This window comes from Heptranchias perlo, chromosome 21 (genome assembly GCF_035084215.1).
Source record: "Heptranchias perlo isolate sHepPer1 chromosome 21, sHepPer1.hap1, whole genome shotgun sequence".
In the NCBI taxonomy this organism is placed as follows: Eukaryota; Metazoa; Chordata; class Chondrichthyes; order Hexanchiformes; family Hexanchidae; genus Heptranchias; species Heptranchias perlo.
The window spans coordinates 8,957,142-9,018,089 of NC_090345.1; the positions used below are offsets into that span (position 1 = coordinate 8,957,142).

The window sequence follows — 60,948 nt, forward strand, 5'->3', positions numbered from 1 at the left end:
AAGCAATTGTACAGTGTACCTAGAGAGAGGCTTGGGGCTTTCTTTTAACCAGATATTTGAGGGAGAACAGAGTAGGTTACCTTAAAAGTACTCCTCCCCCAAATGAGGGACAACCTTTGGAGGAGTTGTATGTTTTTTTTAATGTACTTTTACTATAGCCTCATCCCTCTTTATTTATTTATTTTAGGCGAATAGCATAGATGCATTTAAGGGGAAGCTAGATCAGTACATGAGGGAGAAAGGAATAGAAGGATATGCTGATAGGGTGAGATGAAGTAGAGTGGGAGGACAAGAAAGAAAGACTTGCATTTATTTGGCACCTTTCACGACCTCAGGATGTCCCAAAGCGCTTTACAGCCAATGAAGTACCTTTTGAAGTGTGGTCACTGTAGTAATGTAGGAGGCTCGTGTGGAGCATAAACACCAGCATAGACTAGTTGGGCCAAATGGCCTGTTTCTGTGCTGTAAATTCCCTGTAATTCTTTAAGTGTTTAGGTCTTTTTTTGAAGTACCATAGTTTCATTTGCCAGTCCCAACAACCCCCCCACCCCCCGTCCTATCTTTCATTCTGGATACAATAGTGGAACAGCGGGTGGATCCAGACTACTTGTCCTCTACACCATACACTGCCTGAGACAAGGACTCAAACTTCAGCTGGGTGACTATATACATCTCCCACCGAACAAGCCCCACTGAAAATACCAGGTCTTTCTTTAGTTACAATTATCCATGTCGCTTCATTTTTCTGTTTTTACCTAATATTTCCCCAATATTAGTTAAAAATAGAAAAATTAGGCTACATGGGGTAATTTGAAAATGAAAAAAATTTAATCTACAGTCAATTTAGTGAAAACATGCAAAAAATTTAGCTTGTTAAACATATAAAGTAAGTTTACAGTTGTGTGTGGCTTTAACTGGGATTGGGGACTGATTATGACTTTTCACCATCAATTGAGATATATATTGAAACTTGAGTATATTATTGAAGCAATCTAGTCAATTTATTCAGTCTTCAATGGTTCCTTTAACCTGCAGTGAGTTACAATGACCTTGATTTCTATCCCATTTCACAGTATTTTTAATCTCGTGTAAAGAATTGATGCAAAAAACCTTTTCACTTCAGTCTGGTAATTTTTTTTTTGGTAAATCTTGACAGGTACTGGACGGAGAGGCCTTGCAAAAGGCAAAATGTTCCGTCCGGAGGGGAATGGAAAAAATTGTCATTGTCCATCTTAAACCTGTTTAAATCGCCCGTGCTGTCAGACTGGGCTGTTACAGAGTGAGACTGACAGTTCATAAAGCTTTGGCTGGCTCAGACCATCTGGACCTCCCAGTGAGAGGAGGCCGCATTGTGGTGAGCGGCCTGCAAGAGGAGGAGAAATTAATCTAATATACGTATATATACAAAAAAAAACTTTGATTAACGGCAAAGAAATAATTTACTTGGGTTACAGATGAGACGTTAAACTGAGGCCCCGTCTGCCTTCTCTGGTGGACGTAAAAGATCCCATGGCACCATTTCGAAGAAGAGCAGGGGAGTTCTCCCCAGTGTCCTGGCCAATATTTATCCCTCAACCAACATCACTGAAAACAGATTATCTGGTCATTATCACATGGCTGTTTGTGGGATCTTGCTGTGCACAAATTGGCTGCTGCGTTTCCTACATTACAACAGTGACTACGCTTCAAAAAGTACTTCATTGGCTGTGAAGAGCTTTGGGACGTCTCGGGGTCATGAAAGGTGCTGTATAAATGCAAGTCTTTCTTTTCTTTTTAATAATTCCCTCTGCCAGCTTGCAAGCTTTCAGATACATTGACAACATTTTAGATCAGACATATTTGTAAAGAAGGTAAATATCGTTTTTCCACAATTGTGACTGGTGATGAGCAACTCTTTGGACAATCACAGTTTTTCCATTCCCCTCCCCTCCCCCCCCCCACCCCACAATGGACCATTTTGTCTTCGTTAGACCTCTCCATCCAATATCCATCAAGATTTACCTTGTCTTGACCAATAATGGCAAGCTTTCTTAAAAAAAATAGATGTTTTTGACGCAATATTTGCCCTACATGGCAGGTGTGGTACGCAAAGGTTCGCTAAAGTCCTTTAAAAAGGGGCACAACAAGTTCTTGAGTGAGAAGGACATTGTGCCATATCAGGGTGCAGGTATCATTTGAAATCAGCATGTCCCTCACAATGAGGATCCCTACGTGGTCAGTTTTCAGTAAAATATCAAAATGTCTACGTGGCAAAGAAGCATAATGCAAAATGGTTAGAAAGGGTTAATTAGTTAGTAACTGAGATTGGTACAAGTGGCCTGGCCCTCCTGCTGGGCCATATGTTTGCTTCGTCAGCAGGCCTGCATTGTCTTATCAATGATAGGTCTTTGATGTGAGTCAAGGACTGGTCTGAATGTCTCCATGTTTATGGCAGATCAATATAGGTAACGAGCTTAGCCAAAGTTGAAAGACATTCCAGGTTGGGAGATAAGGAACAGAAGGAACAGGGAAGAACATTCCAAGTTGGAAAGTGAGGAAGTTATTCCCTTTGATGTCTAACAGCAGCATGATCAGCACATGGACGATTTATGATTGGTTGGGAATAATGTAACCTCGCATGGCAACCTATGGCCGGCTTATGATTGGTGTTGACCCTTGTTAAGTATGTTCCAACCCTATTGATCTGTATAAAAACGTGTGGATTTCTGTATGTTGTTGTTCTTGCTCTGCCAGCATAGAGGGACTCGATCAGGAGTCCAAATCAATGCTGCAGACTAAGAACCCTGCTATTAAAGATGTGTTGAACTTTAAAATGTATTCGACTTCAGTTATTACTGAACCAGACTGAGGGGAAAGAATCCGGATCGTCATTTGGTGGCAGCGGTGGGATCTTAACGGTCGTTCACCGAGAGTTCGCGGAGTAAGAGGCGGATTGTCTCAGACACGGAGGAAGGAAATGGCGCCCCGATGTAAGTAGTCTTAATTTACTACGTCGGTTTTCCTCCAATCCGTCAGTCTGACGACGAATCGTCCAATCGCTAACACTCGCGTGGCGTCCTTACAAGATTCAGGTCAGTCTGGCGAATACACAGAAATAGCAGGAAGAGGTCAGTGGTCGAATATCACTGAGGGTCAGCTCCGGCTGAGGGTCAGCGTACGTACTGAGGGAATAACTTGTAAGCGGTAGGTCAGTGGTTAATATCACTGAGGGTAGTCAGGGTTTAAGTTCCTGATGATTGGATATAAACAGGAACTATTGATAAAACTTAGATGCCGAAAAAAGGCTCAGGAATTAATTTGGAAAAATAACAGAGGTACCTCAGCCAACGAACTAATTGCTTTATGGAGACAGTACTGTAAAAAAAAATGGATAGAATTAAGTGACTCGACGAACGTTTAAAAGACAGAGGCCCGAAAAAGAAAGGTTTTGTTGTTTAAGTGTACTGTCCCTTTAAAAAGCCTGTCTTTGATCAGTGTTTTTTTTTGTCGGTGTTGTGGGCTAAGCCCCCTTCTTACTGTGTCTTGTGTGTTTTCTTCCTTTGTGTAATGTATCTGTCTTGTCGTGTGTTTAATTCTGATACTGCCGAATTAATTGGAGTTATTGAGGTTAAGTGACCTATTAAATTCTGGTTCTTATAAAGTGTGGGCATGTTAAATTCCAGACATGGGATCTTCAAAAAATTGGCAGTTTGAATGTTTATTTTGTGATTGGCTGTGGTTTAAAAAGAGGTTAAAAATTAACGGGATACATTAAAAAACTATCAGGATCATTGTGATAGGAAAAGTCGGAAAGCTGGAACAGCTCGGAGCGTTGATTATAATCACATCCACTAAAAGTATGTGAAAAAATAGTGTGCAAAAATATAGTATAAAGCAATCCACAAATGTGAGAAGTAAAAAAATCAGTCAAACCTGTGTGAAGTGAAATTTTGAAGGTGGGAACTTAATCTCAAAAGGGAGAAGGATCAAGTTACTCCTACCACAAGAGCAAGTTAATATTAACCCCTTCCATCCCAAGAAGCCAGACTGTCATGCCAAGACTAGTTCAAACAGATAGAAATGACCCAGTCGGTTGAGAACTGTCTGAGGCTTGCCCAGAACACAGGTGAACATGAGGTAATAATTGGTATAGGTTATATTAGTAAAATTGTCCCAATCACTCGGAAATGCCAAAGGCTACAATTGACTGAGATATAAGTTTTCACGCTACAGTGAAAAATTGATAAGAAAGGAATGTAAAACAAATCATATGAAAAGGAAGCATAGGTTAGACAATTGGAAGTCCATTACTTGAGCTATGTACTGACACAGGGTACTAAACGCCTATCAGTTTTACCCTGCCATAGTATGATAAGGAAGTTTTGACAAGTTCTGGGGCTATTCAATTTTATTTGAAATTAATAGTAGAATACAAGATCTGACCAAAGAGGGGAGACCTTCCCTGACAAATTATATAACTCGCATTGAGACTGCTAAGAAAACTCAACAATTAGATCAACACCTCCTAACTCAAGTGTTAAAACAAAGAGCGACATGGAATGGAGGTGGACATCGTAAAAAGAGATAGGCAAATATGGGGACGTAAAGATCTGTGATAAGTGATATAGCAACTGCCTTTGCCTCAGTTGTTAACACCATTGATTTGACAACATTAGATCAAAAGGTCAGAGATTTAGGGTCTCGCATTAAAGATATATTAAAAGATAACTGAAAATACAGATAAGGAATTGTCTGAGGATCAAATGCTGACCATATATTTGCAAAGGATAGCTACAGTGCTAGAAACACATGCCCAAACCATTAATTAATTTAATAAAAGAGGAATATAACGTATCTTAGCAGGCGGCTGCTAATGATATCTGCTTAATGTGGTTACATCTTGAAAACACAGAGATTCGGACTTGGAGTTAGAAATTCCAGTCTGCAGCCCTGCGTACATCTGCATGTGGGAGAGACAGTGTTTATTTCAGACAGGCTGCGTGCTTCAGAGAGAGGGAGAGAGTGGAACTAGGCAAATTCTCTCTCCTGTTTTGTTTTCTAAATTTGTTTCGGGTATAGGGATTATTCCTTTGGATAAATAAATAATAAATGAAGATTTGACAAATTAATCACTTGGGCTCTCAAGAAGAGCCGCAATGGATTTTCTGTGTTTCTTTTAAAACAGGTGACCCTGGTTTTTTTTTGGGACCACGTGAGTGTTGATGGTGCAGGATTACCAAGAGTAATTACAAAGTTACGGTGCAACCTTTGCTGGAGAAATTTGGTGCAGGAAACGATCCAGTGGTGTTAAAGATTTAAGACTTTAGCTGCAGACATCAGCGGATACCAAATGTCACAGCGTGGTGATATAAATGATTCTCTTCTTTTGAAAACATTTTGATTTGTTTTGTTTTAACCTATTTGTTGTCTTCCGAGACAGAATGCTCGAGGTGGGGAGATATGGGAATTTCTCTAAAGTCATTGAATTGGGCATGATAAAAAATCAATCTGGCATAAATATACAATCTAGTGGAAGTCAGGAAAGTGTAGTTGAGAATAGTAAATTGATAGCTTTCTCGTGGAGATATTTGTGTCCTTGCCTATAATGAATAATGAGAAAACTACACTCAATAGCCTGGCCACTACCCTGACATCGGGACCATGCAGGGGGAGATAAGCACTCTAGACACCCCTGATCTTTTTGATAAGATAACCTGAAAACCTAAGAATGGCTACAGTGGACATAAAAGATACAAATGTATGTTGCCATCATCTGAAACGGAGATCAGGATGAAGAACATGATTACAAAGGCCTGTGGCCTGGTGAGCTATTGCAACCACTCTTTAAACAAACCAGTTGCTTTTACAGGACTGAATCCTACAGGTCATATGATGTGTGCCATGGAAAATGTTCGGAAATACCATGAGGAAGAAGAGACTGGCCAGCAGAAAGTTAATATCCAAGAACACTAAGCTCATTCCTATGAGATGCTGCTAGTATGCGGAGATACATGAAGAAGATACAGTGAAGAATGAGTCTCAGACAGGCTCAGTTACTTGACAACAGCACAACAGGAAAATGATTAATGTGGTCCAGGCGAGTGAGAAATCCTTTTAAACAAGGCACTGACACATGGTCCAGAGAGAAACCAACTAATTAATGAAACAGTCAGGAAACACTGGTATCAATCAAAAGGACTGAAATTAAAGTAAAGAGGGACACAGTAATTTGGATTTCCAAAATTCAGGGTTAGGTTCCCATCAGTTAACAATAAAATTGGGAGAAACAATATTTAGAAGATATCCGCACGATGGATACAAAATTACAAGATTATGAGGGGCCCAGATAAAGTAGACAGGAAGTACCTGTTTCCCCTCGCAGAGGGTTCAAGAACTAGAGGACGTAGATTTAAGCTGATTGGCTGGAACAAAATTAAAGGGATGTGTGACTAGACATGCTGTCACTGTGTGTCCACATAGTGTTGGACACAGCCTAGAAGCACAGTGTGGGTTTAATAATACCGGTACCAATCGGGATATTAACTGTACCATGGAGGCCCTAGAGGCGGATCTAAAACCCACTTAAGTGGCATATGCCGGAGAGGGCGAATACTGTGTTACAACTAATTTGAAAACGTTTAAATATGCCAATCTAACTTGTGATATTTTAAGTCCAGAATTCTACTCCATTTCTGAAGTCCTGGTTCGGATTGGACCCGAGGAACTGGTAGAGATACACCGGCATAACCTCACCACCTTACAAGTTTCTGAGAATGTCAGAAAGGACTTCAAAGCATATCAGGACACATTTGGGTATCTGACACCCCTGTTGCCTAAATACTTGGAAGCATTGCGAATGGAGATACGCCTCTCCTAGAAGGTTTATTATAACCTACAACAGGACAATAACAACATTAAGCATGACATTGACCAAATTAAAGTCACCACCTGGTGAAATGACCTCTGGAATTTGGGACTGAATATACAGATCCATCTTTGGATTAGATTAATTTCATATGTATTAGTCGTAGTGCAGTTTGTTGTAATGTGCTTCTTGATTTTCATTGCATGTAATAAATGTAAGCAGAGGATGAAGGGTTTGGCAAAGATAGTAAAACAGAGCCTGGGTGAGAATGTCCCCATTGTCTCTGTGGTTTCAACTAAGAATACATCTTAATGGTACTGGGAGTAGCACCCGCTGGGGTAAGGTGCATGTAAAAGGGAAGACAATTATAGTTTGATAGGATTATCAGATGCTCTGCCTCTCTTCCACCCGGACTGGTGGCCAACACGAAGGGAACCTGGTTAAGATGAGGTACAGCATCTAACGGGATATTGTAGGGAGAATTTGGATTAAGGGATATAATGGGGAGGGCACCAATTCACAGGTGTAAAATGGTCTGAAAGGTACCATTCAGTCTAGTTAGGCTGGAAACAAAATATAAATCACCATAGGATATTTGACCATGTTAGCCTTTTCAAACTAACATGAATAGGTTTAGCTGATCAAGGACATTCGCAACTTACTTGAGAGATGTTTAGAAGGAGTCTGTTCCTGAGAACAGATAAGAGTACAAAGGCGTATTGATGAAACATGTCTGTGTTCTATTGGGACTTCTCTAGTTCAAGAGCTAGTCATATTCATTGTTATAATTCTTATAGTTTATTGCTTACTTAAATGTTGCTGCGCTGCAGAACCTGCAGAACCAGTGAGCACCGTAATAATTGGTTATCATAAAATGATAAAAGGGGGGAATGAGGATCCCTACGTGGTCAGTTTTCAGTAAAATATCAAAATGTCTACGTGGCAAAGAAGCATAATGCAAAATGGTTAGAAAGGGTTAATTAGTTAGTAACTGAGATTGGTACAAGTGGCCTGGCCCTCCTGCTGGGCCATATGTTTGCTTCGTCAGCAGGCCTGCATTGTCTTATCAATGATAGGTCTTTGATGTGAGTCAAGGACTGGTCTGAATGTCTCCATGTTTATGGCAGATCAATATAGGTAACGAGCTTAGCCAAAGTTGAAAGACATTCCAGGTTGGGAGATAAGGAACAGAAGGAACAGGGAAGAACATTCCAAGTTGGAAAGTGAGGAAGTTATTCCCTTTGATGTCTAACAGCAGCATGATCAGCACATGGACGATTTATGATTGGTTGGGAATAATGTAACCTCGCATGGCAACCTATGGCCGGCTTATGATTGGTGTTGACCCTTGTTAAGTATGTTCCAACCCTATTGATCTGTATAAAAACGTGTGGATTTCTGTATGTTGTTGTTCTTGCTCTGCCAGCATAGAGGGACTCGATCAGGAGTCCAAATCAATGCTGCAGACTAAGAACCCTGCTATTAAAGATGTGTTGAACTTTAAAATGTATTCGACTTCAGTTATTACTGAACCAGACTGAGGGGAAAGAATCCGGATCGTCAACTATGGGTAACCAGTTTCCTGGACCTTGCTCAATTCCTTTATGAAATCATGGAGGAACTTTGCAGAAATTGACCACGGTTTTTTCTTCCTTTTTTTTTACTTCCCCTGAAGGCAGCACTACTAGCGGAAGGGAGGGTGCATGGGGCTAAACCTTCTAGTGGATAGAGTAAGCCCTAATGGGCTTGATGGTCTTTCATCACACACACTCTTCTTCTTCACTGCATCCTCACTGTGTTGAAATGTTGAAAAGACTGATGGCATAATGTCCCGCTCTAATTAAACTTTCTTCCAGGGCTTCAGAAATGTGGAATTTCTGGCCTTCTACAGTCTTGCCTTCCAACCACCCTCAGCGGGCTATTAAAGCCCATGCTTAGAATCATAGAATCTTACAGCACAGAGGAGGCCATTTGTCCCATCGTGCCTGTGTCAGCTCTATGAAAGAGCTATCGAATTAGTCCCACTCCCCTGCTCTTTCTCCATAGCCCTGCAAATTTTTCCTTTTCAAGTATTTATATCCAATTACCTTTTTGAAAGTTACTATTGAATCTGCTTCCACCACCCTTTCAGGCAGTGCATTCCAGATCATAACAACTCGCTGCGTAAAAAAAATTCTCCTAATTTCCCCCCTGGATTTTTTGCCAATTATCTTAAATCTGTGTCCTCTGGTTACTGACCCTCCTGCGAGTGGAAACAGTTTCTCCCCATCTACTCTATCAAAACCCCTCTTTCAAATTCCCCCTTAATCTTCTCCACTCTAAGGAGAAAAATACCAGCTTCTCTAGTCTCTCCACATAACTGAAGTCCCTCATCCCTGGTACCATTCTGGTAAATCTGCTCTGCACCTTCGCCAAGGCCTTGCCATCTTTTCTAAAGTGTGGTGCCCAGATTTGGTCATAATATTCCAGTTGAGGCCTAACCAGCTTGTCCTCATCTGATCACTACTTCCTGATTTCCCTCATGTTCTTCCACCTTGGTGTCCTGCATTATGGGTCCTGATTTTACACTTGGGATTTGCAACAGAAAAGATTTGGCAGGGCACATCTGATTTCTAATAGTCTTGTTCAGGAGCATATTTAATGTCAGCACCAGGCCCCTGAAAGTGTGCATCTAGACATCACATTGTCATTATGTATTGTGTCATTCTGAATGGTGTAAGTTAGAACAGTGCTGGACCGAAATCAGAACAGACTAGTCCTTACTGGGATATTCCCTCGAAAGCTTATCTAGGATTGCAACGGGATCTTGATAAATTGGGCCAGTGGGCCGATGAATGGCAGATGGAGTTTAATTTAGATAAATGTGAGGTGATGCATTTTGGTAGATCGAATCGGGCCAGGACCTACTCCGTTAATGGTAGGGCATTGGGGAGAGTTATAGAACAAAGAGATCTAGGAGTACAGGTTCATAGCTCCTTGAAAGTGGAGTCACAGGTGGATAGGGTGGTGAAGAAGGCATTCGGCATGCTTGGTTTCATTGGTCAGAACATTGAATACAGGAGTTGGGATGTCTTGTTGAAGTTGTACAAGACATTAGTAAGGCCACACTTGGAATACTGTGTACAGTTCTGGTCACCCTATTATAGAAAGGATATTATTAAACTAGAAAGAGTGCAGAAAAGATTTACTAGGATGCTACCGGGACTTGATGGTTTGACTTATCGGGAGAGGTTGGATAGACTGAGACTTTTTTCCCTGGAGAGTAGGAGGTTTAGGGGTGATCTTATAGAAGTCTATAAAATAATGAGGGGCATAGATAAGGTAGATAGTCAAAATCTTTTCCCAAAGGTAGGGGAGTCTATAACGAGGGGGCATAGATTTAAGGTGAGAGGGGAGAGATACAAAAGGGTCCAGAGGGGCAATTTTTTCACTCAAAGGGTGGTGAGTGTCTGGAACGAGCTGCCAGAGGCAGTAGTAGAGGCGGGTACAATTTTGTCTTTTAAAAAGCATTTGGACAGTTACATGGGTAAGATGGGTATAGAGGGATATGGGCCAAGTGCAGGCAATTGGGACTAGCTTAGTGGTATAAACTGAGCGACATGGACATGTTGGGCCGAAGGGCCTGTTTCCATGTTGTAAACTTCTATGATTCTATGATTCTATGATTCTAGCTAATCCTCCCTCCCAAAAGGCTATTGTTATCCTCAGGCAGTAAGTCTTACATGAAAAATCATCTGTGAAACCTTTCTTTCCTTCTCTCTTTCTTTCTCCATTTCTCTTCCCGCTTTCCTTCTCTCTCTCTGTTTCCCCTATAATAAATTTAATTCAGCCAGTCGCAAAAAGCTGTCCCCAAACTGAATATTTTTCCACTTTTGTCACTACCCAAATTGAGACTGTCCAAATTCCTTTCACATAGTCGCCTCACAGCCAGCCAGGAGTGTGATGGAATACTCTCCACTTGCTTGGATGAGTGCAGCTCCAAAAACTCTCAAGAAGCTCAACACCATCCAAGATAAAGCAGCCCGCTTGATTGGCACACCATCCACCACCCTAAACATTCACTCCCTTCACCACCAGCGCACAGTGGCTGCAGTGTGTACCATCCACAGGATGCATTGCAGCAACTTGCCAAGGCTTCTTCAACAGCACCTCCCAAACCCGCGACCTCTACCACCTAGAAGGACAAGAGCAGCAGGCACATGAGAACAACACTACCTGCACGTTCCCCTCCAAGTCACACACCATCCCGACTTGGAAATATATCGCCGTTCCTTCATCGCCGCTGGGTCAAAATCCTGGAACTCTCTTCCTAACAGCACTGTGGGAGAACCGTCACCACACGGACTGCAGCGGTTCAAGAAGGCAGCTCACCACCACCTTCTCAAGGGCAATTAGGGATGGGCAATAAATGCCGGCCTCGCCAGCGACGCCCACATCCCATGAACAAATAAATTTAAAAAAATATTGAGGCGACCTCCATTCAAAAAAACCTAGACTTGATGCAAACTCAAGTTCCAGAGGTGAAAGGGCAATGCCCAACACACTGGTCCATCCAGTTAGCCTCACTTCTTATAAAGTATCTCACATGTCTTGAACTGTAACAGAATATTGACTAACTACAATATCCCCATACTGAATACATCAGAATATCCAGCAGGCTTACTTAGTTTCCATAGTTACACAACTTTACACAATGATGTTCAACTGCTTCGTCAAGATTTATATGTTTCATGGTTCCCTTTTCCTACAAGTGTATATATTCAAAAGATTGTTGATTTTTCTATACCCTCTGTTGAGTCTATGCTTTAAAGGGCAGTTACATCCTACAGCACAGAAGGAGCATCTTTGCTGGAGTAATACAAAGCTAATCCCACTGCCCTACTCTCCTCCATGTGAGTCTACACATCTATTAAATTGAGACTAGTTGAATTAAATTTGTAGTAGGCGAAACAGAGAGAGAGAGAGAGAGAGGGGAGAAAGAGAAAGAAGGAAAGAGGGAAGAAAAATAGAGAAAAGGAAAGAACGAAAGAATATGGGAAGGAAAGAAAGAGAAAGAGAAAGGATGAAAGATATAGAGAAAGAGAATGAAAATGGAGAGAGAGAAAAAAGAGGAGGAAACAGAGAAAGAGAAGGAAAGAAAGAGAAGGGAAAAGAGAGGGCAAGTGAGAGAGATGGGAAAAAAAGAGAAAGGAAAGTAAAGAGAGGAAGGAAAGAAAGAGAGGTTAGGTAAAAGAACAGAGAGAGGAGAGAAAAAGAACTTGCATTTATACAGCGCCTTTAACAACCTCAGGACATCACAAAGCGTTGTACAGCTTGAAGTGTAGTCACTATTGTAATGTAGGAAAACACAGCAGCCAATTTGCACACAGCAAGCAATGAAATAAATGACCAGATCATCTGTTTTAGGGGTTGGGTAATGGATAAATCTTGGTCAGGACACAGGGAAAACTCCCAGCTCTTCTTCGAATTGTGGCCACAGGATCTTTCACATCCACCCAAGAGGGCAGACAGGGCCTTGGTTGAATATCTAATCTGAAAGGCGGCACCTCCGACAGTGCAGCACTCCCTCAGTACCGCACTGAAGTGTTAGCCGAGATTTTGTGCTCAAGTCTTTGGGGTGGGGCTTGAACTCAGGTCCTGCTGACTCAGAGTGGAGAGTGCTAGCCACTGAGACACAGCTGACACGAAAGAAAAGTGAAGGGAAGAAAAAAGAAAGAGAGGAAGAAAAGAGTGGAGAGGGAAAGAGAAAGAAAAAGAAAGAGAGAAAGAAAAGCAACGAGAAAGAGAGTCGGCCATCCCATCTTTCTTGGATTCAAGCCAAGGTTCTGGAGTGAAAAGGCAAAATCAGTGAGTATAAAGCAGGGAAGACCCTTTATACTTGCATCTAATATTAGTGAACAGAGGAACATAAATACATACTGCAATGTTCTGAGCCATTGTGACATCCCCCCTTACCCTCTTAATAATGAGTAATTTGGCATGTGTAGATAGTTCCACAAACAAGGCAGTTTGATCGTTGCTGTGTGTGGGCACAGGCCAGGGGTCTGTGTGGCACATTTCTCATGTAATCTCAGGGGCCGGCAGATGTTAGAATAAATCTAATATAACGCTGTGTCTGCTGCCACAGGTGTGCAAACAATTTCACTTGTCTGCAGGCACCTCTGCTTTGAAGTACATGCCAGCGGCAGAGCGTTAAGCTACATTTATAGCTTAATACTTGCGCGAGAGTTAACCTGTGGGCAAACTCGGCATGTCTACATTTTTAGCAAAGCCACGAGTCAAACAATTGAGCATCAAAAAAAGAATCGGGGCGGGAGGAGGGGGGCTGGGGGGGGTTCTTGATCCAGCCCCTGTAGCACATTCTGCGCTGCTCGACAAGACTTCATTTCTGCTTCCCTGCCTGGGAGCCTCTTCCATTGGCCCTCATACTTTTACAACAACACCTTGCATTTATATAGTGCCTTTAACATAGTGAAACGTCCCAAGGTGCTTCACAGGAACGTTATCAGACAAAAATTTGACACCGAGCCCCATAAGGAGATTTTAAGACCAAACGCTTGATCAAAGGGGTAGGTTTTAAGAAGCGTCTTAAAGGAGGAGAGAGAGGTAGAGAGGCGGAGAGGTTTAGAGAGGTAATTCCAGAACTTAGAGCCCAGGCAGCTAAAGGCATGGCCGCCAATGTTGGAGTGATAAAAATCTGGTATGAGCAAGAGGCTAGAATTGGATTTTTTATTATTTGTTCATGGGATGTGGGCGTCGCTGGCGAGGCCAGCATTTATTGCCCATCACTAAATGCCCTCGAGAAGGTGGTGATGAGCCGCCTTCTTGAACCGCTGCAGTCCGTGTGGTGACGGTTCTCCCACAGTGTTGTTAGGAAGGAAGTTCCAGGATTTTGACCCAGCGACGATGAAGGAACGGCGATATATTTCCAAGTCGGGATGGCGTGTGACTTGGAGGGGAACGTGCAGGTGGTGTTGTTCTCATGTGCCAGCTGCTCTTGTCCTTCTAGGTGGTAGAGGCCGCGGGTTTGGGAGGTGCTGTTGAAGAAGCCTTGGCGAGTTGCTGCAGTGCATCCTGTGGATGGTACACATTGCAGCCACAGTGCACCGGTGGTGAAGGGAGTGAATGTTTAGGGTGGTGGATAGGGTGCCAATCAAGTGGGCTGCTTTGTCCTGGATGGTGTCGAGCTTCTTGAGTGTTGTTGGAACTGCACTCATCCAGGCAAGTGGAGAGTATTCCAACATACCCCTGACTTTTGCCTTGTAGATGGTGGAAAGGATTTGGGGAGTCAGGAGGTGAGTCACTCGGCACAGAATACCCAGCCTCTGACCTGCTCTTGTAGCCACAGTATTTATATGGCTGGTCCAGTTAAGTTTCTGGTCAATGGTGACCCCCAGGATGTTGATGGTGGGGGATTGGTGATGGTAATGTTGTTGAATGTCAAGGGGAGGTGGTTAGACTCTCTTTTGTTGGAGATGGTCATTGCCTGGCACTTGTCTGGCGTGAATGTTACTTGCCACTTATCAGCCCAAGCCCAAGATTGGATACAAGAAAGAGCTTGCCTCTGACAATTGATAATTTTCTGACCTGAGATCTCCAACTTTGGTTGTCTCTGTCTGTTTTATCACTACTACTTGTGCCAGCCGTGTCTTGGTGGTAATGCTCTCACTTCTGAGTCAGAAGGTTGTGGATTCAAGATCCACTCCAGAGACCTGAGCACAAAATCTCGGCTGACACTTTAGTGCAGTACTGAGGGAGTGCTGCACTGTCGGAGGTGACGTCCCTCAGATGAGACGCTAAACCAAGGTCTTATCTGCTTTCTCAAGTGGATATAAAAGATCCCATGGCACTATTTGAAGAAGAGCAAGGGAGTTCTTGTGGGAGAGGGCTGGAGTGAATTTGAACAGTGTGGGTCCCTGAGCAGCAGCGAAGCATTGCGGGTCAATTGAAACTTTCAAGACTGCGATCGATAGATTTTTGAACAGAAGTAGGCTCAATGCTGTGGAAGTGCAGAGGGATTTGGGGGTACAGGTTCACGGGACATTAAAGGGAGATTGATCGGGCTGCAAAAAAAGCTACGGGAATCCTAGGTTTTACGACTTAAGGCATATAATATAAATCATGGTAATGATAAGCCTATATAACACTTTAATCAGTTAGAGTACTGTGTGTAATATTGAGCACCACACCCATAGGAAGGATATTGAGGCTATAGAGAGGATCCAAAGCAGATTCACTAGGATGCCGCCTGCTATGTGCAAATACTAATGCAAAGAAAGACTTGAAAAATAGTGGCCCTTTTTGTAAGAACAATGTAGATTGTGGGAGGTTGGGATAGAAGTGTTTAGAAATATGAAGGGTTGGGACATGGTAGATAGAATCATGTGGTTTCCAGTAGTTGTGGGGTCCAAAACGAGGAGCCATAGATACAAAATCATATGTAAGAGATTTAGAACAGACGGCAGGAGAAACTTCTTCACACAGAGAGTAATGAGGAGGTGGAATTCACTCCCAGGATAATTGGTTGAGGCAGAAACTATATCAACATTCAAAGTTAGATGGAATAGGTGGATGAAGGAAAAGGGGATAAAGGGATATGGGAACAGGACAGGTAAATGTAATTTGGATTTTTTGTCCTAATTACATTTTACATGGGGGGGGTAAACATCGACACGGACTGGTTGGGCCTGGTTCTGTGTTGTAACTTGTATGTAAATGCTTAATGAACAATGTTAACCTGATCAGGCTACAGTTCTGGGCCCTGCAAGAGAAAGAAGCCACCCAGATCCTATAGGGACAGCAGTGGAGAGCAACGAGATTGATCCCCAGTGTCAGAGTGAAGATCTATGAGGAATAACTTGATGGGCTAGGGCTGAAAAAGAGACATCGCAGAAAGGGCCTTTTGCTTAAATCAAGATAGTAAACCTGAAAGAACATTTTTGTATACACCTGGTGTTGTAGAAAAACAGGATTGTGGAGAGTAGGAAGGGCTGTTCAGACCAGAATGAACCCATTTAAGAATTAGCCCAATGCTATAATGGGAAGACAGTAGGATGGGATCAAATGGGCTGAAGGGCCTATTTTCATCCAAACCTGTGTTGTAAGCTTGTGCGACCTCCATATATTTGTGCGAAGTTTCACATCTGATCAACATTATGTGAAGGAATCCATAGCAGTTCAGAAACATCATAAAAATAGTCATTAGTAAATGTATAGAAAGAAAAGTGACATTCAAGGAGCAGTAAAACTCATGTTGCATAAAAATAATCCATAAGCAGAATGTCAGTATGTGGTTAACAGCAAGCTGCACGGAGAAAGCAGGATAGATACTGTTGAAAATCCATAGTGTAAGTACGCAGTCTGGAGCCTCTTGCACTGACCCCAATGAAATTCGCAGGGTCAGAGGGCAGTCACTTATTGATAATATTACTGGCAGGAAGCCTCCTGCCCCCAGAGGCTGCAAATTGCGACAAGTGGTGTCGGTTCCAGGGGGCGGGGAGGGGGGGGTGTTGAGACCCCCCCCCCCCACCAGGAAAGAAAGCATGCATGTCCCTTGAAACCCAACCCCTCCATCCCAGGTGGACCCCCCTTCCAACATTTGGTAGCCCAGTCTCGCCGCATTTACTGGTTGCCAAGGATATGCTGGGTTCGTGCGAGGCTGGGGATGCGGGAACCCTCCCCAAGAGTTGGGAATCCTTGACTTCCTGCCTCAATGGCCTCATTTGGGGGGGAAGGCAGAAGCTCTTCCCCCCCCCCCCAGTAACCAACCATTGGAATCTCCGCCGTTAGATCAGGGCTCAGCGTATCCAAATCCTGGCCTAATTTGCGTCCCTTCTGCTGGAGTTGTAGTGGGAACTTGCTCGAAGGTGGAGTTTGTGTTCAGAGATCGGGAAGCACAAAAAAATGGTCATCTGAATCGCAAATGGTATTTAGTGCTTGAGAAATAACTGATAACGCACAGTGGTACTAAAATGAGCAAATTTGATCACACAATGGAGATGAGAACAATTCCCAAGCATTTATAAATAACGTTTGGTCCATGTTAGTCTCCTGGACTGGTTTTGATCGTCTGAGGGGACGGTGGGAAATGTACCACTGTATTTTTTCCCTTATTGGCCCTGAGTATTGTCTCTTTTTTTTTTGCCTCTCCCAGGAGATTACATGGCTGGGTGGCAAGTGGGGGGAGGGGAAGGAACTGTCTAGTCACGATGCTTCGGCCATCATGAGGCGTGGAGCAGGCTTGATGGACCAGATGGTCTTTTGCTGCTCGTCAATTTTGTCTGTTTGTATGTTTCATGTACCGTTTAAAGCATGAAGTATCAGTCCAGGTTTAGACTGTAGTTTCAATGCTCAGTAGCACTCCAATCTGCCACCTTCCATGTTTGTTTATTTTCCTAAGTCTTTGAGCAAGCTTTTATTCACCCTCCTGATAGCCCCCTTCTTTGGCTCGACATCAATTTTTGTCTGATTACACTTCTGTGAAGCGCCTTGGGATGTTTTCCTATGTTAAAGGCGCAATATTGATGCAAGTTGTTGTTGTTTCCCACACTAGTTTGGACAGTGCTCCTTTGAACTTCCTGCTCTCGTTTTTCTTAAGCTGTAAATACATTGCTCTGTGTGATTTTCTCTCTCCCTACTTCTTCACTGTACTGAAATCAATACACGTCGCACCATACCCTATGCTGGCTCATTCTTACCCGAGTGCTCAAAACCGTAGAGCTCCTTTCCCTCCCTTGGCCTGTCCTTCCTCCTACAATCTTTAAAAACCCAAGTTTGGCATTGTTTACTCTCTACCTGATTTACTTCATCTCTTCTCCCATTTTCAACCTTGGAGGTGTCTCTTACCTTGGGCCTTCACTTAGGTTTCTCAACAGAAAAATAAACATTTGGCTGTAAATTCTATGTGATAAGTGCAGCCGTCTCCAGCATTTCGCGTTCCTGCATCGGGTAACTGCATTCCTTTACAGGTTCAACCGAGGACTGAGCCACTGACAGCAACCTGCGATGTCTCAGGATACGGGGTAGGACGTTTAGGACTGAGATGAGGAGAAATTTCTTCACTCAGAGGGTGGTGAACCTGTGGAATTCTCTACCACAGAAGGCTGTGGAGGCCAAGTCACTGAGTATATTTAAGAAGGAGATAGATAGATTTCTAGACACAAAAAGCATCAAGGGGTATGGGGAGAGAGCGGGAATATGGTATTGAGATAGAGGATCAGCCATGATCATATTGAATGGCAGAGCAGGCTCGAAGGGCCAAATGGCCTACTCCTGCTCCTACTTTCTATGTTTCCCACGGGCTGGACTTTCCACTGACGAGGCTAAGGCTGCAACTCGGACATGCTCCCAATGCCCTTGATTCAGGTTCGTAGAAACAAGCCAGCTTCCATATTAACATGGACTATTTTGTGTTACTTCAATGGGATAGTGCACTGGGCCTAGAAGAGAGCAGATTCCCACAGAAACATACCCCAACATGAGTCAGTGCTTTCAGGAAGAAGAAAAGTTGAAAAGGAAGGGGAGTGGGGGTGAGGGTTTGGGGGGTGGGGGGGGAGATGGGAATTACAGACACAGAGGTCCCAGTTTAGGTGCCCAGTCTGTGCAGGGCTGCTCGCAGCTGGTCGGCATTAAGAGCCCTGCAGAGTGAATCCATTGGGTGAGAACAGGATTGGGCCTGGCTGTGTTGTCCTCAATGGTTAAATAGTCTTGGAATCCTTAATTGAAGAATGACCACTTGGGGGAGTACCTGAAACCTGGGAACCTGTGGAACTGTATCACAGCATCAATCAGGGTCCTCAGAAGAGGGAGGATGCGGGGAGAGGCACGTAAAGATGCAGATTTACCAGGCTACCAGTAACAGTTACTTGCTGTCCCTGACATGCACAATTAACGTGGCACAGGTGTCAACAGCATGATGGAATTGGGAATAATCAACCTTCATAGTCCGTATTTTATTGACCTCATTACTCATCGAAATATGGAGAGAATTTCCAGGGATCTGAGCCCTTACCTGTGGCCCAGTTTATGATATTCAACATTGGAGATTTATAAGCAACCTGTTTAGCAGATGTTATGTCACATTCTGCGTTGGGGTGTTCTGCAGTGGGGAATCTACATTCGGAACATAAGTAGCGGGGAATTAAAGTGTCAGCAGCGTAATCTGTTTTTCATTTGATTGTGCAATAAAAAAAAGCCTTACTGGGACCATCCCACGGTGAGAAAAAAACGTTTTCTCATTCGAATCGGGCCGCCCAAACAGTGCTGGGAGGTGAGCAGCTCACCCACCTCAGACTGGATGGGGAAAGGGAGTTCGACAGCAACTGCAACTCAAGCCAAATAAGGTAGGGAAGGGTTGTGGTGGGACATGCCATGTGCGCATGCGTGTGCGTGTGCACGTGTTCACGCTCCATTGGATAATTAATTGAGCAGTGCCGGCACATTTATTTGAAGGTCTTCTCTTTCCTTCCCAAAACCCGGCACTGAAGGCAGTTGGCACGTCAGTACGGTCCTCCGAGGAACTGTTCTGGAAAACCGCCTACGTGCCACAGCCCATGCCAATATGGGATGTTTTAGCAAATAATTGCCTTATTCTCTTCCAGTAGAGCCATACTCTTCTGTTTTTGAGATGTTATAAGATTGCCGTTCTGTTCGTGTTGGTGTGTAGGTCGTGTTCAATAGCCTTTGTATTTTAAAAGCATGTCATTGCTTTTCAAACTATACAAATTCCCTGATCTTATTCATAAAACAGTGATCTAACCTGCTTTCCCCAAGTGCCATAGATTAAAACCAATTAGTGGTTGTTATTTTTTTTCTAACTGTCATAAATCATATTGCTGAACAAGATTCAAGGAAACGTTCTGTCATCTGATAGATGATCTTTGGCCACCTCTAACCTACAACCTCCCTCTCGGTCTCCCTCTGCCACAACCTTTTTTTAAATCTCTCTCTCTCTCAAATATAATACGATATTTCCTGTTCCTCTCTTTCCAATGGAGTGTGCTCTACAGATAGACGATCTCAATGAACCAGCGGAGTCCTCACTGCACAGTCCAGCTCATGGGAGGGCAATAAGTGTGGGACACATTCATGCCCAATCGTTAAAAGCTGCTCTCGGTGAGTGGGGGGAGAATGGCAATGGTCCGACAGATTAATGCCAGGGCCAAGCAACTCTACTTGGAGCTACCTTTCTGAGGTGGCGAATAGAATTCGGTTTGAGGCTCCTACCCTCTCCAGGTTCTAAAGTACAGTGAGGGTCTTATCCATCCAAACCTTCTTTACCCAGGGATAGCGAACTCCAGGATCTATTTAGCACAGTTGAATGATATTCCAATGTCCACCATTAAACCAAAACTAGGGGCCATAAATGTAAGAGAGTCACTAATAAATCCAATAGGGAATTCAGGAGAAACTTCTTTACCCAGAGTGTGGTTAGAATGTGGAACTCACTACCGCAAGGAGTAGTTGAGGCAAATAGCATAGATGCATTTAAGGGGAAGCTAGATAAACACATGAGGGAGAAAGGAATAGAAGTTATGCTGATAGGGTGAGATGAAGAGGGGTGGGGGGAGTCTCGTGTGGAGCATAAACACCGGCATAGACCAGTTGAGCCGAATGGCCTGTTTCTGTGCTGTAAATTCTATGTAATCCACAGTCTTATAAAACCCAAGCTCATCATTACCAAACTTCTACTTCCTGACTTATCTTCTCATCTTTCCTACTCCTTTCAGCCACAGTGGCATCCTGCAGTATGGGCTTTAGGTCTTTGTTTATGCTTCTCAATATCTGAGCAAAAAGCAGTGTGACAATATTCCAAAAATATACAGTTATTATCATCTGAAGTAACTGCAACTTCTATGTGGTAATATTGTTCTTCATGCTTCTTTGATCTTTTTAAATCGTGTTAACAGCATCAGATTTTACAATGCTTCTCTTTTTGAACAGTAGCTTTGCGTAAGGATCACGTGTTAGAATTAACAAATCATTCTAATTCCACAAGGCTTTCTAGGATCTCTAAGGCCTGAATCGGTGCCCCATTAAATGAACAGCCCCACCTGTTAACCGGCATTTACTGCACATGTGCAATGTAGAATCATAAGAGGCTGAAATTTGGATGGACTTGTTCTGCCAGTGCTGCCGAGACATAATGGAACCCATGGTCCCTCCCCCAAATAAAGGATACCCCAAATTGTGGAGGCAGGGTTCACTCGCGTGTTCAGGGCAGATGGCTGCCGCCTGTGAGAACGCATCAGAAGCATCTACCCCAGTGGGCCTGGGCTGAAGAGAAACCAGCACTGAAATATCTTCAGCTCCAATTGGAGCCATGACTCTGGGAACAGAAAATAATCGATCCCCTCTGGGGTCCATTCCCTTATTTCTGGCAAGGTCTGGGCTCTTTCTTGGGGCCGCAGTGGGACTCACACCAGCTCTCAGTTGGCATGAGTTCCGGCGAGGCTTTTCAAGGGTATACAGGGTGGACACCTTGAAGTAGCCCAGAAACTCCCCCTTAACTTAGGGGTGGCAAGCATCAGATCCACCCCTGGCCCTCCCCCACTCCCACCCAATCCTGCCCCATTTTCCAGTTCCCGGTCAGTCTACTTGTCTCAGATCGACCCAAGGTCCAATTCAAATTTCAGCCCCATAGAATTTACAACACAGAAGGACACCATTCAGCCCATCACGCCTTGCTGGTGCTAGCTCTTCATCTGGAACCGTCTACTACTATCCTAGTTCCCTGCTCTTTTTCTGTATTCTTTTGCAGTCTTCCTTTTCAAATATTTGCCCATTCCTTTTCCCAACAGAGAAACATGAAAGACAAAGGCCCAGCAATTCAATTTATTCCGAACATTTGACATTTCAATAAAATGTTCTTACCTTTTAAAACTCTGGGGACTCCAGAACATCGCAAGCTAGTGTTTCAGGAGAGAGAAACGAAGAAACAGAGAGAGGAACTGAATCATGAACATTGTGTCGCAGGTTGGGTGCAGTCTTGTTCAAATTGTAAAATCTCTTGCTTTACGTCTTTGTGGTATGATAGATAAACCAAACTATAGTGACTTCAGTTAGCTTTATTCTTAAGGGTTCCTCTGTCTGTGTGGGGAAGAAAGACAATAACTAAATAATGTCTGGAGATAACTATTAATTTCAAGGGTAGGTGGTGCACCTTTGTCATTGGGACTGACTGATCAGAAACTAATGTTTGCTTGGCTAGTACCTCGGGTTTTTGAAATGATAACGTAGGCAAGTTTGCACCTATGGAAGAGGACAGATCTCATTCTGTTTGATTGATAGATTGGGTCTGGTTTCTGCCCCATGGTTCTGGTCCAACTATTTGCACCTTAACAAAAGGAAAATACTGCGGATGCTGGAAATCTGAAATAAAAACAGAAAATGCTGGAAACACTCAGCAGGTCAGGCAGCATCTGTGGAGAGAGAAAAACAGAATTAAAGTTTCATCAGAACTGGAAGAAGTTTGAAATTTAACAGTTTATAAGGAAGTATAGAGCCAGGGGGGAAAAGGGGGAGGGGGGAGGAGGAGAGAACAAAAGAGAAAGGTCTGTGATAGGGTGGAGGGCTGGAGTGATTAATTGACAAAGGACATGGTGGTAGAAGGCAAAAAAGGAGATGGTAATGGGACAAGTAAAGAAACAAAAGATGGGTCTAGAGGAGCTGTAAATGACAACAGCAGAACCATTACCAGCACCCGCTGTCTGAAAAAATGGGAGCAGTGGTTATGATCTGAAGTTATTGAAATCAATGTTGAGTCCGAAAGGTTGTAAAGTGCCTAATTGAAAGATGAGGTGGTGTTCCTCGAGCTTCACACCTTATCGTCTTCAATGGTAGAAATGATAAACATTCTGTTTATTGGACTGTTGAGAAAAAGATCTGGTGGTTCCACTTCAAAGACCTGTTGTGAACACTCTTATCTACCTAAATGCTAAAATTGATTACTAACTCGATTGCATGTCCAATGAGAAAGGTCTAGCTTGATCTTGTATGCCAAAGCCTGCTTAGAATGCTAGCTTTCCCTGTTCACCTGCCTTGTTTCATGTTGTGACAGTGGGAGGGGCTTCATGGAGATGAAATGCACATGTTCTGTTCATCAAATACTCAATGAAAAGTTTTGAAAAGATCTTAGACTTTTGGGACAGTTTAAAGTGTTGTGCGAATTGAGCATTGTATTGCGGATTATTTGCTGCACTCTTTTGCTTCTGTGTAATTATAATTCATCCAAATAAATTCCACTTTTAGTTTTAGCCATAATGCTTTGGTCTAAAGTTGCCTTTCTTTCCGACTCTCGGTGTGGACCGGGGTCAGTGATAGACAACTGGGTCTCCACTGCTTAAATCTGTGGTATGAGGGAAATTGTTAGTCCTGTGGCACACCAACCTGTTTACAGCACCCACCAGGTTGGAAGTTTCGGATCGAGAGACTCTGGTCTGCTTATGGAAGCTGCCTTTTGCCTAGGAGAGGAATTTTGCGAGGGTGACAATGCGTCAATGGTCAACTCCCAGCGTCTAGAACTCATTTAAAGACTCACAAAATATTCAGCTCCTTTGTACAGTGAATTACAAAAAAAAATCTCTGCCCTAGTATATAAGCTCTGATTTTGTGAACCTGGAATAATTGGGGTTGCACGTACTTGGTCAAGGTGGACCACGCTGAATTTTTGCCATCTGAGACCCGTCATCAATTTTGAATAGGACACAAGCGCAGGAAAAGCTAACCCATGGAACTTGGTCTGTAATACACTTGGCTGCGGAGCTGGCAAGGAAGGAGTTCTTAAAGGGCTGCTGCTCGCCGTAAAAGGGGAAGCTGTGACGTTGGCAGAATAGTATCGCTGTTCTCCATTTTGGCAGTGAAGAGTTGGAGGTCCTGCTGCAGACGGCACTCCAAATGGAGGCTGGCAGCCACCCTCCAGTAAAAGCACAGGTGCAAGGTGAATGGAGGGGATTGACCAATCGAATCAGTGCAGTCGCCCAGCTCCCTCGTACCTGGCCGCAAGTGAGGAGGAAGTGTGCTGATATGAGGAGCAAGGGAAATGTGAGTGTGCCTCTCGCTTTTGCCTTTGTGGGGGCACAGCAAGCATGACACATAAACCTAAGTTAAGGACTCCCACCTCCTCTGGGAGGTCCCATTTCCTGTACTGTGGACAACCATTGCTCTTTTGCACACACTCATTCACTGTGTCTAAGCTGCATGGCACACTTTTCCTGAAGGTGGAGAGAGCAGCTGAGGAGCAGCAAACAGGTGCCGAGGGGTCCAGTCCAAGGTAAAGAAAGAAAGACTTGCATTTATACAGCGCCTTTCACAACCTCAGGACATCCTAAAGCACTTTATAGCCAATGCAGCACTTTTGAAGTGTAGTCGCTGTTGTAATATAGGAAATGTGGCATCCAATTTGCGCACAGAAAGCTCCCACAAACTGCAATGCGATAAATGACCAGATAATCTGTTTTAGTGATGTTGGTTAAGGGATAATTATTGACACATGGGAGAACTCCCCTGCTCTTCTTCAAAATAGCACCATGGGATCCTTTACATCCACCCGAGAGGGCAGATGGGACCTTGGATTTCATCTGAAAGACGGCGCCTTCAACAGTGCAGCACTCCCTCAGTACTGCACTAGAGAATCAGCCTAGTTTTTTTGTGTTTAAATCTCTGGAGTGAGACTCGAACCCTCAGCCTTCTGACTCAGAGGCGAGTTAGCGACCAACTGAGCCACAGCTGACACCCCTCTGCTGTAAGGGGGTTTTCCTAGTCGATGCTGGGCCAGTTCTTCTACCAGCCATTCACCCAGTGCTTCTTCTCCTTCAAATAACGTGGACATCATGGAATGCTGCACAATGAAAGCATTGTAGCTGCTTCCGAGATACAGGCCATTGACATACATGATGGTGTTTCCCTTTAAGAAGCCAACTTCAGCAAGGGAGGTCCCAGAACTTCTATTGGATCCAATTTTATTGGACGAGGCTCCCGTTGTAGCTGGAGTCTTGCAAGAAGATGCAAAATTTGGCATTGGTCCAGTTACCATTGGATTTTTATATTTAAATGAGGTTATGCATGCCGATAGTGCTTCTGCATTATTTCTGCCCAAAATTGCCCATCGGAAAGTTTGGAGAGCTGCATTGTTGGAGGTGTCTTCCTTTGGATCAGACGTTAAACCTTCTGCCTGTTCAGGTGGTTACTAAAGTTCACATGTCTTTATGCGAAGAAGAGCTGGGAGCAGCATCCTGGCCAAAATTGCCTCCCTCAACCAACACTAGAAAGAAGAAAGGTCCAAGTGGGGGTTAAAGGAGGGAGGTGATAAAATGGGGATTAAAGGAGGGAGATGGTAAAGTGGGGATTAAAGGAGGGAGGTGATAAAGTGGGGATTAAAGGAGGGAGGTGATAAAGTGGGGATTAAAGGAGGGAGGTGATAAAGTGGAGATTAAAGGAGGGAGATGGTAAAGTGGAGATTAAAGGAGGGAGATGGTAAAGTGGGGATTAAAGGAGGGAGGTGATAAAGTGGGGATTAAAGGAGGGAGGTGATAAAGTGGAGATTAAAGGAGGGAGGTGATAAAGTGGAGATTAAAGGAGAGAGGTGGTAAAGTGGGGATTAAAGGAGGGAGGTGATAAAGTGGGGATTAAAGGAGGGAGGTGATAAAGTGGAGATTAAAGGAGGGAGGTGGTAAAGTGGGGATTAAAGGAGGGAGGTGATAAAGTGGAGATTAAAGGAGGGAGATGGTAAAGTGGAGATTAAAGGAGGGAGGTGATAAAGTGGAGATTAAAGGAGGGAGGTGATAAAGTGGGGATTAAAGGAGGGAGGTGGTAAAGTGGGGATTAAAGGAGGGAGATGGTAAAGTGGGGATTAAAGGAGGGAGGTGATAAAGTGGGGATTAAAGGAGGGAGATGGTAAAGTGGGGATTAAAGGAGGGAGGTGATAAAGTGGGGATTAAAGGAGGGAGATGGTAAAGTGGGGATTAAAGGAGGGAGGTGATAAAGTGGGGATTAAAGGAGGGAGGTGATAAAGTGGGGATTAAAGGAGGGAGGTGATAAAGTGGGGATTAAAGGAGGGAGATGGTAAAGTGGGGATTAAAGGAGGGAGATGGTAAAGTGGGGATTAAAGGAGGGAGGTGGTAAAGTGGGGATTAAAGGAGGGAGGTGATAAAGTGGGGATTAAAGGAGAGAGGTGATAAAGTGGGGATTAAAGGAGGGAGGTGGTAAAGTGGGGATTAAAGGAGGGAGGTGATAAAGTGGAGATTAAAGGAGGGAGGTGATAAAGTGGGGATTAAAGGAGGGAGGTGATAAAGTGGGGATTAAAGGAGGGAGATGGTAAAGTGGGGATTAAAGGAGGGAGGTGGTAAAGTGGGGATTAAAGGAGGGAGATGGTAAAGTGGGGATTAAAGGAGGGAGGTGATAAAGTGGGGATTAAAGGAGGGAGATGATAAAGTGGGGATTAAAGGAGGGAGGTGGTAAAGTGGGGATTAAAGGAGGGAGATGGTAAAGTGGGGATTAAAGGAGGGAGGTGGTAAAGTGGGGATTAAAGGAGGGAGATGGTAAAGTGGGGATTAAAGGAGGGAGGTGGTAAAGTGGGGATTAAAGGAGGGAGATGATAAAGTGGGGATTAAAGGAGGGAGATGGTAAAGTGGGGATTAAAGGAGGGAGGTGGTAAAGTGGGGATTAAAGGAGGGAGATGGTAAAGTGGGGATTAAAGGAGGGAGGTGATAAAGTGGGGATTAAAGGAGGGAGATGATAAAGTGGGGATTAAAGGAGGGAGGTGGTAAAGTGGGGATTAAAGGAGGGAGATGATAAAGTGGGGATTAAAGGAGGGAGATGGTAAAGTGGGGATTAAAGGAGGGAGGTGGTAAAGTGGGGATTAAAGGAGGGAGATGGTAAAGTGGGGATTAAAGGAGGGAGGTGGTAAAGTGGGGATTAAAGGAGGGAGGTGGTAAAGTGGGGATTAAAGGAGGGAGATGATAAAGTGGGGATTAAAGGAGAGAGGTGATAAAGTGGGGATTAAAGGAGGGAGGTGATAAAGTGGGGATTAAAGGAGAGAGGTGGTAAAGTGGGGATTAAAGGAGGGAGGTGATAAAGTGGGGATTAAAGGAGGGAGGTGGTAAAGTGGGGATTAAAGGAGGGAGATGGTAAAGTGGGGATTAAAGGAGGGAGGTGGTAAAGTGGGGATTAAAGGAGGGAGGTGATAAAGTGGGGATTAAAGGAGGGAGGTGATAAAGTGGGGATTAAAGGAGAGAGGTGATAAAATGGGGATTAAAGGAGGGAGGTGATAAAGTGGGGATTAAAGGAGGGAGGTGATAAAATGGGGATTAAAGGAGGGAGGTGATAAAGTGGGGATTAAAGGAGGGAGATGGTAAAGTGGGGACTAAAGGAGGGAGGTGATAAAGTGGGGATTAAAGGAGGGAGGTGATAAAGTGGGGATTAAAGGAGGGAGGTGATAAAATGGGGATTAAAGGAGGGAGGTGATAAAGTGGGGATTAAAGGAGGGAGATGGTAAAGTGGGGATTAAAGGAGGGAGGTGATAAAATGGGGATTAAAGGAGGGAGGTGATAAAGTGGGGATTAAAGGAGGGAGGTGATAAAATGGGGATTAAAGGAGAGAGGTGGTAAAGTGGGGATTAAAGGAGGGAGGTGATAAAATGGGGATTAAAGGAGGGAGGTGATAAAGTGGGGATTAAAGGAGAGAGGTGATAAAATGGGGATTAAAGGAGGGAGGTGATAAAGTGGGGATTAAAGGAGGGAGGTGATAAAGTGGGGATTAAAGGAGGGAGGTGATAAAGTGGGGATTAAAGGAGGGAGATGGTAAAGTGGGGATTAAAGGAGGGAGGTGATAAAGTGGGGATTAAAGGAGGGAGGTGATAAAGTGGGGATTAAAGGAGGGAGGTGATAAAATGGGGATTAAAGGAGGGAGGTGATAAAGTGGGGATTAAAGGAGGGAGGTGATAAAATGGGGATTAAAGGAGGGAGGAGATAAAGTGGGGATTAAAGGAGGGAGATGGTAAAGTGGAGATTAAAGGAGGGAGATGGTAAAGTGGGGATTAAAGGAGGGAGGTGATAAAGTGGGGATTAAAGGAGGGAGGTGATAAAATGGGGATTAAAGGAGAGAGGTGATAAAGTGGGGATTAAAGGAGGGAGGTGATAAAATGGGGATTAAAGGAAGGAGGTGATAAAATGGGGATTAAAGGAAGGAGGTGATAAAATGGGGATTAAAGGAGGGAGGTGATAAAGTGGGGATTAAAGGAGGGAGATGGTAAAGTGGAGATTAAAGGAGGGAGATGGTAAAGTGGGGATTAAAGGAGGGAGGTGATAAAGTGGGGATTAAAGGAGGGAGGTGATAAAGTGGAGATTAAAGGAGGGAGGTGATAAAGTGGAGATTAAAGGAGAGAGGTGGTAAAGTGGGGATTAAAGGAGGGAGGTGATAAAGTGGGGATTAAAGGAGGGAGGTGATAAAGTGGAGATTAAAGGAGGGAGGTGGTAAAGTGGGGATTAAAGGAGGGAGGTGATAAAGTGGAGATTAAAGGAGGGAGATGGTAAAGTGGAGATTAAAGGAGGGAGGTGATAAAGTGGAGATTAAAGGAGGGAGGTGATAAAGTGGGGATTAAAGGAGGGAGGTGGTAAAGTGGGGATTAAAGGAGGGAGATGGTAAAGTGGGGATTAAAGGAGGGAGGTGATAAAGTGGGGATTAAAGGAGGGAGATGGTAAAGTGGGGATTAAAGGAGGGAGGTGATAAAGTGGGGATTAAAGGAGGGAGATGGTAAAGTGGGGATTAAAGGAGGGAGGTGATAAAGTGGGGATTAAAGGAGGGAGGTGATAAAGTGGGGATTAAAGGAGGGAGGTGATAAAGTGGGGATTAAAGGAGGGAGATGGTAAAGTGGGGATTAAAGGAGGGAGATGGTAAAGTGGGGATTAAAGGAGGGAGGTGGTAAAGTGGGGATTAAAGGAGGGAGGTGATAAAGTGGGGATTAAAGGAGAGAGGTGATAAAGTGGGGATTAAAGGAGGGAGGTGGTAAAGTGGGGATTAAAGGAGGGAGGTGATAAAGTGGAGATTAAAGGAGGGAGGTGATAAAGTGGGGATTAAAGGAGGGAGGTGATAAAGTGGGGATTAAAGGAGGGAGATGGTAAAGTGGGGATTAAAGGAGGGAGGTGGTAAAGTGGGGATTAAAGGAGGGAGATGGTAAAGTGGGGATTAAAGGAGGGAGGTGGTAAAGTGGGGATTAAAGGAGGGAGATGGTAAAGTGGGGATTAAAGGAGGGAGGTGGTAAAGTGGGGATTAAAGGAGGGAGATGATAAAGTGGGGATTAAAGGAGGGAGGTGGTAAAGTGGGGATTAAAGGAGGGAGATGATAAAGTGGGGATTAAAGGAGGGAGATGGTAAAGTGGGGATTAAAGGAGGGAGGTGGTAAAGTGGGGATTAAAGGAGGGAGATGGTAAAGTGGGGATTAAAGGAGGGAGGTGGTAAAGTGGGGATTAAAGGAGGGAGGTGGTAAAGTGGGGATTAAAGGAGGGAGATGATAAAGTGGGGATTAAAGGAGAGAGGTGATAAAGTGGGGATTAAAGGAGGGAGGTGATAAAGTGGGGATTAAAGGAGAGAGGTGGTAAAGTGGGGATTAAAGGAGGGAGGTGATAAAGTGGGGATTAAAGGAGGGAGGTGGTAAAGTGGGGATTAAAGGAGGGAGATGGTAAAGTGGGGATTAAAGGAGGGAGGTGGTAAAGTGGGGATTAAAGGAGGGAGGTGATAAAGTGGGGATTAAAGGAGGGAGGTGATAAAGTGGGGATCAAAGGAGAGAGGTGGTAAAGTGGGGATTAAAGGAGGGAGGTGGTAAAGTGGGGATTAAAGGAGGGAGGTGGTAAAGTGGGGATTAAAGGAGGGAGGTGGTAAAGTGGGGATTAAAGGAGGGAGGTGATAAAGTGGGGATTAAAGGAGGGAGGTGATAAAGTGGGGATTAAAGGAGAGAGGTGATAAAATGGGGATTAAAGGAGGGAGGTGATAAAGTGGGGATTAAAGGAGGGAGGTGATAACATGGGGATTAAAGGAGGGAGGTGATAAAGTGGGGATTAAAGGAGGGAGATGGTAAAGTGGGGATTAAAGGAGGGAGGTGATAAAGTGGGGATTAAAGGAGGGAGGTGATAAAGTGGGGATTAAAGGAGGGAGGTGATAAAATGGGGATTAAAGGAGGGAGGTGATAAAGTGGGGATTAAAGGAGGGAGGTGATAAAATGGGGATTAAAGGAGGGAGGTGATAAAGTGGGGATTAAAGGAGGGAGGTGATAAATGGGGATTAAAGGAGAGAGGTGGTAAAGTGGGGATTAAAGGAGGGAGGTGATAAATGGGGATTAAAGGAGGGAGGTGATAAAGTGGGGATTAAAGGAGAGAGGTGATAAATGGGGATTAAAGGAGGGAGGTGATAAAGTGGGGATTAAGGAGGGAGGTGATAAAGTGGGGATTAAAGGAGGGAGGTGATAATGTGGGGATTAAAGGAGGGAGATGGTAAGTGGGATTAAAGGAGGGAGGTGATAAAGTGGGGATTAAAGGAGGGAGGTGATAAAGTGGGGATTAAAGGAGGGAGGTGATAAAATGGGGATTAAAGGAGGGAGGTGATAAAGTGGGGATTAAAGGAGGGAGGTGATAAAATGGGGATTAAAGGAGGGAGGAGATAAAGTGGGGATTAAGGAGGAGATGGTAAAGTGGAGATTAAAGGAGGGAGATGGTAAGTGGGGATTAAAGGAGGGAGGTGATAAAGTGGGGATTAAAGGAGGGAGGTGATAAATGGGGATTAAAGGAGAGAGGTGATAAAGTGGGGATTAAAGGAGGGAGGTGATAAAATGGGATTAAAGGAAGGAGGTGATAAAATGGGGAATAAAGGAAGGAGGTGATAAAATGGGGATTAAAGGAGGGAGGTGATAAAGTGGGGATTAAAGGAGGAGATGGTAAAGTGGAGATTAAAGGAGGGAGATGGTAAAGTGGGGATTAAAGGAGGGAGGTGATAAAGTGGGGATTAAAGGAGGGAGGTGATAAAATGGGGATTAAAGGAGGGAGGTGATAAGTGGGGATTAAAGGAGGGAGATGGTAAAGTGGGGATTAAAGGAGGGAGGTGGTAAAGTGGGGATTAAAGGAGGGAGGTGATAAAGTGGGGATTAAAGGAGGGAGGTGGTAAAGTGGGGATTAAAGGAGGGAGGTGATAAAATGGGGATTAAAGGAGGGAGGTGATAAAGTGGGGATTAAAGGAGGGAGGTGATAAAGTGGAGATTAAAGGAGGGAGGTGATAAAATGGGGATTAAAGGAGGGAGGTGATAAAGTGGGGATTAAAGGAGGGAGGTGATAAAGTGGGGATTAAAGGAGGGAGGTGATAAAATGGGGATTAAAGGAGGGAGGTGATAAAGTGGAGATTAAAGGAGGGAGGTGGTAAATGGGGATTAAAGGAGGGAGATGGTAAAGTGGGGATTAAAGGAGGGAGATGGTAAAGTGGGGATTAAAGGAGGGAGGTGATAAAGTGGGGATTAAAGGAGGGAGGTGATAAAATGGGGATTAAAGGAGGGAGGTGATAAAGTGGGGATTAAAGGAGGGAGGTGATAAAGTGGGGATTAAAGGAGGGAGGTGATAAAGTGGGGATTAAAGGAGGGAGGTGATAAAGTGGAGATTAAAGGAGGGAGGTGGTAAAATGGGGATTAAAGGAGGGAGATGGTAAAGTGGGATTAAAGGAGGGAGGTGATAAAGTGGGGATTAAAGGAGGGAGGTGATAAAATGGGGATTAAAGGAGGGAGGTGATAAAGTGGGGATTAAAGGAGGGAGGTGATAAGTGGGGATTAAAGGAGGGAGGTGATAAAGTGGAGATTAAAGGAGGAGGTGTTAAATGGGGATTAAAGGAGGGAGATGGTAAGTGGGGATTAAAGGAGGGAGATGGTAAAGTGGGGATTAAAGGAGAGAGGTGGTAAAGTGGGGATTAAAGGAGGGAGATGGTAAAGTGGGGATTAAAGGAGGGAGATAGTAAAGTGGGGATTAAAGGAGAGAGGTGATAAAGTGGGGATTAAAGGAGAGAGGCGATAAAGTGGGGATTAAAGGAGGGAGGTGATAAAATGGGGATTAAAGGAGGGAGATGGTAAAGTGGGGATTAAAGGAGAGAGGTGATAAAGTGGGATTAAAGGAGAGAGGTGATAAAATGGGGATTAAAGGAGAGAGATGGTAAAGTGGGGATTAAAGGAGAGAGGTGATAAAGTGGGGATTAAAGGAGGGAGGTGATAAAGTGGGGATTAAAGGAGAGAGGTGATAAAATGGGGATTAAAGGAGGGAGATGGTAAAGTGGGGATTAAAGGAGAGAGGTGGTAAAGTGGGGATTAAAGGAGGGAGATGGTAAAGTGGGGATTAAAGGAGGGAGGTGATAAAATGGGGATTAAAGGAGGGAGGTGATAAAGTGGGGATTAAAGGAGAGAGGTGATAAAATGGGGATTAAAGGAGGGAGGTGATAAAGTGGGGATTAAAGGAGGGAGGTGATAAAATGGGGATTAAAGGAGGGAGGTGGTAAAGTGGGGATTAAAGGAGGGAGGTGGTAAAGTGGGGATTAAAGGAGGGAGGTGTAAAAATGGGGATTAAAGGAGGGAGGTGATAAAATGGGGATTAAAGGAGGGAGATGGTAAAGTGGGGATTAAAGGAGGGAGATGGTAAAGTGGGGATTAAAGGAGGGAGGTGGTAAAGTGGGGATTAAAGGAGGGAGGTGATAAAGTGGGGATTAAAGGAGGGAGATGGTAAAGTGGGGATTAAAGGAGAGAGGTGATAAAGTGGGGATTAAAGGAGAGAGGTGATAAAGTGGAGATTAAAGGAGGGAGGTGATAAAGTGGGGATTAAAGGAGGGAGATGGTAAAGTGGGGATTAAAGGAGGGAGGTGATAAAGTGGGGATTAAAGGAGGGAGGTGATAAAGTGGAGATTAAAGGAGGGAGGTGATAAAGTGGGGATTAAAGGAGGGAGATGGTAAAGTGGGGATTAAAGGAGGGAGGTGATAAAGTGGGGATTAAAGGAGGGAGATGGTAAAGTGGGGATTAAAGGAGGGAGGTGATAAAGTGGGGATTAAAGGAGGGAGGTGATAAAGTGGGGATTAAAGGAGGGAGGTGATAAAATGGGGATTAAAGGAGGGAAGTGGTAAAGTGGGGATTAAAGGAGGGAGGTGGTAAAATGGGGATTAAAGGAGGGAGATGGTAAAGTGGGGATTAAAGGAGGGAGGTGATAAAGTGGGGATTAAAGGAGGGAGGTGATAAAGTGGGGATTAAAGGAGGGAGGTGATAAAGTGGGGATTAAAGGAGGGAGGTGATAAAGTGGGGATTAAAGGAGGGAGGTGATAAAGTGGGGATTAAAGGAGGGAGGTGATAAAGTGGGGATTAAAGGAGGGAGGTGATAAAATGGGGATTAAAGGAGGGAGATGGTAAAGTGGGGATTAAAGGAGGGAGATGGTAAAGTGGGGATTAAAGGAGGGAGGTGATAAAATGGGGATTAAAGGAGGGAGATGGTAAAGTGGGGATTAAAGGAGGGAGATGGTAAAATGGGGATTAAAGGAGGGAGGTGGTAAAGTGGGGATTAAAGGAGGGAGATGGTAAAGTGGGGATTAAAGGAGGGAGATGGTAAAGTGGGGATTAAAGGAGGGAGATGGTAAAGTGGGGATTAAAGGAGGGAGATGGTAAAGTGGGGATTAAAGGAGGGAGGTGATAAAGTGGGGATTAAAGGAGGGAGGTGGTAAAGTGGGGATTAAAGGAGGGAGATGGTAAAGTGGGGATTAAAGGAGGGAGGTGGTAAAATGGGGATTAAAGGAGGGAGGTGGTAAAATGGGGATTAAAGGAGGGAGGTGGTAAAATGGGGATTAAAGGAGGGAGGTGGTAAAGTGGGGATTAAAGGAGGGAGATGGTAAAGTGGGGATTAAAGGAGGGAGATGGTAAAGTGGGGATTAAAGGAGGGAGGTGATAAAGTGGGGATTAAAGGAGGGAGGTGGTAAAGTGGGGATTAAAGGAGGGAGATGGTAAAGTGGGGATTAAAGGAGGGAGGTGATAAAGTGGGGATTAAAGGAGGGAGGTGATAAAGTGGGGATTAAAGGAGGGAGGTGGTAAAGTGGGGATTAAAGGAGGGAGATGGTAAAGTGGGGATTAAAGGAGGGAGGTGATAAAGTGGGGATTAAAGGAGGGAGGTGGTAAAGTGGGGATTCAAGGAGGGAGATGATAAAGTGGGGATTAAAGGAGGGAGGTGGTAAAATGGGGATTAAAGGAGGGAGGTGATAAAGTGGGGATTAAAGGAGGGAGGTGGTAAAGTGGGGATTAAAGGAGGGAGATGGTAAAGTGGGGATTAAAGGAGGGAGGTGATAAAGTGGGGATTAAAGGAGGGAGATGGTAAAGTGGGGATTAAAGGAGGGAGGTGGTAAAGTGGGGATTAAAGGAGGGAGATGGTAAAGTGGGGATTAAAGGAGGGAGATGGTAAAGTGGGGATTAAAGGAGGGAGGTGATAAAGTGGGGATTAAAGGAGGGAGATGGTAAAGTGGGGATTAAAGGAGGGAGATGGTAAAGTGGGGATTAAAGGAGGGAGATGGTAAAGTGGGGATTAAAGGAGGGAGGTGGTAAAGTGGGGATTAAAGGAGGGAGGTGATAAAGTGGGGATTAAAGGAGGGAGATGGTAAAGTGGGGATTAAAGGAGGGAGATGGTAAAGTGGGGATTAAAGGAGGGAGGTGGTAAAATGGGGATTAAAGGAGGGAGGTGGTAAAGTGGGGATTAAAGGAGGGAGATGGTAAAGTGGGGATTAAAGGAGGGAAGTGGTAAAGTGGGGATTAAAGGAGGGAGATGGTAAAGTGGGGATTAAAGGAGGGAGGAGATAAAGTGGGGATTAAAGGAGGGAGGTGGTAAAGTGGGGATTAAAGGAGGGAGATGATAAAATGGGGATTAAAGGAGGGAGATGGTAAAGTGGGGATTAAAGGAGGGAGATGGTAAAGTGGGGATTAAAGGAGGGAGGTGGTAAAGTGGGGATTAAAGGAGGGAGATGGTAAAGTGGGGATTAAAGGAGGGAGGAGATAAAGTGGGGATTAAAGGAGGGAGGTGGTAAAGTGGGGATTAAAGGAGGGAGGTGGTAAAGTGGGGATTAAAGGAGGGAAGTGGTAAAGTGGGGATTAAAGGAGGGAGATGGTAAAGTGGGGATTAAAGGAGGGAGGTGGTAAAGTGGGGATTAAAGGAGGGAAGTGGTAAAGTGGGGATTAAAGGAGGGAGATGGTAAAGTGGGGATTAAAGGAGGGAGATGATAAAATGGGGATTAAAGGAGGGAGATGGTAAAGTGGGGATTAAAGGAGGGAAGTGGTAAAGTGGGGATTAAAGGAGGGAGATGGTAAAGTGGGGATTAAAGGAGAGAGGTGATAAAGTGGGGATTAAAGGAGGGAAGTGGTAAAGTGGGGATTAAAGGAGAGAGGTGATAAAGTGGGGATTAAAGGAGAGAGGTGATAAAGTGGAGATTAAAGGAGGGAGGTGGTAAAGTGGGGATTAAAGGAGAGAGGTGATAAAGTGGGGATTAAAGGAGAGAGGTGATAAAGTGGAGATTAAAGGAGGGAGGTGGTAAAGTGGGGATTAAAGGAGGGAGGTGGTAAAGTGGGGATTAAAGGAGGGAGATGGTAAAGTGGGGATTAAAGGAGGGAGGTGATAAAGTGGGGATTAAAGGAGGGAGGTGGTAAAGTGGGGATTAAAGGAGGGAGATGGTAAAGTGGAGATTAAAGGAGGGAGATGGTAAAGTGGGGATTAAAGGAGGGAGGTGGTAAAGTGGGGATTAAAGGAGGGAGATGGTAAAGTGGGGATTAAAGGAGGGAGGAGATAAAGTGGGGATTAAAGGAGGGAGGTGGTAAAGTGGGGATTAAAGGAGGGAGGTGGTAAAGTGGGGATTAAAGGAGGGAAGTGGTAAAGTGGGGATTAAAGGAGGGAGATGGTAAAGTGGGGATTAAAGGAGGGAGGTGGTAAAGTGGGGATTAAAGGAGGGAAGTGGTAAAGTGGGGATTAAAGGAGGGAGATGGTAAAGTGGGGATTAAAGGAGGGAGATGATAAAATGGGGATTAAAGGAGGGAGATGGTAAAGTGGGGATTAAAGGAGGGAAGTGGTAAAGTGGGGATTAAAGGAGGGAGATGGTAAAGTGGGGATTAAAGGAGAGAGGTGATAAAGTGGGGATTAAAGGAGGGAAGTGGTAAAGTGGGGATTAAAGGAGAGAGGTGATAAAGTGGGGATTAAAGGAGAGAGGTGATAAAGTGGAGATTAAAGGAGGGAGGTGGTAAAGTGGGGATTAAAGGAGAGAGGTGATAAAGTGGGGATTAAAGGAGAGAGGTGATAAAGTGGAGATTAAAGGAGGGAGGTGGTAAAGTGGGGATTAAAGGAGGGAGGTGGTAAAGTGGGGATTAAAGGAGGGAGATGGTAAAGTGGGGATTAAAGGAGGGAGGTGATAAAGTGGGGATTAAAGGAGGGAGGTGGTAAAGTGGGGATTAAAGGAGGGAGATGGTAAAGTGGAGATTAAAGGAGGGAGATGGTAAAGTGGGGATTAAAGGAGGGAGGTGATAAAATGGGGATTAAAGGAGGGAGATGGTAAAGTGGGGATTAAAGGAGGGAGATGGTAAAGTGGGGATTAAAGGAGGGAGGTGATAAAATGGGGATTAAAGGAGGGAGGTGATAAAATGGGGATTAAAGGAGGGAGATGGTAAAGTGGGGATTAAAGGAGGGAAGTGGTAAAGTGGGGATTAAAGGAGGGAGATGGTAAAGTGGGGATTAAAGGAGAGAGGTGATAAAGTGGGGATTAAAGGAGGGAAGTGGTAAAGTGGGGATTAAAGGAGGGAGTTGGTAAAATGGGGATTAAAGGAGGGAGATGGTAAAGTGGAGATTAAAGGAGGGAGGTGATAAAGTGGGGATTAAAGGAGGGAGATGGTAAAGTGGGGATTAAAGGAGGGAGGTGGTAAAATGGGGATTAAAGGAGGGAGATGGTAAAGTGGGGATTAAAGGAGGGAGGTGGTAAAATGGGGATTAAAGGAGGGAGATGGTAAAGTGGGGATTAAAGGAGGGAGGTGATAAAATGGGGATTAAAGGAGGGAGGTGGTAAAGTGGGGATTAAAGGAGGGAGGTGGTAAAGTGGGGATTAAAGGAGGGAGGTGATAAAGTGGGGATTAAAGGAGGGAGGTGGTAAAATGGGGATTAAAGGAGGGAGGTGATAAAGTGGGGATTAAAGGAGGGAGGTGGTAAAGTGGGGATTAAAGGAGGGAGGTGATAAAGTGGGGATTAAAGGAGGGAGGTGGTAAAGTGGGGATTAAAGGAGGGAGGTGATAAAGTGGGGATTAAAGGAGGGAGGTGGTAAAGTGGGGATTAAAGGAGGGAGGTGATAAAGTGGGGATTAAAGGAGGGAGGTGGTAAAATGGGGATTAAAGGAGGGAGATGGTAAAGTGGGGATTAAAGGAGGGAGGTGATAAAATGGGGATTAAAGGAGGGAGGTGGTAAAGTGGGGATTAAAGGAGGGAGGTGATAAAATGGGGATTAAAGGAGGGAGGTGGTAAAGTGGGGATTAAAGCAGGGAGGTGATAAAGTGGGGATTAAAGGAGAGAGGTGATAAAGTGGGGATTAAAGGAGGGAGGTGATAAAGTGGGGATTAAAGGAGGGAGGTGATAAAGTGGGGATTAAAGGAGAGAGATGGTAAAGTGGGGATTAAAGGAGGGAGGTGATAAAGTGGGGATTAAAGGAGAGAGATGGTAAAGTGGGGATTAAAGGAGGGAGGTGATAAAGTGGGGATTAAAGGAGAGAGATGGTAAAGTGGGGATTAAAGGAGGGAGGTGGTAAAGTGGGGATTAAAGGAGGGAGGTGATAAAGTGGGGATTAAAGGAGGGAGGTGATAAAGTGGGGATTAAAGGAGGGAGATGGTAAAGTGGGGATTAAAGGAGAGAGATGGTAAAGTGGGGATTAAAGGAGGGAGGTGATAAAGTGGGGATTAAAGGAGAGAGATGGTAAAGTGGGGATTAAAGGAGAGAGATGGTAAAGTGGGGATTAAAGGAGGGAGATGGTAAAGTGGGGATTAAAGGAGGGAGATGATAAAGTGGAGATTAAAGGAGGGAGGTGGTAAAGTGGAGATTAAAGGAGGGAGGTGGTAAAGTGGGGATTAAAGGAGGGAGATGGTAAAGTGGGGATTAAAGGAGGGAGGTGGTAAAGTGGGGATTAAAGGAGGGAGATGGTAAAGTGGGGATTAAAGGAGGGAAGTGATAAAGTGGAGATTAAAGGAGGGAGGTGATAAAGTGGAGATTAAAGGAGGGAGGTGATAAAGTGGGGATTAAAGGAGGGAGATGATAAAGTGGAGATTAAAGGAGGGAGGTGATAAAGTGGGGATTAAAGGAGGGAGATGGTAAAGTGGGGATTAAAGGAGGGAGGTGGTAAAGTGGGGATTAAAGGAGGGAGATGGTAAAGTGGGGATTAAAGGAGGGAGGTGGTAAAGTGGGGATTAAAGGAGGGAGGTGATAAAGTGGGGATTAAAGGAGGGAGGTGATAAAGTGGGGATTAAAGGAGAGAGGTGATAAAGTGGAGATTAAAGGAGGGAGATGGTAAAGTGGGGATTAAAGGAGGGAGGTGGTAAAGTGGAGATTAAAGGAGGGAGATGGTAAAGTGGGGATTAAAGGAGGGAGGTGGTAAAGTGGGGATTAAAGGAGAGAGGTGATAAAGTGGGGATTAAAGGAGTGAGGTGGTAAAGTGGGGATTAAAGGAGGGAGATGGTAAAGTGGGGATTAAAGGAGGGAGATGGTAAAGTGGGGATTAAAGGAGCGAGATGGTAAAGTGGGGATTAAAGGAGGGAGGTGATAAAGTGGGGATTAAAGGAGGGAGATGGTAAAGTGGGGATTAAAGGAGGGAGGTGGTAAAGTGGGGATTAAAGGAGGGAGGTGGTAAAGTGGGGATTAAAGGAGGGAGATGGTAAAGTGGGGATTAAAGGAGGGAGATGGTAAAGTGGGGATTAAAGGAGGGAGGTGATAAAGTGGGGATTAAAGGAGGGAGATGGTAAAGTGGGGATTAAAGGAGGGAGGTGGTAAAGTGGGGATTAAAGGAGAGAGGTGATAAAGTGGGGATTAAAGGAGGGAGGTGATAAAGTGGGGATTAAAGGAGAGAGGTGATAAAGTGGGGATTAAAGGAGGGAGATGGTAAAGTGGGGATTAAAGGAGGGAGGTGATAAAGTGGGGATTAAAGGAGGGAGGTGGTAAAGTGGGGATTAAAGGAGGGAGGTGGTAAAGTGGGGATTAAAGGAGGGAGGTGATAAAGTGGGGATTAAAGGAGGGAGATGGTAAAGTGGGGATTAAAGGAGGGAGATGGTAAAGTGGGGATTAAAGGAGGGAGATGGTAAAGTGGGGATTAAAGGAGGGAGGTGGTAAAGTGGGGATTAAAGGAGAGAGGTGATAAAGTGGGGATTAAAGGAGGGAGGTGATAAAGTGGGGATTAAAGGAGAGAGGTGATAAAGTGGGGATTAAAGGAGGGAGATGGTAAAGTGGGGATTAAAGGAGGGAGGTGGTAAAGTGGGGATTAAAGGAGGGAGGTGGTAAAGTGGGGATTAAAGGAGGGAGGTGATAAAGTGGGGATTAAAGGAGGGAGGTGGTAAAGTGGGGATTAAAGGAGGGAGATGGTAAAGTGGGGATTAAAGGAGGGAGATGGTAAAGTGGGGATTAAAGGAGCGATTTCCAGACAGGGACATGGTGACACTGAGCGATCGCTATTGATGCAGCAGAGAATAATAAATAAAGTGGAGTGGGAGAGATCACTGAAGTAAAATGGACAAAGTCCTGGAGGGATTAGAAGGCAAAGATCCTGAGGTGGAGTGGCTGGAGCAGGGGGGAGCCAGTGGAGCTCGGTAAGGACGGTGGTGATACGAGGGTGGGAATGTCACAAAAATAAGATCGCAGTGGTATCTAAAGGACAGATTTTGGCAGTCTGTGGGCCCAGTCTAAAACCCAAGCAGAGGGCTGCGACAGAGAAAAGATTACACCGAGTACTTGCTTTTTACCAATGCAAAATACATCTGTTTCCTATTTTTTCAACAAGCCACCTGCATAACTATTGTGTTATTTCAAAAAATCTGAATTACATTAATCTCAAATATTCAGACCTTGCTATATAATATTTAATCTGCACCACATAATGCAATTCACTTTTAAATTTTCTGTGATGTGACCGACAGATGTTTAATGCAACAGTTGTCATCATGTTCTTTGATGGAAGGAAACTCGGGAGTGCCATCTTGTGTATTGTAGGGGAATTCCGACTTAGAATCATAGAAAGGTTACAGCACAGAAGGAGGCCATTCGGCCCAATGAATCTGTGCCGGCTCTGTGCAAGAGCAATCCAGCTAGTCTTACTCCCCCGCCCTTTCCCCATAGCCTTGCAAGTTTTTTCCTTTAAAGTACTTATCCAGTGCCCTTTTGAAGGCCATGATTGAATCTGCCTCCACCACCCCCTCGGGCAGTGCATTCCAGATCCTAATCACTCGCTGTATAAAGAAGTTTTTCCTCATGTCACCTTTGGTTCTTTTGCCAATCACCTTAAATCTATGCCCTCTGGTCCTTGACCCTTCTGCCAATGGGAACAGTTTCTCTCTATCTACTCTGTCTAGACCCTTCATGATTTTGAATACCTCTATCAAATCTCCTCTCAACCTTCTCTGTTCCAAGGAGAACAACCCCAGCTTCTCCAGTCTATCCACGTAACTAAAGTCCCTCAACGCTGGAATCATTCTAGTGAATCTCTTCTGCACCCTCTCTAAGGCCTTCACATCTTTCTTGAAGTGCGGTGCCCAGAACAGGACACAATACTCCAGTTGTGGCCGAACCAGCATTTTATAAAGATTCATGACTTCCTTACTTTTGTACTCTCTGCCTCTATTTATAAAGCCCAGGATCCCATATGCTTTTTTAACCACTTTCTCAACCTGCCTTGCCATCTTCAACAATTTGTGTACATATACCCCCAGATCTCTCTGTTCCTGTACCCCTTTTAGAGTTGTGCCCTCTAGTTTATATTGCCTCTCCTCGTTCTTCCTACTGAAATGTATCACTTTGCATTTTTCTGTGATAAATTTCATCTGCTATGTGTCCGCCCATGCCACCAGCCTGTCGATATCCTCTTGAAGTCTATCACTATCCTCCTCACTGTTTACTACACTTCCAAGTTTTATGTCATCTGCAAATTTGGAAATTGTGCCCTGTCCACCCAAGTCCAAGTCATTAATATATATCAAGAGAAGCAGTGGTCCTGGTGCCGATCCCTGGGGAACACCACTGTACACCTCCCTTCAGTCCGAAAAACAACCGTTTACCACTACTCTGTTTCCTGTCCCTTAGCCAACTCTGTATCCATGTTGCCACTGCCCCCTTTATTCCGTGGGCTGCAATCTTGATGATAAGCCTACCGTGCGGCACCTTATCAAACTTTGCACCCAACTTCTTCAAAAAGAGAACTAACTCTCTCTGTGTCAATTTTCTCCTTTCCTGAGCACATTGACTCCTTGCTGGGGTAAGGTTCATTACACAGGACGCTTGTACTTCAGCCAAGTTCAGATGTGTGAGCCACAGTTGTGAATAGCGGCGGTTTATTAGACTGCAGGAGGCAATCACGGCCGAGATTGATCTTGTACTCATGTAATATCCATGTATGTGCACTTCCAGCTACTGGCCGGCAGGCAGGGATAGGAATCCTAACTGATTTCCCCCTCTCTAGTCAGGGGCGTTGATGCCAATTGTATTTCCTCGACCATTGTCTCACCTGAGATCAGTTCAGTCAGAACAGACTGGGGATGAAACCAGGGACCTTCCTGGTTCTCTATGGCTCTGAGTACTTACTGGATAAACTTGCTGAGCTACCAGGGGAGAAAGATGACTTTTTAAATGATTGCTGTGTTAATTACGACTCCTCCTCCCCTTTTCCACTTTCTCTTTTACTTCGTAGAATATTCACGCGTGTTCCCTCCAGCAGTCAGGCACGTGCAACGACCTCAAATCAAGCTGTTTCTTTGAAAATTCAGCAGGTCTGCGGTGCATCACCTAGAGCGGAACTGAACAATACCCAACAGCAAGCTCCCAGGTTCAAAAGCTGATCCGCGATGAGTTAGTTGGTCTCAGCCAGGGCAGCTGCTGGGGTACTACTGATGAATTCAGTGCCTGTGAATCAAACACTAGGTAGAAATGGCTAATGGCAGACCACACTAAATGGATAGAGTATCTCTATCACAGAGATACCCTAACTAGATGGCACTGGAAGGATGGCTTGGCAGCTGGGCATTGTGGCAAAGTAGGTGATAGTCTATCGGCAACAGTTCTGAAATATTATTTCTCAATGAATATCTCAATCAAAAGAGATAGTTCATTCACATTTAATCTTTTGTGCTACCTTATTTATAAGATCCTCAATGGAAAATATACATTATGGACGCCCTTTTTCTAAAAGAAAATCAGAGCATAAAGTTGTGTATACCTCATTTTAACATGGTGACTTTTTAAAATAAGATCTTAAGTGACCCAGAGTTACGTTTGATTAAGAAATGAGAGTTTACACCCAAGACAGATGTATTCTGTTGCAAAGTTACCAGATCATAACCAGGACCTCTTACTTTTGACAAAAGCAAAATACTGCGGATTCTGGAAATCTGAAATAAAAACAGAAAATGCAGGAAACACTCAGCAGGTCAGGCAGCATCTGTGGAGAGAGAAACAGAGTTAACGTTTCATGACCTTTCATCAGAACTTTTACTTCTGATATGGCGTTCAAATTTTGTTTTTACTTATATTGCAAAACTGCAGTTGCATGCAAACCTTGCCCAAAGAATCATCTGGACCTTTATTCAAGAACACTGTGGCTTATGACTAATCACGGAAACATCAGGGAGAATAATAGTGTTGCACATTTTATCAATTTTCTAAGAGAAAAGAACCTCAGCACACAAATGAATCCCATACAAACAAAACAAACTGGAATACTGTGTTATCTTTTAGAGTCTGCTGATGTTACTGTTCGAGTTGCACGTCGAACTTAATGCACACTCCCATCCAATGATTAAGTTGCAGGATTTTCATTTGATGTTTTTCTACTCATGTTAAAATGTAACTTTAGTAAAGTGGGGACGGAATAAAATGCCTGGTGAACTTAAACTCTTTGGATAATTGATTAGGATTTTCGGTGCGCATCTCACTGAGTAATTAAAGACTTGCCTAGGTCTTGTTTACAACCTCCTCCCCCATCATTACCATCACACCAATCTCCCAGTGTTGTCGATATAAAGTGACTACACACCGCATGGTTTGAAAGGACAAAGGCAGAAACAAGAGATTTGCATTTGCCAGAAAATATGTGCAAAAGCTCAGATGAATCAGGGAATTCAGGAGAAACTTCTTTACCCAGAGAGTGGTTAGAATGTGGAATGCGCTACCACAAGGAGTAGTTGAGGTGAATAGAATAGATGTTTTTAAGGGGAAGCTAGATAAACACATGAGGGAGAAAGGAATAGAAGAATATGCTGATAGGGTTAGAGAAAGAGGGGCGGGAGGAGGCTCGTGTGGAGCATAAACACCGGCATGGACCAGTCAGGCCGAACAGTCTGTTTCTGTGCTGTAAATTCTGTGTAATTCTATACGTCATCTGATGGGTTTTATCAGTGTCTGCTGTTACCTAGAAGACAGACAACAAGTTCCTCATTGTATGGGGTACTACACCAACTTCCTGTATAGGACATCTTAATGTAATTGGTGGTATCACAAAGTAAGGAAGTGATGTTGAATTTGTATTGGTTAGGCCACAGTTGGAGTGTTGTGTGCGGTTCTCACCATTATATGAAGGATATTAGAGCCATGGGAAAGGGACAGTGAAGATTCACTGGATTATACCAGCAATGAGACATTATTATGAAGAAAGGCTTGAAAAACTGAGGCTTTTCTTCACTGAAACAGAGATAAAGGAGGCAGGAGAATAGAAATAGAGATTTTCAAAATTATTATGGGGTTTGAGAGGCTAAATGGGGTTTCCAGTGGTTGGTGAGTCAGTACGAAGGGGGCGTAGATTCAGGATTATCATTAGAATAACAAAACAGGAAGTTAGAAGACATTTTTTCAGACGGAAGGTTATTAGCATGCTTTACCACAAGTGACTATTGAAGCAGAGACTGTAACATCATTTAAAAGGCAACTGGATAAGTATGTGAAAGGATGTGGAGAAGGGGCAGAGAAATGAGATGAGAGAGGATAGCTCCAGTTGAAGAGCCAGCATGGGTGCAATGGGTCGAATGGCCTCCTTCCATGCTGTAATTTCTATGATTTGATTATAGATAGACACATTCTCCAAAATTAAAAAGTGTGATCATTAAAACATTTGAATTGCTTGCAAAGGGCTTAAGCCCTTTGCAAGCAATTCAAATGTTTTAATGATGATCCGCATCCTCTGCGGGTTAAATTATAGCAGCGCGGCTGCAAGGCCACGTGACGGACTTTGTGATTGTCCAGGAGCCAACATCCCTCCAGAAAGTACAACAAGAGAAGTGGAAAGGACTGGAGGTGCATTCCACAGCAACTTTCCTAGGTTGCGATGAATTCCATTCATACACAACTGCATGCTGTGATCAAAGGCAGAGTATAATCCCAGATTTGGACTGCCCACGCACAACAGATCTCAGTGTGACCCTTTCTTGAAGGTTGTTATCCACATCACCCTTTTCAAAAAGACAAATCAATTTTAGCGTGGATTTTCCGTCTGCACACGGATTAAAGCAAAGCTAAAAACAAACTACCATTGTGACATTACTGTTATATTACAAAAATAAAATTTAGGCTGTGCAAGGTTAATAAAGTACAGTACTCAAATGTACAACACATGCAGCTTGAACATTCTCCGTCAGTGATGGTTTGGCTCAGTTGGTAGCGCTCTTACCTTAGAGCCTGACGGTTGTGGGATCCTTTCCAGGATGTGAGCACGTAATGTCGGCTGTGAGGGAGAGCATTGTTAGAGGTGCCACACTTCAGCTGAAATGTTAAACTGTGGTCCTGTCTGCTTGTTTCAGTGGCTGAGGTGAATGCTAAAGATTCTAGGGCACTATTTGAAGAGGAGTGATTCACTGGTGTTTGTGGGATCTTACTGTGTGAAAAATTGCTGCCCCGTTTGCACACGTAACAGTTATTCAATGTGCTTCAGTATTTCATTATATATGAAGTGTTTTGAGAGCTTCCTCAGAGACAATGGTAAGGGTCGCTCTCATTCCACCCCTCTAATATTCCCCCAAAGCAGCCAAAGATTCAAAAGTACTGTTGGCAAGTTCAAGAGCAGACATCAAGCAGGTTTAGCAGAGAGAAAAAAAATTCTTTAATGGAAAATTAGGCCTGTCAGACGCAGGAGCAAATCATCTGACTTTTCATCCATGCAAAGTGGTGCAATGAAAGCTTGAGGACAGAGAGGTCCCACTTTATTATGGAGGCCTAAGGGGAAGCCTCAAACTGCATGATAGAAGGCTATCTGACCTAAATAGTAAACGGATGGTTTAAGTGGTATGAAAAATAGGATTGGCTTAATAGGACAGAACAGACTGGGAAGCTTTACCACACGAAGAAACTATTCCTTTCAGATAGATGGTGCCCTGCTGCATAGTGTAATGTGGGACTCAGGAGGGAGAAAGAGTTGTGGATGAAGGTGACTGGAAGATTGGTTTTACAATGGATGGATGTCCATTAGCAAAGCTGGAAAAGGAAGAGGGTGTGATATTGATCATATTACATCGAAGATGTTCGCAACAGAGCGAATGGAGTACAAGGGTACAATTGAAGGGCATTTGATCACAAGTCAAAATAGGTCACTTCAAAATCAATGTAACTCGTTACTGTGCCCACATTTAAAAAGTATTTGATGCATTGAAGACAATTCAGAGAAGAGCAACTGGGATTATTCTGGATTTAGGGCTATAAGTTATGACTCTCTCAGAACTGATCTTGTTTTTGTTCGATAAATTAATTTTGAGAGCAGGCATGATTTGGGTTTGTAAAAGAATGAGGCATGAATAATGTGGCAAGAAGATAGTCATTTTAATGTAGATTGTGATATCGAACTGGAAGATAAGAGTACAAAGGAAGGATAGATCTGAGAAGGAAATCTTTCCTTCTCCACACCTCCATCCTAAAACTAGTGGATATATGGAGCAAACTCCTGGCAATAGTATTCATTGCGAGTGTTGTTTGAGAACTGGATGAAAGTTTATGAGGATAGGGACATTCCCAAATAATGAAGTGCAGTATGGAACAGCATGGTTCAGGCACTGTTGGGCAATGCTAAAGGTAACTGGTCAATTTGGGCTCTAAGTTGGACTAATATTTTGGCTCAAATATCCTGGGAGAAAGTTTCATACAGCTTTATCTTCTTGGAGATTTTCATTCTCCAGAATATCGTGCGTCTGTATGTGTGAAGGATCCACAATCCATTACAAGACACGATGTATTGGAAATGGGCTCATCGGCACTTTGTCACCATTGTCTTTTTAAGTTGATACCTTGGTGCTGAGGTGATCAGTCCCAGTGGAGACGTATCCAACAGAGGGGACAGCACATATTTTTACGAAGGCTCCACCAGTACCTGCCGATGCCCAGGAGATACAGCTGGAACAACGTAAGCATGTTAAAGCATGATTGGGAATCAGATCTCAAAGGGCACCAACTGGTCTTATCCAAACAGAATAAAGAAGTTAGTTCAATAGCTACATTAGATTTATGACAATTAATGGCCCACTTCGTGCACCAACGTGGACCAGATTGGTCAGATTTGTGGAAGTGATTTTGTTTCTATCTTTCCTTATGAGGATGAACAAAAGATTCATTGTCATCTTGTGTGGTGTTGGATTGACCAACAAGGATCTTCTCAGCATCCAATTCAGCAGAGTTTCCTGGAAGCATTATGGTCAGTGTTCTTTGTATGATTTGGATCATAGAATCTTACAGCACAGAAGGAGGCCATTCGGCCCATTGTGCCTGTGCCGGCTCTCTGTACTGATCACAGGGTGACTACCTATACTGATCACAGGGTGACGATCTATACAGATCGCAGGGTAACCATCTGCACTGATCAAAGGGTGACTCTCCATACTGATCACAGGGTGACTATCTATACTGATCACAGGGTTACTATCTGCACTGATCGCAGGGTGACGATCTATACTGATCACAGGGTGACTCTCTATACCGATCACAGGGTGACTATCTGCACTGATCGCAGGGTGACTATCCATACTGATCTCAGGGGGACTATATATACTGATCACAGGGTGACTATCTGCACTGATCGCAGGGTGACTATCTATACTGATCACAGGGTGACTATCTATACTGATCACAGGGTGACTAACATACTGATCGCAGGGGGACTAGAAATACTGATCACAGGGTGACTATCTATACTGATCACAGGGTGACTTTCTATACTGATAACAGGGTGACTATCTATACTGATCGCTGGGTGACTATCTATACTGATCACAGGGTGACTATCCATACTGATCACAGGGTGACTTTCTATACTGATAACAGGGTGACTATCCATACTGATCGCTGGGTGACTATCCATACTGATCACAGGGTGACTATCCATACTGATCACAGGGTGACTTTCTATACTGATAACAGGGTGACTATCCATACTGATCGCAGGGTGACTTTCTGTATTGATCACAGGGTGACTAACTATACTGATCGTAGGGTGACTAACTATACAGACCACAGCGTGACTATCTGCACTGATCGCAGGGTGACGATCAACACTGATCGCAGGGTGACTATCTGTACTGATCACAGGGTGACTATCTGTACTGATCACAGGGTGACTAACTATACTGATCATAGGGTGACTAATTATACAGACCACAGGGTGACTATCTGCACTGATCGCAGGGTGACAATCAACGCTGATCGCAGGGTGACTATCAATACTGATCAAAGGGTGACTATCTGCACTGATCACAGGGTGACTATCTATACTGATCTCAGGGTGACTATCTATACTGATCGCAGGGTAACCATCTATACTGATCACAGGGTGACTATCTGTACTGATCACAGGGTGACTAACTATACTGATCATAGGGTGACTAATTATACAGACCACAGGGTGACTATCTGCACTGATCGCAGGGTGACAATCAACGCTGATCGCAGGGTGACTATCAATACTGATCAAAGGGTGACTATCTGCACTGATCACAGGGTGACTATCTATACTGATCTCAGGGTGACTATCTATACTGATCGCAGGGTAACCATCTATACTGATCACAGGGTGACTAACTATACTGATCGTAGGGTGACTAACTATACAGACCACTGGGTGACTATCTGCATTGATCACAGGGTGACTATCTATACTGATCACAGGGTGACTATCTGCATTGATCACAGGGTGACTATCTATACTGATCGCAGGGTAACCATCTATACTGATCACAGGGTGACTAACTATACTGATCGTAGGGTGACTAACTATACAGACCACTGGGTGACTATCTGCACTGATCGCAGGGTGACTATCTGCACTGATCTCAGGGTGACTATCTGTACTGATCGCAGGGTGACTATCTATACTGATCTCAGGGTGACTATCTATACTGATCGCAGGGTGACTATCTATACTGATCGCAGGGTAACGATCGAAACTGATTACAGGGTGACTCTCTGCACTGATCACAGGGTGATTATCTATAATGATGACAGGGTGACTATCCATACTGATCACAGGGTGACTATCTGCACTGAGCATAGGGTGATGATCTGCATTGATCGCAGGGTGACTATCTATACTGATCACAGGGTGACTATCTATACTGATCGCAGGGTAACGATCGAAACTGATTACAGGGTGACTCTCTGCACTGATCACAGGGTGATTATCTATAATGATGACAGGGTGACTATCTATACTGATCGCTGGGTGACTATCTACACCGATCACACGGTGACTCTCTGTACTGATCACTGGGTGACGATCTAGACTGATCACAGGGTGACTATCTGCATTGATCACAGGGTGACTATCTATACTGATCACAGGGTGACTATCTGCATTGATCACAGGGTGACTATCTATACTGATCACAGGGTGACTATCCATACTGATCACAGGGTGACTATCTGAACTGATCACAGGGTGACTATCCATACTGATCACAGGGTGACTATCTGAAACGATTGCAGGATGACTATCTGCACTGATCACAGGGTGACTATCTATACTGATCACAGAGTGACTATCAATACTGATCACAGTGTGACTATCTATACTGATCACAGGGTGACTATCTATACTGATCACAGGGTGACTATCAATACTGATCACAGGGTGAGTAAATATACTGATCACAGGGTGACGATCTATACTGATCATAGGGTGACTATCTAGACTGATCGCAGGGTGACTATCTGCACTGATCACAGGGTGACTATCAATACTGATCACAGGGTGACTATCTATACTGATCACAGAGTGACTATCTATACTGATCTCAGGGTGACTATCTATATTGATCACAGTGTGACTATCTAAACTGAGCTCAGGGTGACTATCAATACTGATCACAGGGTGACTACCAATACTGATCACAGGGTGATTATCAATACAGATCACAGGGTGACTATCTGTACTGATCACAGGGTGACTATCAATACTGATCACAGGGTGACTATCTATACTGATCACAGGCTGACTATCTGCACTAATCACAGGGTGACTATCTAAACTGAGCTCAGGGTGATTATCTATACTGAACTCAGGGTGACTATCTATACTGAACTCAGGGTGACTATCTGCACTGATCGCAGGGTGACTATCTGCACTGATCACACGGTGACTATCTGCACTCATCGCAGGGTGAGTATCTATGCTGATCTCAGGGTGACTCTCTGTACTAATCACAGGGTGACTATCTATGCTGATCTCAGGGTGACTCTCCATACTAATCACAGGGTGACTATCTATACTGATCACAGGGTGACTATCAGTACTGATCTCAGGGTGACTAACAATACTGATCACAGGGTGACTATCCATGCTGATCACAGGGTGACTATCAGTACTGATCACAGGGTGACTATCAATATTGATCACAGGGTGACTATCCATACTGATCACAGGGTGACTATATACTGATCACAGGGTGACTATCAATATTGATCACAGGGTGACTATCCATGCTGATCACAGGGTGACTATCAGTACTGATCACAGGGTGACTATCAATATTGATCACAGGGTGACTATCCATACTGATCACAGGGTGACTATCTGCACTGATCTCAGGTTGACTACCGACACTGATCACAGTGTGACTATCTGCACTGATCTCAGGTTGACTACCGACACTGATCACAGGGTGACTATCTGCACTGATCTCAGGTTGACTACCGACACTGATCACAGGGTGACTATCAATACTCATCACAGGGTGACTATCTATACTGATCGCAGGGTGATTATGTATGCTGATCACAGAGTGACTATCTGCACTGATCACAGGGTGACTATCTGCACTGATCACAGGGTGACTATCTGCACTGATCACAGGGTGACTATCTATACTAATCTCAGGGTGACGATCTATAATAATCACAGGGTGACTATCTATACTGATCGCAGTTTGATTATCTATACTGATCACAGGGTTACTATCGATACTGATCACAGGGTGACTATCTGCACTGATCTCAGGGTGACTATCGATACTGATCACAGGGTGACTATCTGCACTGATCACAGGGTGACTATCCATACTGATCACTGGGTGACTCTCTGCACTGATCGCAGGGTGACTTTCTATACTGATCACAGGGTGACCATCAATACTGATCACAGGGTGACTTTCTGCACTGATCACAGGGTGACTATCTGCACTGATCACAGGGTGACTATCAATACTGATCACAAGGTGATGATCTATACTGATCACAGGATGACTATCAATACTGATCACAGGGTGACTATCTATACTGATCACAGGGTGACTATCTATACTGATCACAGGGTGACTATCTATACTGATCACAGAGTGACTATCAATACTGATCACAGGGTGACTATCTGAAACGATCGCAGGATGACTATCTGCACTGATCACAGGATGACTATCTGCACTGATCACAGGGTGACTATCAATACTGATCACAAGGTGATGATCTATACTGATCACAGGATGACTATCAATACTGATCGCAGGGTGACTATCTATAATGATCACAGGGTGATTATCTGCACTAATCACAGGGTGACTATCTATATTGATCACAGGGTGACTATCTGTACTGATCACAGGGTGACAATCCATACTGATCACAGGGTGACTATCTATACTGATCACAGGGTGACTATCCATACTGATCACAGAGTGACTATCTATACTGATCACAGGGTGACTATCTGCACTGATCACAGGATGACTATCAATATTGATCACAGGGTGACTATCTATACTGATCACAGGGGGACTATATACTGATCACAGGGTGACTATCAATATTGATCACAGGGTGACTATCAATATTGATCACAGGGTGACTATCCATACTGATCACAGGGTGACTATCTGCACTGATCTCAGGTTGACTACCGACACTGATCACAGTGTGACTATCTGCACTGATCTCAGGTTGACTACCGACACTGATCACAGGGTGACTATCTGCACTGATCTCAGGTTGACTACCGACACTGATCACAGGGTGACTATCAATACTCATCACAGGGTGACTATCTATACTGATCGCAGGGTGATTATGTATGCTGATCACAGAGTGACTATCTGCACTGATCACAGGGTGACTATCTGCACTGATCACAGGGTGACTATCTGCACTGATCACAGGGTGACTATCTATACTAATCTCAGGGTGACGATCTATAATAATCACAGGGTGACTATCTATACTGATCGCAGTTTGATTATCTATACTGATCACAGGGTTACTGTCGATACTGATCACAGGGTGACTATCTGCACTGATCTCAGGGTGACTATCGATACTGATCACAGGGTGACTATCTGCACTGATCACAGGGTGACTATCCATACTGATCACTGGGTGACTCTCTGCACTGATCGCAGGGTGACTTTCTATACTGATCACAGGGTGACCATCAATACTGATCACAGGGTGACTATCTGCACTGATCACAGGGTGACTATCTGCACTGATCACAGGGTGACTATCAATACTGATCACAAGGTGATGATCTATACTGATCACAGGATGACTATCAATACTGATCACAGGGTGACTATCTATACTGATCACAGGGTGACTATCTATACTGATCACAGGGTGACTATCTATACTGATCACAGAGTGACTATCAATACTGATCACAGGGTGACTATCTGAAACGATCGCAGGATGACTATCTGCACTGATCACAGGATGACTATCTGCACTGATCACAGGGTGACTATCAATACTGATCACAAGGTGATGATCTATACTGATCACAGGATGACTATCAATACTGATCGCAGGGTGACTATCTATAATGATCACAGGGTGATTATCTGCACTAATCACAGGGTGACTATCTATATTGATCACAGGGTGACTATCTATACTGATCACAGGGTGACAATCCATACTGATCACAGAGTGACTATCTATACTGATCACAGGGTGACTATCTGCACTGATCACAGGGTGACTATCTATACTGATCACAGATGACTCAAAACTCATCACAGGGTGACAATCTATACTGATCGCAGTTTGATTATCTATGCTGATCACAGGGTGACTATCGATACTGATCTCAGGGTGACTATCTATGCTGATCACAGAGTGACAATCTGCACTGATCACAGGGTAACTCTCTGTGCTGATAACAGGGTGACTATCTATACTGATCACTGTGTGACTGTCTGTACTCATCACAGGGTGACAATCTGCACTGATCGCAGTTTGATTATCTATACTGATCACAGGGTGACTATCGATACTGATCTCAGGGTGACTATCTATACTGATCTCAGGGTGACTGTCTATACTGATCACTGGGTGACTATCTTTACTGATCACAGGGTGACTATCTATACTGATCACAGGGTGACTGTATATACTGATCACTGGGTGACTATCTATACTGATCACTGGGTGACTATCTATACTGATCACAGGGTGACTATCTATACTGATCCCAGGGTGACTAACTGCACTGATCACAGTGTGACTATCTGCACTGATCAAAGGGTGACTATCTATTCTGATCGCAGGGTGAGTATCTATACCGATCACAGGGTGACTATCTGCACAGATCACAAGGTGACTCTCTGCACTGATCACTGGGTGACTCTCTGTACTGATCGCAGGGTGACTATCTGCACTGATCACAGGGTGACTATCAATAATGATCACAGGGTGACTATCTGCACTGATCACTGGGTGACTATCTGCACTGATCAAAAGGTGGCTAACTGCACTGATCGCTTGGTGACTTTCTATACTGATCACAGGGTAACTATCGATACTGATCACAGGGTGACTATCTATACTGATCACAGGTTGACTATCTGCACTGATCACAGGCTGACGATCAATACTGATCACAGGGTGACTATCTGTACTGATCACAGGGTGACTATCTATACTCATCACAGGGTGACTATCTGTACTGATCACAGGGTGACTATCTATACTCATCACAGGGTGACTATCTATACTGATCGCAGGGTGACTATCTACACTGATCACAGGATGACTATACTGATCACAGTGTAACTATCTGCACTGATCACAGGGTGACTATCTGCACTGATCGCAGGGTGACTATCTATACTGATCACAGGGTGACTGTCTACTGATCGCAGGATGACTATACTGATCACAGGGTAACTATCTGCACTGATCATAGGGTGACTATCTGCACTGATCGCAGAGTCACTATCTATACTGATCACAGGGTGACTATCTATACTGATCGCAGGGTGAGTATATAGACTGATCACAGGGTGACTATCTATGCTGATCGCAGGGTGACTATACTGATCACAGTGTAACTATCTGCACTGATCGCACAGTGACTATCTGCACTGATCACAGGGTAACTCTCTATGCTGATAACAGGGTGACTATCTATACTGATCACTGGGTGACTATCTATACTGATCACAGGGTGATGATCTGCACTGATCGCAGGGTGACTATCATATACTGATCGCAGGGTGACTATCTATACTGATCACAGGGTGATTATCTCCACTGATCACAGGGTGACTATCTATACTGATCACAGGGTGACTATCGATACTGATCACAGGGTGATTATCTCCACTGATCTCAGGGTGACTATCTATACTGATCACAGGGTGACTATCGATATTGATCACAGGGTGATTATCTCCACTGATCACAGGGTGACTATCGATACTGATCACAGGGTGATTATCTCCACTGATCTCAGGGTGACTATCTATACTAATCACAGGGTGACTATCTATACTGATCGCAGTTTGATTATCGATACTGATCACAGGGTGACTATCGATACTGATCTCAGGGTGACTATCGATACTGATCTCAGGGTGACTATCTATACTGATCAAAGGGTGACTATCTATACTGATCACAGGGTGATTATCTATGCTGATCACAGGGTGACTCTCGATGCTGATCACAGGGTGACTATCTATACTGATTGCAGGGTGACCATCGATACTGATCCCAGGGTGACTAACTGCACTGATCACAGGGTGACTATCTATACTGATCGCAGGGTGACCATCGATACTGATCCCAGGGTGACTAACTGCACTGATCACAGGGTGACTATCTGCACTGATCAAAGGGTGACTATCTATTCTGATCGCAGGGTGAGTATCTCTATTGATCGCAGGGTGACTATCTATACTGATCACAGGGTGACTTTGTACTGATCGCAGGGTGACTAACTGCACTGATCACAAGGTGACTATCTATACTGATCACTGGGTGACTTTGTACTGATCGCAGGGTGACTAACTGCACTGATCACAGGGTGACTAACTGCACTGATCACAGGGTGACTATCAATATTGATCACAGGGTGACTATCTATACTGATCACAGGGTGACTATCTATACTGATCACAGGGTGACTATCAGTACTGATCACAGGGTGACTATCAATATTGATCACAGGGTGACTATCTATACTGATCACAGGGTGACTATCTATACTGATCACAGGGTGACTATCAGTACTGATCACAGGGTGACTATCAATATTGATCACAGGGTGACTATCCATTCTGATCACAGGGTGACTATCTATACTGATCTCAGGGTGACTATCTGCACTGATCTCAGGTTGACTACCGACACTGATCACAGGGTGACTATCTGCACTGATCTCAGTTTGACTACCGACACTGATCACAGGGTGACTATCTGCACTGATCTCAGGTTGACTACCGACACTGATCACAGGGTGACTATCAATACTCATCACAGGGTGACTATCTATACTGATCGCAGGGTGATTATCTGCACTGAGCACAGGGTGACTATCCATACTGATCACTGGGTGACTCTCTGCACTGATCGCAGGGTGACTTTCTATACTGATCACAGGGTGACCATCAATACTGATCACAGGGTGACTATCGATACTGATCACAGGGTGATTATCTGCACTGATCACAGGGTGACTATCTGCACTGATCACAGGGTGACTATCTGAAACGATCGCAGGATGACTATCTGCACTGATCACTGGGTGACTTTCTATACTGATCACAGGGTAACTATCGATACTGATCACAGGGTGACTATCTGCACTGATCACAGGCTGACGATCAATACTAATCACAGGGTGACTATCTGTACTGATCACAGGGTGACTATCTATACTCATCACAGGGTGACTACACTGATCACAGGATGACTATACTGATCACAGTGTAACTATCTGCTCTGATCACAGGGTGACTATCTGCACTGATCGCAGGGTGACTATCTATACTGATCACAGGGTGACTATCTCTACTGATCGCAGGATGACTATACTGATCACAGGGTAACTATCTGTACTGATCATAGGGTGACTATCTGCACTGATCGCAGAGTCACTATCTATACTGATCACAGGGTGACTATCTATACTGATCGCAGGGTGAGTATCTCGATTGATCACAGGGTGACTATCTATGCTGATCGCAGGGTGACTATACTGATCACAGTGTAACTATCTGCACTGATCGCACAGTGACTATCTGCACTGATCACAGGGTAACTCTCTATGCTGATAACAGGGTGACTATCTATACTGATCACTGGGTGACTATCTATACTGATCACAGGGTGATGATCTGCACTGATCGCAGGGTGACTATCATATACTGATCACAGGGTGATTATCTCCACTGATCACAGGGTGACTATCTATACTGATCACAGGGTGATGATCTGCACTGATCGCAGGGTGACTATCTATACTGATCTCAGGGTGACTATCTATACTGATCGCAGTTTGATTATCGATACTGATCACAGGTTGACTATCGATACTGATCACAGGGTGACCATCGATACTGATCCCAGGGTGACTAACTGCACTGATCACAGGGTGACTATCTATACTGATCGCAGGGTGACCATCGATGCTGATCCTAGGGTGACTAACTGCACTGATCACAGGGTGACTATCTGCACTGATCAAAGGGTGACTCTCTATTCTGATCGCAGGGTGAGTATCTCTACTGATCGCAGGGTGACTATCAGCACTGATCACAAGGTGACTATCTATACTGATCACTGGGTGACTTTGTACTGATCGCAGGGTGACTAACTGCACTGATCACAGGGTGACTATCTGCATTGATCAGAGGGTGACTATCTATACTGATCACAGGGTGACGATCTATACTGATCACAGGGTGACTATCTATACCGACAACAGGGTGAGTATCAATACTGATCGCAGGGTGACTATCTTTACTGATCACAGAGTGACTATCTATACTGATCACAGGGTGACTATGTGTACAGATCACAGGGTGACTAACTTAACTGATCGTAGGGTGACTAACTATACTGATCATGGGGTGACGATCTGCACTGATCGCAGGGTGACTATCTATACTGATCGCAGGGTGACTATCTGCACTGATCGCAGGGTGACTATCTGCACTGATCGCAGGGTGACTATCTGTACTGATCTCAAGGTGACTATCTGTACTGATCTCAGGGTGACAATCTATGCTGATCGCAGGGTGAATATCTGTACTGATCGTAGGGTGACTATCAATACTGATCGCAGGGTGACAATCTGCACTGATCACAGGGTGACTATCTATACTGATCACAGGGTGACTATCTATACTGATCACAGGGTGACTATCTATACTGATCAAGGGTGACTATCCATACTGATCACAGGGTGACGATCTATACTGATAACAGGGTGACGATCTAGACTGATCACAGGGTGACGATCTATACTGATCGCAGGGTGACTATCTGCATTGATCACAGGGTGACTATCGATACTGATCACAGGGTGACTATCTGCACTGATCACAGGGTGATTATCTTCACTGAACACAGGGTGACGATCTATACTGATCACAGGGTGACTATCGGCACTGATCGCAGGGTGATTATCTTCACTGATCACAGGGTGACTATCTGCACTGATCACAGGGTGACTATCTGAAACGATCGCAGGAAGACTATCTGCACTGATCACAGGATGACTATCTGCACTGATCACAGGGTGACTATCTATACTGATCACAGAGTGACTATCAATACTGATCACAAGGTGACGATCTATACTGATCACAGGGTGACTATCTGTACTGATCACAGGGTGACTATCTGCACTGATCACAGGGTGACTATCTGAAACAATCGCAGGATGACTATCTGCACTGATCACAGGATGACTATCTGCACTGATCACAGGGTGACTATCTATACTGATCACAGAGTGACTATCAATACTGATCACAAGGTGACGATCTATACTGATCACAGGGTGAGTAAATATACTGATCACAGGGTGACTATCAATACTGATCACAGGGTGAGTAAATATACTGATCACAGGGTGACGATCTATACTGATCACAGAGTGACTATCAATACTGATCACAAGGTGACGATCTATACTGATCACAGGGTGACTATCTATACTGATCACAGGGTGACTATCTGCACTGATCACAGGGTGACTATCTGAAACGATCGCAGGATGACTATCTGCACTGATCACAGGATGACTATCTGCACTGATCACAGGGTGACTATCTATACTGATCACAGAGTGACTATCAATACTGATCACAAGGTGACGATCTATACTGATCACAGGGTGAGTAAATATACTGATCACAGGGTGACTATCAGTACTGATCTCAGGGTGACTAACAATACTGATCACAGGATGACTATCAATATTGATCACAGGGTGACTATCTATGCTGATCACAGGGTGACTATATACTGATCACAGGGTGACTATCAATATTGATCACAGGGTGACTATCCATACTGATCACAGGGTGACTATCAGTACTGATCACAGGGTGACTATCAATATTGATCACAGGGTGACTATCCATACTGATCACAGGGTGACTATCAGTACTGATCACAGGGTGACTATCAATATTGATCACAGGGTGACTATCCATACTGATCACAGGGTGACTATCTATACTGATCACAGGGTGACTATCTGCACTGATCTCAGGTTGACTACCGACACTGATCACAGTGTGACTATCTGCACTGATCTCAGGTTGACTACCGACACTGATCACAGGGTGACTATCAATACTCATCACAGGGTGACTATCTATACTGATCGCAGGGTGATTATCTGCACTGATCACTGGGTGACTCTCTGCACTGATCGCAGGGTGACTCTCTGCACTGATCGCAGGGTGACTATCTGCACTGATCACAGGGTGACTATCTGCACTGATCGCAGGGTGACTATCTGCACTGATCACAGGGTGACTATCTGCACTGATCGCAGGGTGACTATCTGCACTGATCACAGGGTGACTCTCTGCACTGATCGCAGGGTGACTATCTGCACTGATCACAGGGTGACTATCTGCACTGATCACTGGGTGACTATCTGCACTGATCACTGGGTGACTATCTATACTGATCACAGGGTGACTCTCTGCACTGATCGCAGGGTGACTATCTGCACTGATCACTGGGTGACTATCTATACTGATCACAGGGTGACTCTCTGCACTGATCACTGGGTGACTATCTGCACTAACTCTCCAGCAGCTGAATTGCTATTTTCCTTGTAATGGAATGATCAGCCCCTCTGATTATCTGATCCTTTCAACTAATGATAGAAACACAATTGAAAGAGGTAGACATTTGGGCACCTAAATAATAAACTGGAGGAGCGTGGGTGGGGATAAAGGAAGGAAATACATATCTTGAAACCAACCTGAGTTACTAATAATTACTGGTATCTCATTCATACTTGGTCATTTGGCCTTTCATCCTGCATGTAATTACTTCTGTAGCAGGTGAAGTTTCGCAATCAGTCCTTGATATTTTGGGACGCACCAAGGTTACAATGTGACAGACCATCCATCTTTGGTACAATGAGCTAAACAGTGACATTTCATGCAAGATTTTATAATCATTTATCATACAAACCAGTTATTACTGACTCAGATGATGGGACCAATCAGGTTGTTATGTTCCTTCAAACTGAGTATCATAATCATCCTCATTCCACTGTCACCCATTTAACACCACACGATTGTTGCCAAAATATATTGCATATTATTCCACAGAGTGTTCAGATGATGTTTGCAATACATTCTTCGCTTATGTTCTTCTCTGTTGATTATAACAGTCACGCTAATGTACAAAACTTGGAAAAGCTAAAAGCTTCAAAAATGTGACCCAGCCCCAAACAACCTGACAAATAACAATGCCCAACTGATAAACAGCCCGGAATAAAGGCCTGACAAAGATCACTGGTAGAAGGCAACTGAAAAATTCAATTTCATTTCATTGGATGTCAGGATTTTTCTTAGTGTTTTGGGATTATATTCCGCAATTCAGTTTGTTTTCTATGTTTTCATGAATGAGGTGAAAAGAAGTAGCTACAGTGGGGTTACAGTGGAACGTGAAGCTGTCATGTCTTGAGCTGGAGCTATGCCCAATATTTCATCAGTTGTCTTAAAGGGGAAAAAATGTCAAGTACACAAAAGTGCAATTTGTTGCAGTGATTGATTTAGAAGTTTTTGAAAGAGGGAAGTGAGCTCTGATGGTGGAAAATTTATTTCCTGGAGGGAGGAAATTTTGATTTTTGCTGCCTTTTGATGCATTTTCCAGCATTTTGAAGTGTTCTGTCATTCAGAATTTGAAGCAAATATTCATTTATCCTGAAATGGTTTTATATATATAAGTCACAAACGACTCTTGATTTCTATTAAGAACTAAATGCAGCAGTTTTTTTGTCTTTACTTATGTTGGAAAGTCAGATTGATGGGTCACATCCAGCTCTTCCTCCCGCCCCCTCCCCAATTTGCCCTCTTTGTCAGTTCAAACTCTTCACAATTGACCGCACCTCTGCTTCATCCTCAGCCTAGAATTCTTTTCTCTCTCGTTTCTGTGGTGGCTTTTCGCAGTTCTTTCTTCCCTGATGACTAAACTCTACCAAAGCTCTAATCTAGAGATCAGAAAAATCTTGGTTTTGCCCATAATAGTGGATACATAGAATTCCAATAATAGCAGCTATTTTTTTTTTTTTTTTTATTCGTTCACGGGATGTGGGCGTCGCTGGCAAGGCCGGCATTTATTGCCCATCCCTAATTGCCCTTGAGAAGGTGGTGGTGAGCCGCCTTCTTGAACCGCTGCAGTCCGTGTGGTGACGGTTCTCCCACAGTGCTGTTAGGAAGGGAGTTCCAGGATTTTGACCCAGCGACAATGAAGGAACGGCGATATATTTCCAAGTCGGGATGGTGTGTGACTTGGAGGGGAACGCGCAGGTGGTGTTGTTCCCATGCGCCTGCTGCCCTTGTCCTTCTAGGTGGTAGAGGTCGCGGGTTTGGGAGGTGCTGTCGAAGAAGCCTTGGCGAGTTGCTGCAGTGCATCCTGTGGATGGTGCACA

General features: G+C 44.2%; 2 protein-coding genes across 2 annotated transcripts; both read right to left on the reverse strand.

The window, feature by feature from the left end:
• Positions 1–47,181: 47,181 nt before the first annotated feature.
• LOC137340378 (mucin-5AC-like) lies at positions 47,182–51,205 on the reverse strand. The gene is made up of 2 exons (XM_068002798.1): positions 50,056–51,205; positions 47,182–48,899 (listed from the first exon to the last, which is right to left on the reverse strand). Exons 1-2 carry the CDS (start codon positions 51,203–51,205, stop codon positions 47,182–47,184), a joined length of 2,868 nt encoding a protein of 955 aa, XP_067858899.1.
• Positions 51,206–51,317: 112 nt separating this feature from the next.
• Positions 51,318–53,510, reverse strand: LOC137340379 (extracellular matrix protein A-like). Its single transcript, XM_068002799.1, has one exon. It carries the CDS (start codon positions 53,508–53,510, stop codon positions 51,318–51,320), a length of 2,193 nt encoding a protein of 730 aa, XP_067858900.1.
• Positions 53,511–60,948: the final 7,438 nt, after the last annotated feature.

What these genes read in the sequence shown, in the direction of transcription:
- LOC137340378 (XM_068002798.1), bottom strand. Translation starts at nt 51,205, where the DNA reads ATGGATAGTCACCCTGTGATCAGTATAGATAGTCACCCTGTGATCAGT. An exon ending in TGATAGTCACCCTGTGATCA is followed by an intron (nt 48,900 to 50,055) that starts GTACTGATAGTC and finishes TGATCAATGCAG; the next exon opens with ATAGTCACCCTGTGATCAGT.
- LOC137340379 (XM_068002799.1), bottom strand. Translation starts at nt 53,510, where the DNA reads ATGAGTATAGATAGTCACCCTGTGATCAGTACAGATAGTCACCCTGTG.